Here is a 62,663-nt window from a genome sequence, read left to right on the forward strand (position 1 = left end):
TAAGTCCATCTTGTTTAATGTATCATTTAAAGCTTGTGTTTCCTTATTTATTTTCATTTTGGATGATCTGTCCATGGGTGAAAGTGGGGTGTTAAAGTCCCCTACTATGAATGTGTTACTGTCAATTTCCCCTTTTATGGCTGTTAGTATTTGCCTTATGTATTGAGGCGCTCCTATGTTGGGTGCGTAAATATTTACAATTGTTATATCTTCTTCTTGGATCGATCCCTTGATCATTATGTAGTGTCCTTCTTTGTCTCTTTTAATAGTCTTTGTTTTAAAGTCTATTTTGTCTGATATGAGAATTGCTACTCCAGCTTTCTTTTGGTTTCCATTTGCATGGAATATCTTTTTCCATCCCCTTACTTTCAGTCTGTATGTCTCTCTATGTCTGAAGTGGGTCTCTTGTAGACAGCATATATAAGGGTCTTGTTTTTGTATCCATTCAGCCAATCTGTGTCTTTTGGTGGGAGCATTTAGTCCATTTACATTTAAGGTAATTATCGATATGTATGTTCCTATTCCCATTTTCTAAATTGTTTTGGGTTCGTTATTTTAGGTCTTTTCCTTCTCTTGTGTTTCTTGTCTAGAGAAGTTCCTTTAGCATTTGTTGTAAAGCTGGTTTGGTGGTGCTGAACTCTCTCAGCTTTTGCTTGTCTGTAAAGGTTTTAATTTCTCCATCAAATCTGAATGAGATCCTTGCTGGGTAGAGTAGTCTTGGTTGCAGGTTTTTCTCCTTCATCACTTTCAGTATGTCCTGCCCTCCCTTCTGGCTTGTAGGGTTTCTGCTGAGAGATCAGCTGTTAAGCTTATGGGGATTCCCTTGTGTGTTATTTGTTGTTTTTCCCTTGTTGCTTTTAATATGCTTTCTTTGTATTTAATTTTTGACAGTTTGATTAATATGTGTCTTGGCGTATTTCTCCTTGGATTTATCCTGTATGGGACTCTCTGTGTTACCTGGACTTGATTAACTATTTCTTTTCCCGTATAGGGAAGTTTTCAACTATAATCTCGTCAAATATTTTCTCAGTCCCTTTCTTTTTCTCTTCTTCTTCTGGAACCCCTATAATTCGAATGTTGGTGCGTTTAATGTTGTCCCAGAGGTCTCTGAGACTGTCCTCAGTTCTTTTCATTCTTTTTTCTTTATTCTGCTCTGCAGTAGTTATTTCCACTACTTTATCTTCCAGGTCACTTATCCGTTCTTCTGTCTCAGCTATTCTGCTACTGATCCCTTCTAGAGTATTTTTAATTTCATTTATTGCATTGTTCATCATTGCTTGTTTCATCTTTATTTCTTCTAGGTCTTTGTTAACTGTTTCTTGCATTTTGTCCATTCTATTTCCAATATTTCGGATCATCCTTACTATCATTATTCTGAATTCTTTTTCAGGTAGACTGCCTATTTACTCTTCATTTGTTAGGTCTGGTGCATTTTTATCTTGCTCCTTTATCTGCTGTGTGTTTTTCTGTCTTCTCATTTTGCTTATCTTACTGTGTTTGGGGTCTCCTTTTTGCAGGCTGCAGGTTTGTAGTTCCCGTTGTTTTTGATGTCTGTCTCCAGTGGCTAAGGTTGTTTCAATGGGTTGTGTAGGCTTCCTGGTGGAGGGGACTAGTGCCTGTGTTGTGGTGGATGAGGCTGGATCTTGTCTCTCTAGTGGGCAGGTTCACGTCTGGTGGTGTGTTTTGGGGTGTCTGTGGCCTTATTATGATTTTAGGCCACCTCTCTGCTAATGGGTGAGGTTGTGTTCCTGTTTTGCTAGTTGTTTGGCATAGGTTGTCCAGCACTGTGACTTGCTGGTCGTTGAGTGAAGCTGGGTGCTGGTGTTAAGATGGAGGTCTCTGGGAGATTTCCGCCATTTAATATTATGTGGAGCTGGGAGGTCTCTTGTTGACCAGTGACCTGAAGTTGGCTCTCCTACCTCAGAGGCAGAGCCCTGACTCCTGGCTGGAGCACCAAGAGCCTTTCATCCACACGGCTCAGAATAAAAGGGAGAAAAAGTAGAGAGAATTAGTAGAAGTATGAGGAAAGAAAGAAGGAAAGGAGGAAAGGAAGGAAGGAAGAAAGAAGCAAAGAAGGAAATAAAGGAGGGAGGGAGGGAGGAAGGAAGGAAGGAAGGAGGGAAAGAAGGAAAAAAGACAGAAAGAAGATACAGTAAAAATAAAATAAAGTATAATATAGTTATTGAATTAAAAAATATTTAGAAAAGAAAAAAAAAAAGGGACGGATAGAACCTTAGGACAAATGTTGGAAGCAAAGCTATACAGAGAAGTTCTTACACAGAAGGATACTCATACACCCTCACAAAAAGAGGTAAAGGGGGAAAAACCATAAATCTTGCTCTCAGAGACCACCTCCTCAATTTGGGGTGATTCGTTGTCTAAAGGAGGGAAGGAAGGAAGGAAAGAAAGAAAGAAAGAACGAAGGTAAAGTATAATAAAGTTATTGCAATTAAAATTAATTATTAAGAAAAAAGTTTATTAAAAAAACCATGGACGGATAGAGCCCTAGGACAAATGGTGGAAGCAAGACTATACAGACAAGATCTCACACAGAAGCATACACGTACACATTCACAAAAAGAGGAAAAGGGAAAAAAATCATAGATCTCACTCTTAAAGTCCACCTCTTCAATTTGGGATCATTCCTTGTCTATTCAGGTATTCCACAGATGCAGGGTATATCAAGTTGATTGTGGAGCTTTAATCTGCTGCTTCTGAGGATGCTGGGAGAGATTTCCCTTTCTCTTCTTTGTTCTCACAGCTCACAGGAGCTCAGCTTTGGATTTGGCCCTGCCTCTGCGTGTAGGTCGCTGGAGGGCGTCTGTTTTTTGCTCAGACAGGACGGGGTTAAAGGAGCCGCTGATTCAGGGGCTCCGGCTCACTCAGGCCGGGGGTGGGAGGGGGAGGGAGGGGCACTGCGTGCAGGGCGGGCCTGCGGCAGCAGAGGCCGGCGTGACATTGCTCCAGCATGAGGCCCGCTGTGCGTTCTCCAGGGGAAGTTGTCCCTGGATCCTGGGAACTTGGCAGTGGCGGGCTGCACAGGCTCCGCAGAAGACGGGTGTGGAGAGTGACCTGTGCTCGCACACAGGCCCCTTGGTGGCGGCAGCAGCAGCCTTAGCATCTCCCGCCCGTCTCTGGGGTCCACGCTTTTAGCCGCGGCTCGTGCCCGTCTCTGGGGTTCGCGCTTTTAACCATGGCTCACGCCCGTCTCTGGAGTTCCTTTAAGCAGCGCTCTTAAACCCCTCTCCTCGCGCACCAGGAAACAAAGAGGGAAGAAAAAGTCTCTTGCCTCTTCGGCAGGTGCAGACGTTTCCCCGGACTCCCTCCCAGCTAGCCGAGGTGTACTAATCCCTTCAGGCTATGTTCAAGCCACCAACCCCAGTCCTCTCCCTGCGCTCCGTCCGAAACCGAAACCCGAGCCTCAGCTCGCAGCCCCGCCCGCCCCGGCGGGTGAGCAGACAAGCCTCTCGGGCTGGTGAGTGCCGGTCGGCACCAATCCTCTGTGCGGGAATCTCCACGCTTTGCCCTCCGCACCCGTCACTGTGCACTCCTCCACGGTCCCAAAGCTCCCCCCTCCGCCTCCCACAGTCTCCGCCTGCAAAGGGGCTTCCTAGTGTGTGGAAACTTTTCCTCCTTCACAGCTCCCTCCCACTGGTGCAGGTGCCGTCCTTATTCTTTTGTCTCTGTTTTTTCTTTTTTTCTTTTGCCCTACCCAGGTACGTGGGGAGTTTCTTGCCTTTTGGGACGTCTGAGATCTTCTGCCAGCCTTCAGTTGGTGTTCTATAGGAGTTGTTCCACGTGTAGATGTATTTCTGGTGTATCTGTGGGGAGGAAGGCGATTTCCGCGTCTTACTCTTCCGCCATATTCAAGCCGTCCTCTAATGTAATTCTTTTATTTTACCTGTATATTGTGAAAATATTTAGTTCCACATAATATAAAAAATTACACTTTAATAGGAGATACTAATCCATTTACATTTATTATAGTACTGAAAATACTTAGGTTTAGAGTTACCATGTTATTGAGTGCTCTTTTTTATTTATTTTTTAAAAAGATTTAATTTGGGGGGGGCATAAATTATTTATTTATTTATATCATCTTATTGTACTATAAATGCTTTACAATGGTGTGTTAGTTTCTGCTTTATAACAAAGTGAACAAGCTGTATATATACATATATCCCTATATCTCTTGCGTCTCCTTCCCACCCTCCCTAACCCACCCCTCAAAGTGGTCACAAAGCACTGAGCTGATCTCCCTATGCTATGCAGCTGTTTCCTACTAGCTATCTATTTTACACTTGGTAGTATATATAAGTCCATGCCACTCCTTCACTTCGTCCCAGCTTACCCTTCCCCCTCCCCATGTCCTCAAGTCCATTCTCTATGTCTGCATCTTTATTCCTGTCCTGCACCTAGGTTCTTCCAAACAATTTTTTTCCTTTTTTTTAGATTCCATATGTATGTGTTAGCATACAGTATTTGTTTTTCTCTTTCGGACTTACTTCACTCTGTATGACAGACTCTGGGTCCATCCCCCTCACTACAGATAACTCAATTTCATTTCTTTTTATGGCTGAGTAATATTCCATTTTATATTGAAGATGTGCAACATCTTCTTTATCCATTCATCAGTTGTTGGACACGTAGATTGCTTCCATGTCCTGGCTATTGCAAATAGAACTGCAATGAACATTGTGAAATGTGACTCTTTTTGAATTATGGTTTTCTCCAGGTATATGCCCAGTAGTGGGATTGCTGTGTCATATGGTAGTTCTATTTTTAGCTTTTTAAGGAACCTCCATACTGTTCTCGATAGTGGCTGTATCAATTTACACTCCCACCAATGGTGCAAGAGGGTTTCCTTTCTGCACACCTCTGCAACATTTATTGCTTGTAGATTTTTTTGATGATGGCCATTCTTACCTGTGTGTGGTGATACCTCATTGTAATTTTGATTTGCATTTCTCTAATGATCAGTGACATTGAGCATTCTTTCATGTGTTTGTTGGCAATCTGTATATCTTCTTTGGAGAAATGTCTATTTAGGTTTTCTGCTCATTTATGGATTGGGTTGTTTGTTTTTTTGATATTGATCTGCATGGGCTGCTGGTAAAGTTTGGAGATTAATCTTTTGTCAGTTGCTTCATTGGCAAATATTTTCTCCCATTCTGAGGGTTGTCTTTTCATCTTGTTTACGTTTTCCTTTGCTGTGCAAAAGCTTTTAAGTCTTGTTAGGTCTCATTTGTTTATTTTTGTTTTTATTTCCATTTCTCTAGGAGGTGGGTCAAAAAAGATCTTGCTGTGATTGATGTCATAGAGTGTTCTGCCTATGTTTTCTTCTAAGAGTTTTATAGTGTCTGGCCTTATATTTAGGTCTTTAATCCATTTTGAGTTTATTTTTGTGTATGGTGTTAGGGAGTCTTCTAATTTCATTCTTTTACCTGTAGCTGTCCAGTTTTCCCAGCACCAGTTATTGAAGGGGCTGTGATTTCTCCATTGTATATTCTTGCCTCCTTTATCAAAAATAAGGTGACTATCTGTGTATGGGTGTATCTCTGGGCTTTCTCTCCTGTTCCATTGATCTATATTTCTTTTTTTGTGCCAGTACCATACTGTCTTGACTACTGTAGCTTTGTAGTATTGTCTGAAGTCAGGCAGCCTGATTCCGCCAGCTCTGTTTTTCTTCTCAAGATTGCTTTGGCTGTTTGGGGTCTTTTGTGTTTCCATACAAATTGTGAAATTTTTTGTTCCAGTTCTCTGAAAAATGCCAGTGGTAGTTTGATAGGGATTGCATTGAATCTGTAGATTGCTTTGGGTAGTATAGTCATTTTCACAATGTTGATTCTTCCAATCCAAGAACATGGTATCTCTCTCTATCTGTTTGTGTCATCTTTTATTTCTTTCATCAGTGTCTTATAGTTTGTTTCGTAAACGTCTTTTGTCTCTGTAGGTAGGTTTATTCCTAGGTATTTTATTCTTTTTGTTGCAGTGATAAATGGGAGTGTTTCCTTAATTTCTCTTTCAGATTTTTCATCTTTAGTGTATAGGAATGTAAGAGATATCTGTACATTAATTTTGTATCCTGCAACCTTACCAGATTCATTGATTAACTCTAGTAGTTTTCTGGTAGCATCTTTTGGATTCTCTATGTATAATATCATGTCATCTGCAAACAGTGAGAGCTTAACTTCTCTTTTCCTATTTGGACTCCTTTTATTTCTTTTTCTTCTCTGGTTGCTGTAGCTAAAAATTCCAAAAGTTTGTTGAATAATAGTGGTGAGAGTGGGTAACCTTGTCTTGTTCCTGACCTTGGTGGAAATGGTTTCACTTTTTCACCATTGAGAACAATATTGGCAGTGGGTTTGTCATAAATGGCCTTTATTATGTTGAGGAAAGTTCCCTCTATGCCTACTTTCTGGAGGGTTTTTTATCAGAAATGGGTGTTTAATACTGTCAAAAGCATTTTCTGCATCTATTGAGATGACCATATGGTTTTTATCCTTCAGTTTTTTAATATGGTGTATCACATTGATTTGCATGTATTGAAGAATCCTTGCATCCCTGGGATAAACCCCTCTTGATCTTGGTGTATGCTCCTTTTAATGCACTGTTGGATTCTGTTTTCTAGTATTTTGATGTGGATTTTTGCATCTATGTTCATCAGTGATATTGGCCTGTAGTTTTCTTTCCTTGTGACATCTTTGTCTGGCTTTGGTATCAGGGAAATACCTGATAGATATTCTTAGTCTCATAGAATAAGTTTGGGAGAGTTCCTCCCTCTGCTATATTTTGGAAGAGTTTGAGAAGGATAGGTGTTAAGTCTTCTCTAAATGTTTGATAGAATTTGCCTGTGAAGCCATCTGGTCCTGGGCTTTTGTTTGTTGGAAGATTTTTAATCACATTCTCAATTTCAGTGCTTGGGATTGGTTTGTTTATAGTTTCTATTTCTTCTGATTCACTCTTGGAAGGTTGTGCTTTTCTAAGAATTTGTCCATTTTTTCCAGATTGTCCATTTTATTGGCATAGAGTTGCTTGCAGTAATCTCTCATGATCCTTTGTATTTCTGCAGTGTCAGTTGTTACTTCTCCTTTTTCATTTGTAATTCTATTGATTTGAGTCTTGTCCCTTTTTTTCTTGATGAGTCTGGCTAATGGTTTATCAATCTTGTTTATCTTCTCAGAGAACCAGCTTTTAGTTTTTTTGATCTTTGCTGTTGTTTCCTTCATTTGTTTTTCATTTATTTCTGATCTGATATTTATGATTTCTTTCCTCTGCTGACCTTGGGTTTTCTTTTCTTTCTTTCTCTAATTGCTTTAGGTGTAAGGTTAGCTTGTTTATTTGAGGTGTTTCTTGTTTCTTAGGTAGGATTGTATTGCTATAAACTTCCCTCTTAGAACTGCTTTTGCTGCATCCCATGGGTTTTTGATCTTCATGTTTTCATTGTCATTTGTTTCTAGGTATTTTTTTATTTCCTCTGATTTCTTCAGTGATGTCTTGGTTATTAAGTAGCGTATTGTTTAGCATCCATGTGTTTGTATTTATTTTTTACAGATTTTTTCCTTTAATTGATATTTAGTCTGATAGCATTGTGGTTGGAAAAGGTACTTGATACAATTTCAATTTTCTTAAATTTACCAAGGCTTGGTTTGTGATCCAAGATATGACCTATCCTGGAGAATGTTCCACGAGCACTTGAGAAAAAGTGTATTCTGTTGTTTTGGGATGGAATGTCCTATAAACATCAATTAAGTCCATCTTGTTTAATGTATCATTTAAAGCTTGTGTTTCCTTATTTATTTTCATTTTGTATGATCTGTTCATTGGTGAAACAGGTGTGCTAGAGTCCCCTATTATGATTGTGTTACTGTCGATTTCCCCATTTATGGCTGTTAGCACTTGCCTTATGTATTGAGGTGTTCCTATATTGGGTGCATAAATATGTACAATTGTTATATATTCTTCTTGGATTGATCCCTTGATCATTATGTAGTGTCCTTCTTTGTCTCCTGTAATAGTCTTTATTTTAAAGTCTTTTTTGTCTGATATGAGAATTGCTACTCTAGCTTTCTATTGATTTCCATTTGCATGGAATATCGTATTCTATCCCCTAACTTTCAGTCTGTATGTGTCCCTAGGTCTGAAGTGGATCTCTTGTAGACCACATATTTATTGGTCATGTTATCGGATCCATTCAGCCAGTCTATGTCTTTTGGTTGGAGCATTTAATCCATTTACATTTAAGGTAATTATCAATATGTATGTTCTTATTACCATTTTCTTAATTGTTTTGGGTTCGTTATTGTAGGTCTTTTCCTTCTCTTGTGTTTCCTGCCTAGAGAAGTTCCTTTAGCATTTGTTGTAAACCTGGTTTTGTGGTGCTGAATTCTCTTAGCTTTTGCTTGTCTGTAAATGTTTTAATTTCTCTGTCAAATCTGAATGAGATCCTTGCTGGGTCAAGTAATCTTGGTTGTAGCTTTTCCCCTTTCATCACTTTAAATATGTCCTGCCAGTCCCTTCTGGCTTGCAGAGTTTCTGCTGAAAGATCAGCTGTTAACCTTATGGGGATTCCCTTGTATGTTATTTGTTGTTTTTTCCCTTGCTGCTTTTAATATTTTTTCTTTGTATTTAATTTTTGATAGTTTGATTAATATATGTTTTGGCATGTTTCTTCTTGGATTTATCTTGTATGGGACTTTCCGCACTTCCTGGACTTGATTAATGATTTCCTTTCCCATATTAGGGAAGTTTTCAACTATAATCTCTTCAAATATTTTCTCAGTCTCTTTCTTTTTCTCTTCTACTTCTGGGACCCCCTATATTCGAATGTTGGTGTGTTTAATGTTGTCCCAGACGTGTGTCAGATTGTCCTCAATTCTGTTCATTATTTTTTCTTTATTCTGCTCCTCAGTTGTTATTTCCACTATTTTATATTCCAGGTCATTTATCCATTCTTTTCCTCAGTTATTCTGCTATTGTTTCCTTCTAGAGAATTTTTAATTCCATTTATTGTGTTGTTCATCATTGTTTGTTTTCTCATTAGTTCTTCTAGGTCTTTGTTCAACGTTTCTTGTATATTCTCCTTTCCAGTTCCAAGATTTGGGATCATCTTTACTATCATTACTCTGAATTCTTTTTCAGGTAGACTGCCTATTTCCTCTACATTTGTTTGGTCTGGTGGGATTTTATCTTGCTTCTTCATCTGCTGTGTTTCTCTGTCTTGTCATTTGGCTTTGGAGACTGTGTTTGGGGTATCCTTTTCTCAGGCTGCAGATTCGTAGTTCCCATTGTTTTTGGTGTCTGCCCCCCAGTGGCTAAGGTTGGTTCAGTGGGTTGTGTAGGCTTTCTGGTGGAGGGGACTGGTGCCTGTGTTCTGGTGGGTGTGTCTGGATCTTGTCTTTCTGGTGGACAGGTCCACATCCGGTGGTGTGTTTTGGGGTGTCTGTGGCATTATTATGATTTTAGGCAGCCTTTCTGTGAATGGGTGTGCCTGCATTCCTTTCTTGCTAGCTGTTTTGCATGGGATGTCCAGCAGTGGATCTTGCTGGTCTCTGAGTGGAGCTGAGTCTTAGCGTTGAGACGGATATCTCTGGAAGAGCTTTCATCGTTTGATATTAGAAGGTGCCGGAGGTCTCTGGTAGACCAATGTCCTGAACTTGGCTCTCCCACCTCAGAGGCACAGGCCTAACATCCAGCCGGAGCACCAAGACCCTGTCAGACACATGGCTGGGGGTGAGAGCAAGAGGTAGTTTTGGTGCATCTCAAAGACCATCAGTGAGATTCACTGACCATTTTCTCTCCAGAAGTGAAGAAAACAAAATTCAGTCTTCGGCTAGTCAGCCACCTTGGTAGCCAGCCTCTAAGATGGCCCTAATTATCCCCTAATTATCTCCCAGTCTTCATGTACCTGTGTGGCTCCTCGCACTTGAAAAGGGCTGACAGTTTAACTAATAAGAAATTGCAGAAACGACAAAGTGCAGTTTCCAAAGTTACAAAAGACATTGCAGCTTCTGCTTTGGTTTCTGCTAGATCACTCATCCTGGGGTAAGCCAGCTGCCATGTCATGAGGACACTCAAGCAGCCCTAAGGAGAGATCCATGTGGCAAGGAACTGAGGCCTCTTACCTACAGCCATGTGAGTGAGTCATCTCAGAAGTCAAGAGATTTAATTTTATTATTTTTGGTTGCGTTGGGTCTTCGTTGCTGCACAGGGTTTCTCTAGTTGTGTCAAGCAGGGGTTACTCATCGTTGCGGTGCATGGGCTTCTCCTTGCGGTGGTTTCTCTTCTTGTGGAGTATGGGTTCTAGGTGCATGGGCTTCAGTAGTTGTGTCATGCAGGCTCAATAGTTGTTGCTTGCAGGCTCTAGAGCACAGGGTCAGTAGTTGTGGCACATGGGCTTAGTTGCTCTGCGGCATGTGGGATCTTCCCAGACCAGGGATTGAACACCTGTTCCCTGAATTGGCAGGCAAATTCTTACCCACTGTGCCACCAAGGAAGTTCAGTGTGCTCCTTTTTAAACCTAGTCTGTTTTCTTTATTTTCTATCTTAACTGTTCTGTATTAAATTAAAAAAATAATACTCCTTTCTACCCCTCCTCTTTGAGTATTATATATGAAGAAGTATGTCTTATTTATTAATCTCAAATTTTCACCTTACTTTTAAGAAGTAATCACAATGTCAAGTATTTAATACCCTTCACTTCCACCTTGAAAAGCATGGATATTAAAGTGCTAATATAATTACCTTCCCTAGCCTATCATTTTTACTTTTTGTTATGTATAAAAAAACAACTAAAAACATGCATGGTTTGTAAGGAAATGACAAATTTCAGAAAATTCAGAATCTGAATACACTGTATACATAGCTTCTAGATAAAGACACAGAAAATTGCCAGATACTCAGAGGGCCCCTGGTCCCATTCTAGTGATTCCCCTTAAGGTTTAATATTGTTCTTGTATGTAACAAAAGTATCATATTACCTGTATTTTATATAAATGTTATGGCACAGTAAAATCACTTTTGGATTGGGCCTTTTTATTTTATGTTGTTTGTGACTATGCCTATATGGTTGCCTGTTGTTGTGATCATGCATTGCCACTGTTGCATAGGATTCCATAGTGTAAATATTTAACTATTAATTAATTTATTCCAATGGGTATTACAATATGAGTGATTTTCAGTTTGTGTCTATTGAGAATAGCACTGGTATATAAATTCTAGAACTTGAGCTTTGGTGGTGTGTGTATAAATTATTGTTCAGTATACATGTAGTAGTAAAATTTTCAAGTCATCGCTTTCATGTGTTTATCTTTTTAGATATTTCTAAATATTTTCAGAACAGTTGTATGATTTTTCATCCTCAGCAACAGTGAATGAGATTCAAGGATTATACACATTCTTGTCAAACTTGATAATACCTGTCATTTTCATTTGAACTTTCTGGTTGGTGAGTGATAATTCCAGGTTTCACTTTTTTGCATTTAATTGACTACTAAGAAGCCAAGCATCTTTTGATATGTTTACTTAACATTCTGTACTCTCTTTTTTGAAATATCTTTTGGTATATTTTCCCCACTTTTGCTATTACGTTATCTTCTTATTGAAGACTTCTTTTTTTTTAACATCTGAAGACTTCTTATTTAGGAGTTTTTAACATATGCTTGCTATGAGTTCTTCTCTTTCTGCCTCTCCTCTTTCTTTAGATGAGGGTAAGTTTTTAATGTTAATAACATCTAATTTGTTATTTTCCTCTTTATTTATTTATTTAGTCTTATTTCTATTTATTTATGTGGCCTTCTTATCTGTAGCAGAACATATTATTTATTCTAAACCACAAGTATGTGTTTGTTTCTTCAATAAATCTAATTATTAAGCTTTAAATTTAAGTTAACTTTCTAAACTAGATATGTTGTATCATAGTGAGTATTAATTTTTCTATGACAGCTGAAAAATTACATTTATTAAGAAAATGTTGTATTCAGCTTTCTTTTCATTTGCTCCTACTTATCATTGATTCACAGAGGTAAACATCACTTCATCCATGGATCTGACTTTTCTCTGATTTCTCATGGTCATTCTCACTAATTCATCTTGCTTCCTGAAATCTTTAGCAATGCCATTATTCCACAGAAGCAAAAACCTTCCTTGGGCCTTTTTCCTCAGAATATTGATTATTCCCACATTTTAAATGGGACATTCCAATAAGTTTGGAGAAAATGCCACAGGTGTCTCTCTTTTTTTTTTTTCACATCTTGTATCAGCCTCTGCTTGCACTCTGTGTTCAAAGATTTTTGTATGACACATTGATGGAAGATGCCAGTTGTTTCTTTCCTTGGGGCAAAAGACAGATTAATTACCTGACAAACAAAATAAAGACTGTCTTTCTCTGTTCAAATGTTGGACAGGATTGCTTGCATCCTAATTTAAAAGTTTCAGGTGACTGAAGCTTAAGATTCCTAAGCTTTAATCCATACTTGCACCATGCACAGCACCCAACAGGACTGCTTTACATAACCTCATGAGACTTTTGTGTGCAAGTGGGACAGATAAAAATATAAAACTATTCCTGTCGTTTTGTTTCATAAAAATGATTTTTTGTCTCATTTAAAACATTTTTTTGTAAAATCCAAAAAACGTGTCAGGCTAAAATATTGGAATTACAATACGGTAAAATCTAAGACCCTTCAAATTTCTTTCCAGTTTTGTTGATGATGGGATGCCATCAGAGATATGACTTCATTAAACACAATAGGTAAGATTCCTTAATAAGCCTGATTGGGGAATATGAAAATAATCCCCGGAAATTTTTGCACATTTTCTAGTTCTCAAGTATTGGTTAAGATGGTAGAAAGTGCCCTTCATTGTCCTATATGTGAATGCATATCAATTGTGAGAGGTGGGGATAAAACAAGCAGCCTAAATATCCTTTATGTTTGTTGTACTACTAGTAGAAAGAGGAAGGGTCAACATGTCACCATGGTTGATATAGGAAATAAGCTGCTTGAAACTACACAGAAATGTACCTGCTTGTATTTTCTGTGAAGCTACCCTCTCTTTTGGTGTGCCCTGATACCTCCCTCAACTTATGTACCAACTCCAGCAGCATTAAGCAGAAATACAAAAAAATCTATTCTTTGGAATTATGAGGAAGGGAAGAGTCGAAAATTTTATAGCATGCTCTGTACAAGCCTACACGTCACCATCCTTATCTATGTCATGCCATGCATGGGTTCAGGGGATTCTAGAAGCACGAAGGTCTGTGGGGTTAATCACAGCTGCATTCATGGGCAGTAAAAGAGAAGGGCCTTATCTTGGTCACTCTCTCAATGCTAGTAGCTACAAAAAGAAGAGGGCAGCAGACATCTTAGGGAGAAGAGTCAACATTAAATGAAATGTCCTAATTACTCTAGGCAACCTCTCATGATAGCCTCCCATAGCTCCTCAAATCCCTACATACTTGTACAAGGGATAGTGTAATATTACTGGAGCGTGTGACTGCAGATTAACATTATTTTTGTTGAAAAAAATAAAAATAGGTTCAAGTGATAGGGTTTGAAAGGGGTTCGCAGTGCGAGGGAAACTATTGTAACAATGTGGACAGAACCCTTTGGGTGGATTCATCATGTTTTTGTTTTTTGCTGCTTCAGAATATGTAGTAGAGATTGGTGTGTTCCATGATGCATTCCCGCTTCTTATAAGTTTTAGATGGAATACCCCTTAAGGAAGAAGTGCACGTAAGGAAGATTAGTGAGTCAAACTCCTCTGCCCTCTGTCAGCAGTGGGTGCAAAGGAATTTAGACCAAGTACTTTCATCCTTTGATGTGCAAAGTTTTCACTATATGAATGATGTTTTGTTTGTTTGCAGGTCAGGAGCCTTGGTCTCAATATCCCTGTTTAAAAGGTGTTATCACATGTCTGCCAGAAAGAATTGCTGATGATACTGGAAAAAATTGAGAGTTATCCTTAACAATTAAGGGTTTGGTAGCAACATGGATGGCTCTAGAGATTGTTATACTGAATGAAGCAAATCAGACACAGAAAGACATATCATATGACATTGCTTATATAAGGAATCTAAAAAAGAAAACAAAGGTAAAAATGAACTTATTTACACAACAGAAATAGAGTCATGGATATAGAAAACAAACTTATGGTTACCAGGGGATAAGTGAGGAAGGGATAAATTGGGAGATTGGGACTGACATATACACACTACTATATATAAAATAGATAAGTATTGATAAGGACCTGCTTCATAGCACGGGGAACTCTGCTCAATGGTCTGTACTGGCATATAGGGGAAAAGAATCTTTAAAAAAAAGGGGGTTTTGGGATTATATAATGTGCAAAATATAAATGTGCAAACCTTTAACATGAAAGGAAAAATCAGTTAACTTTGTGGTCCCTGTTATGGTGTAAACATTTTGTACCTCTAATTTTAAAATTTTGAAACCCAGCTCCCATGTTGATGGTATTAGGAGGTGGAGCTTTAGGGAGGTGATGAGGTCATGAGGCCAGAGACCTCAAACATGGGATTAGTGACCTAATAAATGTAGCACACAGAAGATCTTATGCCCATTACATGATTTCATTGCCGAGCGAGAAGACCCACATTATGAACCAGAAATTGGTCCCTCACCAGACACTACGTCAGCTGGCAACTTGTTCTTTTTTATTTAATTAATTAATTAATTTTTTGGCTGTGTTGGGTCTTTGTTGCGGTGCGTGGGCTTCTCATTGGGTGGCTTCTCTTGTTGTGGAACATAGGCTCTAGGTGTGTGGGTTTCAGTAGTTGTGGCACACGGGCTCAGTAGTTGTGGCCTGTGGGCTCTAGAGCACAGGCTCAGTATTTCTGGTACACAGGCTTAGTTGTGGGATCTTCCCAGACCATGGCTCGAACCCGTGTCCCCTTTATTGGTAGGCAGATTCTTAACCACTGCAACCCCAGGGAAGCCTCTGGTAACTTGTTCTTGAACTTTCAGCTTCAGCAATTATGAGAAAACAAAAATATTCTGTTTTTTATAAAATACCAAGTTTCTCGTATTTTGTTTTAGCAGTCAAAGAGCTGGCTGAGGAGAAATATCTGTGAGCTTGAAGGCATATCAAGAGAAACTTTTAAATGTCAAAAGAAAAGAGAAAATGGGCAGGAAAGAAATCAACAGAACAGAGTAATCAATAATTGTGGAACAATGAAAATGCTGTGACCTACACATAATGGGCATAGCAGGAGGAGACTAAAGATAAAAAAGAACAGAAAATATTTTTTAAAAATGACAGGATCTCCCCAAATGAATGTCTGACACTAAATCCACAATATCCAAACTTAGAGGAACATATGAATAGTAAAGAAAACTGACCAATATCTCTCAGGAACATCAATGTGAAAATCCTCAACAAAATATTAACAAATCTAATCCAACAATATTTTGAAAGAATTTTATATCATGAATGAGAGGGAATAATCCCAGGTATGCAAGGCTGGTTCAACATTCTAAAATCAAATAATTATATCCATCATATCAACACCCTAAAGACAATCATTAGCATATCAATAGATTCAGAAGACCTTGGAAAAAATCTAACACCCATTCTTCATAAAAACTCTCAGTTAAAAAAATAGACTGGAGCTTTCTCAAGTTGATAACAAAGATCTACAGGAACCTTTTATCTTACATCATGATTAATGGTCAAAAACATGAAGCTTTTCAACTATGTTCAGGTAAAAGCAAGGATGTCCCCCTTTCATGACTCCTTTTCCATATTTTACTCCAAGTCCTTGCTAATGCAATAAGGCATGAAAATAAATGAAACAAATACAGATTGGGTAGAAAAAAATGAAATCAGCCTAAATAAAATGTGGACCAATATACTTTATAGATATCTCACCAAAGAAAATAGACACTATGCATATAAGTATACAGAAGAATAATCCAGATTACATGCTGCCATGAAAAAGCAAATTAAAAATACAATTACATACCACTATGTAACACTCAGAATGGCTAAAATGTGAACAATGACAAGAACAAATTCTGTAGGGGATGTGGAACAATAGGAAATGTCATTTGTTATTGGTGGAAATGAAAAATAATACAGCTACTTTGGTAGTCTGATTGACACTTGCTGTAATACTGAACATTCCCTTACTGTACAATCCAGCAAGTGTTCTCATGGATATTTACTGAAAGTAGTTTAAAACATACTTCCAGACGAAAACCTGCATATGGATATTTATAGCACCTAATTCAATATTGCCAAAATGTGAATGAAACTAAGGTGTCCTCCAATAGGTGAATGAAATGATATAGTATTAATATATTCTGGGAATGGGACAATATTGAGCACTAAAAAAGTAAGCTATCAAGCCATAAAAATATATGGGAATTCTTCTTTTCTTTTGAAATATAGGTGATTTTCTTTATTTTGTAATTTAAATTTTATTGGAGTATAGTTGATTTACAATGTTGTGTTCATTTCAGCTGCACAGCAAGTGATTCAGTTACACGTATATATATATATTCATTCTTTTTCAGATTCTTTTCTGATAAAGGTATTCCCAGAATACTGAGTAGAGTTCCTTGTGCTATACAGTAGGTCCTTGTTGCTTATCTATGTTATATATAGTAGTATTCGTATGTTTACCCCAAGTTCCTGATTTATCCCTACCCCCCACCTTTCCCATTTGGTAACCATAAGTTTGTTTTCCAAGTCTCTGAGTCTGCCTCTGTTTTGTAAGTTAGTTCATTTGTATCAATTTTTAGGTTCCACCTAGAAGTGATATACAATATTTGTCTTACTGTGTCTGACTTACTTCACTTAGTACAATCATCTCTAGGTCCATCCATGTTACTGCAATTGCATTATTTTCTTCTATTTTATGACTGAGTCATATTCCATTATATATATGTATCACATATTCTTTACCTATATTCATGTGTTGATGGACATTTTGGTTGCTTCCATGTCTTCGCTATTGTAAAGAGTGTTGCAGTGAACATTGGGGAAGATGTGTCTTTTCTATTTATGCTTTCCTCCAGATATGCACACAGGAGTGAACTTCCTGGATCATCTGGTAGCTCTATTTTATTTAATCTCATTTCAATTTCAATTTTTTTGGAGTATAGTTGATTTACAATGTTGTGTTACTTTCTGCCGCACAGCAGAGTGAAGCAGTTGTACATATATCCAATCCTTTTAGGATTCCTTTCCCATACAGGTCATTACAGAGTATTGAGTAGAGTTCCCTGTGCTATACAGTAGGCCCTTATTTGTTGTCTCTTTTATATATAGTGGTGTGTATATGTCAATCCCAATTTCCAATTTATCCCTCCTGTCTCCCCTTACTCTGGTAACCTCCATTCTGTGCTCCATAGTGGCTGTTACCAATTGGCATTGCCATCAGTAGCGTAGTATTGGTGGGGCAGTGGTTAAGAATCCTCCTGCCAGTGCAGGGGACACAGGTTCGTGCCCTGGCCAAGGAAGATCCCACACGCTACAGAGCAGCTAAGCCTGTGCACCACAGCTACTGATTCTGCACTCCAGAGCCCACAAGCCACAACTACTGAGCTCACGTGCCACAACTACTGAAGCCTGTGCTCCACAACAAGAGAAGCCACCGCAAAGAGAAGGCTGTGTACCACAGCAATGAGTAGCCCCCACTTGCTGCAACTATAGAAAAACTGCATGCAGCAACGAAGACCCAATGCAGATTAAAAAAATAATAAGTAGTAGGTTTCTTTTTTTTCCACACCCTCTGAAGCATTTCTTGTTTCTAGACATTGTGAGGATGGCTATTCTGAGTGGTTCCAGGTGATACTTCTTTGTACATCTGATTTGCATTTGTCTAACATAAAGTAATGGTGTGCATCTTCATATGTGCTTTTTTTTTTTGAACAGTGTGAGTAAAATTTACCCCTTGAAAAAGTAAGCTTGTTGCCTTGTTTTGAAGTCTATTTTGATTACCTACAGCAAGACATTTTTTGAGGGCTGTTATCATTTACAGCTCTCCAGGCATTGTGAATATGAAGTGCCTATAAGGTTCAGTTTTAGAATTGTTGTTATGGGAAACAGAAGGCGGCAGGATCTCTACTGTCCCCCTCTGGTTACTGACACAACCTTAGATATAGGGAAAGTCCTGTTCTTGGGTTTTAAATTAGAGTGGAATGTGCCTGACCAAACATATAAGGGCTTCTGTCCCATTCCTTCTTCCCCCTTACCCTTCATCCCCCGAACAAGTATAAACCCCTGCAAAATCACCTGTTGAAGTTGCTATCTTGTAGCGTGGGATGGCCCTGACGAAGGGGTCGGGAGGTCGGAACCCGAACACCAGGATATATTGAGACCAGGTGATTTTCCAAATGTCATCCAGCCCAGAGAGTCCACCATCCTTTGGGTGTCAGAGGGTTGGTTTCGTAGTATGAGGGCACACTTAGATCTGGAGATTGTGATCCCATGCAGAGGCTACCAGGTACTACATGTTCAAGGGGGGCGAATTAGCTGGCATATCCTCCCGAGGTCCTCAGGCCCACAGCAGTCCAGCCTTGGGACAAAATTGGGTCTGTGTCCAGGGATGTGACACTAGCACATTCACTGTGACTAAACGAATTTAGTGATCATTTTCCTTTTCTGTAATTTAATTTTTAATTTATAATGGAGTATAGTTGATTTACCATGTTGTGTTCGTTTTTGATATACACCAACATGATTCATTTATAAAGAGATAACTATATATTCTTTATAGAATTATTTTCCCATTGAGGTTACTAAAGGGGTATTGAGAAGAGTTCCAAGTGCTCTACAGCAGGTCAATGTTGATTACAAGTTTTCTCTCTGTAAATATGTATATACTAACTCCAACCTCATGATTTATGCCTCCAACACACCTTTCCAGTTTTGTAACCATAAGTTTGTGTTCTAAGTCTGGGACTCTTTCTGTGTTGTAAGATATACCTTTGTATCAATTTTTAGATTCCACCGATAAGTAATATCATATATTTATCATTGTGTGATTTATGGCACTTAGTATGAATGTATCTAGGTCCTTCTGAGTGACTGCAAATGGCCTTATTCATTTCATGGCTAAGTAATATTCCATTGTACATATCTACCATAAATTCTTTATCCAGTCTTCCTTCCAAGGACGTTTATGTAGCTTCCAGGTAGAGGCACTTGTAAACAGCGCTGCATAAATTTTGGAGTGCCTGGGTCCTGTCAATTTACGTTTTTTCCAAGATACAGACCCAGGAGTGGAAACACCATGTGCTCTGAAGCTCTGTTTTTTAGATTTTTAAGGAATCACCACCCATTTCTCCAGAGTGGCTGTTAGCAATTTACATTCCCACCATCAGCTTGTCAGGGTTCCCTTTTCTCCACGCCCTGTCCTGTATTTCAGGTTTTACACTTTGTGAGTTGGCCATTCTGATTGGTGCGAAGTGATACCTCTTTGTAGTATTAATTTACATTGCCCACCTGTTTTGTTGGCCAAAAATGGAGTAAGGGTTTTTCCTGAATATATTAAGGAATAACGCATACCACCTTTTTGGCAAACTGCATCATTGGCGATGTTCAGCAGCTTTGCATGTGCTATAATGGCGAGTGCAAACTACCTCTTAAAATCCCTTTCCTGCAATTCTGCCTTGCTTACAAGGCCTTTACAAATACTTGGCTCAAGAAATGACTCCATTAGAGGTGTCAATTACAACCCTGAATGTTTGTGAATTGCAGTGCCTCTGAGCACCAGTTTTCAACTTATTGTTTAGGGAAGCAGCCACAAAGGGGCAGGATTTCTAAAGACCCATTACTGGGGCACCTGAAGAACAGGGAAACTCTTCCAGATTAGGAAACTAGAGTGGCATATGCCTGTCCAAACATCTAGGGCTTGTGTCTCATTCCATCCCCCCATTCCCCTTCTTCACAAGGAAAATTTCAAGCTGTGCAAAACCGGCCGTTGAGTGTGCTGCCTTCTGAAAGTGGGGAGACTCTAAGGAAAGGAGCTGGGGAACCCAAATGCCAGGAGAAGTGGAGACGAGGTGACTTTTCCAAACTCTTCCCGAACAGACTGTGTACCATCCTCTGCCTGTCCCACTCATATTTTAGCTGTAGAAAGGGTTCCCTGCACCTGGAGATATGGGACCCATGGAATGGGGGCCAGGTAGTATTACTCTAAAAGTGCTGCATTTGCTGTCCCATCCTCACCAAGCCTCTCAGCCCCACGAGTGTAGTGCCTTAGGTCCCATCCATCTGTGTGTCTAGATGTGTTCAGTCCAGGTTGCATCACAGCCCTTGAACAAATTTTGTAAGAACTTCTCTCTCAAATTCTCGGGGGAAGATGCCGGAAGAGTAAGATGCGGAGATCTCTTTTCTCCCCACAGATACAACAGAAATACATCTACACGTGGAACAACTCCTACAGAACACCTACTGAATGCTGGCAGAAGACCTAAAACTTCCCAAAGGCAAGAAACTCCCCATGTACATTGGTAGGGCAAAAGAAAAAACAGAGACAAAAGAATAGGGACGGCCCCTGCACCAGTGGGAGGGAGCTGTGAAGGAGGAAAGGTTTCCACACACTAGGAAGCCCCTTTGCAGGCAGAGACTGCGGGTGGTGGAGTGGGGAAGCTTCGGAGCCACAGAGGAGAGTGCAGCCACGGGGGTGCGGAGGGCAAAGCGGAGATATTCCCGCACAGAGGATCGGTGCCGACTGGCACTCACCAGCCAGAGAGGCTTGTCTGCTCACCCGCCAGGGCGGGCGGGGCTGCGAGCTGAGGCTCGGGCTTTGGTCGGAGCGCAGGGAGAGGACTGTGGTTGGCAGCATGAACACAACCTGAAGGGGTTAGTGCACCACGGCTAGCCGGGAGGGAGTCTGGGAAAAGGTCTGGAGCTGCTGAAGAGGCAAGAGACTTTTTCTTCCCTCTTTGTTTCCTGGTGTGCGAGGAGAGGAGATTAAGAGCGCTGCTTAAAGGAGCTCCAGAGACGGGCGCAAGCCGTGGCTAAAAGCGCGGACCCCAGAGACTGACAGGAGACGATAAAGCTGCTGCTGCAGCCACCAAGAAGCCTGCAAACCTGTGTGAGCACAGGTCACTATCCACACCTACCTTCCGGGTAGCCTGTGCAGCCTGCCACTGCCAGGGTGCCGGGATCCAGGGACAACTTCCCCAGGAGAATGCACAGTGAGCTTCAGGCTGGTGCAATGTCACGCTGGCCTCTGCCACTGCAGGCTCGCCCCGCACTCTGTGCCCCACCCTCCCCCTGGCCTGAGTGAGCCAGAGTCCCTGAATCAGGGGCTCCTTTAACCCCGTCCTGTCTGAGCGGAAAAACAGATGCCCTCCAGTGACCTACACACAGAAGTGGGGCCAAATCCAAAGCTGAGCCCCTGGGAGCTCTGAGAACAAACAAGAGAAAGGGAAATCTCTCCCAGCAGCCTCAGAAGCAGTGGATTAAAGCTCCACAATCAACTTGATGTACCCTGCATCTGTGGAATACATGAATAGACAACAAATCATCCCAAACTGAGGAGGTGGACTTTGAGAGCAAGATTTACGATTTTTTCCCCTTTTCCTCTTTTTGTGAGTGTGTATATGTATGCTTCTGTGTGAGATTTTGCCTATATAGCTTTGCTTCCACCATTTGTCCTAAGGTTCTATCTGTCTTTTTAAAATTTTTTTATTAATAATTATTTTTTAATTTAATGACTTTATTATATTTTACTTTATCTTCTTTCTTTCTCTTTTCCTTCCTTCCCTCCTTTGTTCCTTCCTTCCTTCCTCCCACCATCCCTCCCTCTCTCCCTCCCTCCCTCCTTTCTTTCTTTCGTTCCTTCTTCCTTCTTTCCTTCATTCCTTCCTTCCTTCCTTTCTTTCTTTCTTCCTACTTCTACTAATGATTTCTCTCTACTTTTTCTCCCTTTCATTCTGAGCTGTGTGGATGAAATGCTCCTGGTGCTGCAGCCAGGAGTCAGTGCTGTGCCTCTGAGGTGGGGGAGCCAACTTCAGGACACTGGTCAACTAGAGACCTGCCAGCTCCACATAATATCAAATGGCGAAAATCTCACAGAAATCTCCATCTCACGCCAGCACCCAGCTTCATTCAATGACCATCAAGCTACAGTGCTGGACATCCTATGCCAAACAACTAGCAAAAGAGGAACACAACCCCACCCATTAGCAGAGAGGCTGCCTAAAATCATAATAAGTCCAAAGGCACCCCAAAACACACCATCAGATGTGGACCTGCCCACAAGAGAGACAAGATCCAGCCTCATCCACCAGAACACAGGCACTAGTCCCCTCCACCAGGAAGCCTACGCAACCCACTGAACCAACCTTAGTCACTGGACACAGACACCAAAAACAACGGGAACTACGAACCTGGAGCGTGTGAAAAGGAGACCCAAACACAGTAAGATAAGCAAAATGAGAAGACAGAAAAACACACTGCAGGTGAAGGAGCAAGATAAAAACCCACCAGACCTAACAACTGAAGAGGAAATAGGCTATCTACCTGAAAAAGAATTCAAAATAATGATAGTAAAGATGACCCAAAATCTTGGAAATAGAATAGACCAAATGCAAGAAACATTTAACAAGGACCTAGAGGAACTAAACATGAAACAAACAACGATGAACAACACAATAAGTGAAATGAAAAATACTCTAGAAGGGATCAATAGCAGAATAACTGAAGCAGAAGAACGGATAAGTGACCTAGAAGATAAAATAGTGGAAATAACTACTGCAGAGCAGAATAAAGAAAAAAGAATGAAAAGAACTGAGGACAGTCTCAGAGACCTCTGGGACAACATTAAAAGCACCAACATTCGAATTATAGGGGTTCCAGAAGAAGAAGAGAAAAAGAACGGGACTGAGAAAATATTTGAAGAGATTATAGTTGAACACTTCCCTAATATGGGAAAAAGAAATAGTTAATCAAGTCCAGGAAGCACAGAGAGTCCCGTACAGGATAAATCCAAGGAGAAATACACCTAGACACATATTAATCAAACTGTCAAAAATTAAAATACTTAGAAAGCATATTAAAAGCAGCAAGGGAAAAACAACAAATAACACACAAGGGAATCCCCATAAGGTTAAGAGCTGATCTTTCAGCAGAAACTCTGCAAGCCAGAAGGGAGTGGCAGGACATATTTAAAGTGATGAAGGAGAAAAACCTGCAACCAAGATTACTCTACCCAGCAAGGATCTCATTCAGATTTGATGGAGAAATTAAAACCTTTACAGACAAGCAAAAGCTGAGAGAGTTGAGCATCAGCTTTACAACAAATGCTAAATGCTAAAGGAACTTCTCTGGGCAAGAAACACAAGAGAAGAAAAAGACCTACAATAACGAACCCAAAACAATTAAGAAAATGGGAATAGGAACATACATGTTGATAATTACTTAAATGTAAATGGACTAAATGCTCCCACCAAAAGACACAGATTGGCTGAATGGATACAAAAACAAGACCCATACATATGCTGTCTACAAGATACCCACTTCAGACTTAGAGACACATACAGACTGAAAGCAAGGGGATGGAAAAAGATATTCCATGCAAATGGAAACCAAAAGAAAGCTGCAGTAGCAATTCTCATATCGGATAAAATAGACTTTAAAATAAAGACTATTAGAAGAGACAATGAAGGACACTACATAATGATCAAGGGATTGATCCAAGAAGAAGATATAACAATTGTAAATATTTATGCACCCAACATAGGACCTCAAAACATAAGGCAAATACTACCATCCATAAAAGGAGAAACACATTCATAGTAGAGGACTTTAACACCCCACTTTCACCCATGGACAGATCATCCAAAATGAAAATAAATAAGGAAACACAAGCTTTAAATGATACATTAAACAAGATGGACTTAATTGATATTTATAGGACACTCCATCCAAAAACAACAGAATACACATTTTTCTCAAGTGCTCATGGAACGTTCTCCAGGACAGATCATAACTTGTGTCACAAATCAAGCTTTGGTAAATTTAAGAAAATTGAAATTATATCAAGTATCTTTTGTGACAACAACGCTATGAGACTAGATATCAAATACAGGAAAAGACCTGTAAAAAATACAAACACATGGAGGCTAAACAATACACTACTTAATAATGAAGTGATCACTGAAGAAAACAAAGAGGAAATAAAGAAATACCTAGAAACAAATGACAATGGAGACACGACAACCCAAAACCTATGGGATGCAGCAAAAGCAGTTCTAAGAGGGAAGTTTATAGCAATACAAGCTCACTTTAAGAAAAAGGAAACATCTCAAACAACGTAACCTTGCACCTAAAGCAATTAGAGAAAGAAGAACAAAGCCCCCAAAGTAGGCAGAAGGAAAGAAATCATAAAAATCAGATCAGAAATAAATGAAAAAGAAATGAAGGAAATGATAGCAAAGATCAATAAATCTAAAAGTTGATTCTTTGAGAAGATAAACAAAATTGATAAACCATTAGCCAGACTCATCAAGAAAAAAAGGGAGAAGACTCAAATCAATAGAATTAGAAATGAAAAAGGAGAAGTAATAACTGACACTGCAGAAATACAAAAGATCATAAGAGATTACTACAAGCAACTCTATGCCAATAAAATGGACAACCTAGAAGAAATGGGCAAATTCTTAGAAATGCACAACCTGCCAAGACTGAATCAGGAAGAAGTAGAAAATATGAACAGACCAATCACAAGCACTGAAATTGAAACTGTGATTAAAAATCTTCCAACAAACAAAAGCCCAGGACCAGATGTCTTCACAGGCGAATTCAATCAAACATTTAGAGAAAAGCTAACACCTATCTTTCTCAAACTCTTCCAAAATATAGCAGAGGGAGGAACACTCCCAAACTCATTCTATGAGGCCACCATCACCTTGATACCAAAACCAGACAAGGATGTCACAAAGAAAGAAAACTACAGGCCAATATCACTGATGAACATAGATGCAAAAATCCTCAACAAAATACTAGCAAACAGAATCCAACAGTACATTAAAAGGATCATACACCATGATCAAGTGGGGTTTATTCCAGGAATGCAAGGATTCTTCAATATATGCAAATGAATCCCTGTGATAAACCATATTAACAAATTGAAGGAGAAAAACCATACGATCATCTCAATAGATGCAGAGAAAGCTTTCGAAAAAATTCAACACCCATTTATGATAAAAACCCTGCAGAAAGTAGGCATAGAGGGAACTTTCCTCAACATAATAAAGGCCATATATGACAAACCCACAGCCAACATTGTCCTCAATGGTGAAAAACTGAAACCATTTCCACTAAGATCAGGAACAAGACAAGGTTGCCCACTCTCACCACTCTTATTCAACATAGTTTTGAAAGTTTTAGCCACAGCAATCAGAGAAGAAAATGAAATAAAAGGAATCCAAATCGGAAAAGAAGAAGTAAAGCTGTCACTGTTTGCAGATGACATGATACTATACATAGAGAATCCTAAAGATGCTACCAGAAAACTACTAGAGCTAATCAATGAATTTGGTAAAGTAGCAGGATACAAAATTAATGCACAGAAATCTCTGGCATTCCTATACACTAATGATGAAAAATCTGAAAGTGAAATCAAGAAAACACTCCCATTTACCATTGCAACAAAAAGAATAAAATATCTAGGAATAAACCTACCTAAGGAGACAAAAGACCTGTATGCAGAAAATTATAAGACACTGATGAAAGAAATTAAAGATGATACAAATAGATGGAGAGATATACCATGTTCTTGGATTGGAAGAATCAACATTGTGAAAATGACTCTACTACCCAAAGCAATGTACAGATTCAATGCAATCCTTATCAAACTACCACTGGCATTTTTCACAGAACTAGAACAAAAAATTCCAAAATTTGTATGGAAACACAAACGACCCCGTATAGCCAAAGAAATCTTAAGAACAAAAAACGGAGCTGGAGGAATCAGGCTTCCTGACCTCAAACTATACAACAAAGCTACAGTAATCAAGACAGTATGGTACTGGCACAAAAACAGAAATATAGATCAATGGAACAGGTTAGAAAGCCCAGAGATAAACCCACACACATATGGTCACCTTATCTTTGATAAAGGAGGCAGGAATGTACAGTGGAGAAAGGACAGCCTCTTTAATAAGTGGTGCTGGGAAAACTGGACAGGTACATGTAAAAGTTTGAGATTAGATCACTCCCTAACACCATACATAAAAATAACCTCAAAATGGATTAAAGACCTAAATGAAAGGCCAGAAACTATCAAACTCCTAGAGGAAAATATAGGCAGAACACTCTATGACATAAATCACAGCAACCCACCTCCTAGAGAAATGGAAATTTAAACAAAAATAAAGAAATGGTACCTAATGAAACTTCAAAGCTTTTGCACAGCAAAGGAAACCATAAACAAGACCAAAAGACAACCCTCAGAATGGGAGGACATATTTGCAAATGAAGCAGCTGACAAAGGATTAATCTCCAAAATTTACGAGCAGCTCATGCAGCTCAATAACAAAAAAACAAACAACCCAAGCCAAAAATGGGCAGAAGACCTAAATAGACATTTCTCTAAAGAAGATATACAGACTGCCAACAAACACATGAAAGAATGCTCAACATCATTAATCATTAGAGAAATGCAAATCAAAACTACAATGAGATATCATCTCACACCAGTCAGAATGGCTATCATCAAAAAATCTAGAAACAATAAATGCTGGAGAGGGTGTGGAATAAGGGGAACACTCTTGCACTGCAGGTGGGAATGTGAATTGGTACAGCCACTATGGAGAACAGTATGGAGGTTCCTTAAAAAACTACAAATAGAACTACCATATGACCCAGCAATCCCACTAGAGAAAACCATAATTCAAAAAGAGTCATGTACCAAAATGTTCATTGCAGCTCTATTTACAATAGCCCGGAGATGGAAACAACCTAAGTGCCCATCATTGGATGAATGGATAAAGAAGATGTGGCACATGTATACAATGAAATATTACTCAGCCATAAAAAGAAACGAAATTGAGCTATTTGTAATGAGGTGGATAGACCTAGAGTCTGTCATACAGAGTGAAGTAAGTCAGAAAAAGAAAGACAAATACCATATGCTAACACATATATATGGAATTTAAGAAAAAAAATGTCATGAAGAACCTAGGGGTAAGACAGGAATAAAGACACAGACCTACTAGATAATGGACTTGAGGATATGGGGAGGGGGAAGGGTAAGCTGTGACAAAGCGAGAGCGAGGCATGGACATATATACACTACCAAACGTAAGGTAGAAAGCTAGTGGGAAGCAGCCGCATAGCACAGGGAGATCAGCTCAGTGCTTTGTGACCGCCTGGAGGGTTAGGATAGGGAGGGTGGGAGGGAGGGAGACGCAAGAGGGAAGTGATAGGGAACATATGTGTATGTATGAGTCACTTTGTTATGAAGCAGAAACTAACACACCATTTTAAAGCAATTATACCCCAATAAAGATGTTAAATATATATATATAATAAAATTTAATAAAAAGAATTTCTCTCTTTTTTTGTTGTTCTTGTTATTTAATTTTATAATGAGGTATAGCTGATTTTGAATACTCTGTTTCTTCCTGCGTTACATCTATCCACTTGATTCACTTAAAGGGAGACATCAATAAATTCTTTTACAGATACTTACCAGTCCTATATATCCTTTTCCGGTGACAACAGTGTGCTGAGTCTAGCTCTATGAACTATACAGTAGGTCCAGTCAATTACCTATTTTGTTTATGGAAGCATATCTATGCTAATTACAACCTCCTGGTTTATGCATCACCCCACCCCAACTTTCTCCTTTAGCAGCCATGAATGTGTTTTCTAAATGTGTGACTCTGTTTCTGTTTTGTAATTGAGTTCATGCGTAGCCATTTTTAGATACCATCTATAAGTGACACCTTATAAGAAGTCTCTTTTTATGTCTGACTTATGTCACTTAGAATGATCATACCTCAGTCTCCACGAGTTGCTGCAACGGGCCTTATTTCATTGATTTAATTGCTTAGGAATATTCCATTGTACATAAGTACCACATCTTCTTTATCCATTTTTTCCTTCCAAGGACATGTAAGTTGTACCCAAGCTGAGGCATTTCTAAACAGAGCAGCATGAAACGTAGGGGTGCCTGTGTCCTGTCGATTTTTGGTTTTCCCAAGATATACGCCCAAGAGTGGAAGTGCCCTGTGCTCTGTAGCTCTGTTTTTTAGATGTTGCAGGAAACACCATACACTTCTCCAGAGTGGCTGTTGTCTATTTACACCCCCCCCCATCAGCGTAAAAAGGCTCCCTTTTCTCCATGGACTGTGCTGCATTTCTGGTTTTACATTTTTCCAGGATGGCCCTTCTGACGAATGCAAAGTGAGAATTCTTTGTAGTGCTGATTTGCATTTCCCTCTTGTTTGGATGGCCAAAAAGGGCGTATGCGTTATTCCTGAATATATTTATTTATATAATGGCGTTTAGCTGATTTCCACTGCTGTGTTTTTGCCACTTTACACCCACTTGATTCACTTACAGAGAGATATCAATAAATACTTTTAAAATTCTTACTAGTCAGGTATATTCTTCTGCGGTGAAGAGGGGGGGTTGAGTCCAGTTCATTGAGCAAGGAGTAGGTCTTATCTATTACATATTTGGTTTATGGAACGGTATCCGTGCTAATTGCACACTCTGGTTTTATGCGTCACCCCACCTCACCTTTCCACATAAGCAGGCATAAGTGTGTTTTCTAAATGTGTGACTGTGTTCTGTTTTGTAATTCAGTTAATGTGTAGCCATGTTTACATTCCCTCTATAAGTGATATGTTTCTTTTTCTGTGTGACTTATTTCACTTAGAATCAGCGTACCTAAATCCACTCATTATGCTGCTACTAGCCTTATGACATTGAATTCATGGCCGAGTGATATTCCATTGTACATAAGTACCAGGACCTCTTTATCCATTTTTCTCTATCCTGGGATATTTAAGGTGTACCAAAGTCGAGGTTCTCATAAACAGAGCAGCCCTAAAATTTGGGGTGGCTGTGTCTCGTTGATTTTTAGTTTTCCCAGGATATACGCCCATGAGTGGAAGTGCCGTATGCTCTGTAGCTCTGTTTTCTAGATGTTTTAGGAAACACCAGACACTTCTCCAGAGTGGCTGTTGACAATTTACATCCCGCCCATCAGCATAACAAGGCTCCCTGTTCTCCATGGCCTGTCCTACCTTTCTGGTGTTTACACATTTTTCGGTTGGCCCTTTTGACCGGTGGGAAGTGAGACTTCTTTGTAGTGTGGATTTGCATTTCCCACTTGCTTGGTTGGCCAAAAAGGGCTTATGCGGTTTTTTTCCCTGAATATATTCGGGAAAAAAATGCATATGCCCTTTTCAGCCAACTGCATTATTGTCAAAGTTCTGCCGCTTTTCATGTGCTTTAAAGGCGACTCCAATCTACCTCTTGAAATCTGTTTCCTGCAATTCTGCCTTGCTTTCAAATCCTCTCCGTTGCCTTACCTTAATATAGTTTTGGACGATGGTTGTCCTTTATAACTCTGCAGGTTTGTGAATTGCAGTGTCCCTGAGCTCCATTTTTCAACTCGCTTTTTTGTGAGCTGGCCGCAAAACCGCAGGATTGCTTCAGGCCCTATTCTAGTTCCGGGGCGGCAGGCTGAGCCTTTGGTTAATTCTTCTTCCTGGTGGGAAATTAGAGTGACATGTGCCTGTCCAAACACCTACAGATAGTCTCTCATTGGTACCCCCTCTTGCCGTTCATCCTCCGGACAAACTGCAAATTGTGCAAAACAGGAGGTTAAAGGCGCTGTCTCTCCAAGTGGGGAGATTGTTAGTAAAGCGGCTGGAGTGGCGATCCCGAGCACCAGGAGATGAAAAATGAGGTGCGTTTTAGAAACCTTTCCCGATCACACGGGGTCCCATTGTCTGGGTTTCCCATGCATGTTTTAGCTGTAGGAAGATTCCCTTAAACCTGGAGAGTTGGGACCCATGGAATGGGTAGCACGCAGTATTGCTTTAAAGGGTCTGCATTTGCTCACCCAACCTCACCAATCCTCTCAGCCCCAAGTGTCCAGCCTTATGTCTCATCCAGCTGTGGGTGTAGATGTGGTCAATCCAGGGTGCATCACAGCCCCTGAACGAATTTTGTAAGAATTTCTCTCTCTTTTGCTGTCTTTGTGTTTTTTTCTGAAATTTATTTTTATAATGGGGTTTAGCTCATTTTCACTGCTGTGTTTATTCCACTCTACACACATTTGATTCATTTACAGAGATAGCAATACATACGTTTTAAGATTCTTACTAGTCAGATATATTCTTCGGCAGTGAAGAGGGGGTGTTGAGTCCAGTTCATTGAGCAAGAAGTAGGTCTTGTCTATTACATATTTGGTTTATGGAATGGTATCTGTGCTAATTTCAAACTCTGGTTTTATGAATCACCCCACCTCACCTTTCCCCTTAAGCAGGCATAAGTGTGTTTTCTAAATGTGTGACTTTGTTCTGCTTTGTAATTCAGTTCATGTGTAGCCATGTTTACATTCCCTCTATAAGTGATATGATAAGTTTCTTTTTCTGTGTGACTTATTTCAATTAGAATCAGCGTACCTAAATCCATTCATTACGCTGCTAATAGCCTTATGACGTTGATTTCATGGCTGAGGGATATTCCATTGTACATAAGTACCACAACCTCTTTATCCATTTTTCTCTTTCCTGAGACATTTAAGGTGTACCGAAGTCGAGGTTCTTGTAAAAAGAGCAGCCCTAAAATTTGGGGTGGCTGTGTCTTGTTGATTTTTAGATATCCCAGGATATACGCCCATGAGTGGAAGTGCCCTATACTCTGTAGCTCTGTTTTTCAGATGTTTTAGGAAACACCAGACACTTCTCCAGAGTGGCCATTGGCAATTTTCATCCCGCCCATCAGCGTAACAACAGGTCTATGTGCCTGTGCAGTTCTCTGGTATGTAGCACCGTGCTTATTTCACAATGAAAAACTAAGGCTTGAGATGTAAGCCCAAGTTGCACAGCAGGCAAACAGAAAAAGGACTAGAATCAACTCTCAGATTTTTCCAACTATGCCAGAGTATTTTGTGGTCCAGCACTTAAAATAATTATATGAGAAAGTAAATTAAAAACAATAACATGTAGCTGATCTTTGCAAAAGGTATGTCTCTGACTAGGCGGTGTCTGGCATTTGTCATCTCCTGCCTGGATTACTACTACCCTACAATTCTAACGATCTCTTCTATTTCAACTGATCTGGGCTTCCTTCGTGGCGCAGTGGTTGGGAGTCTGCCTAACGATGCAGGGGACACAGGTTTGTGCCCCAGTCCGGGAGGATCCCACATGCCGTGGAGCGGCTGGGCCTGTGAGCCATGGCCACTGAGCCTGCGCGTCTGGAGCCTGTACTCCACAAGGGGAGAGGCTGCGGCAGTGAGAGGCCTGCGTACTGCAAAAAAAAAAAGAAAAGAAAAGAAAGTCTATTTCAACTGCTCCTCCACATGGAAGATGTTATCTTTCTAAAATATAAACTTCGCTGGATTGCTCTGTTGCTTAAACACCTTTACTTAGCACAGAATAAAGTTTAAGTTTTTAGCATAGCATTGAGAACTCTTTATAAACAAATATGTCTGTCTCTCCAACTGAATTATAAGTTCAAACTATGACTTACAACGACCGACCTCATCCACCTCCCTCCTTTCCCCGGCCAGCCTCCCTGATCCCATTCTCTACTGCCCTGCCTTCATTCACTTTCCCCCGTCCAGCCACACTGGCCTCCTTACTATTCCTCAAGCATGCCAAGCACAGTCATGCCTCTAGAACTTTTCTTACAAGCCGCATGGTGAGTTTGAGAAAAACTGAAAGAATTAGAGTATCAGGTTCCAGTAAATTGTTACATGTATCTTGCATACGTTTTTGTTCATTAATTTCTATCCAACTACATAAATCAAATTTGGAGGAAATAAATAAATAAATAAGATTGAGGTCTCCAAATATTTTCATAGGAAGATGTCCACCATACATTAAATTGTAAACCAGAATATCTAAATACTGTACCATTAAATCACATGTACAGTAAGTGCTGTATATCCAACTGTTCCATATCCTGCAGATATGGAAGGCCGACTATACTACACTATTTTACATACGGGACTTGAGCATCCGCGGATTTTGGTATCCATGGGGAGTCCTAAAACCAATCCCCTGCAGATACCAAGGGACCATTGTATATGCTTATATCTGCATTTTTATGTCTCAAAAAATATGTGCTAAATTATTACTGGTCATAACCTCTGAGTAGGGGGCAAAATTGCCTACCACTTCATACATTTCTCTGACTGCATTTATTGCATTCAGCTTACATTAGCTTACATTACTGTTGTAAACAGAATAATTTAAACATGGTCTGCCTCTTGGAGTTGGCAACTCACTTGCAGATGAGGTAGCCAGTACTGTTTAAACAATGGGTACAGTGGACACCAATAAGTCTGTCTATAAAACAGGGAATATGAAATTAAGTAAGTGAAGTAGATACACTAAAAACAAGTTATACAATTTTCTGAAGAGTAGAGTTTATTAGTTATCAAAACACGACCACTATCCTGAAAAGGAAAAACTCTGAAGAAAAGAGTGTTTTTGCAAGAACGTACTATCAAGAATTAACTACTATAAAGTCAAAATGCATTGTCTTCGGGAAATTTTGCATAGCCTCCAATCAGATGCAATAGCATGGACTGGAGGATGCCCATCAGGAAGTGATACGACTATAGAAAAAGGGAGTGGAAAAAAAAAAAACAGGTTACCAGAAGAATAGAATTTGGTTTTGAGTGAAACAAATGGAATGCCTTCACTTTGAATGCTCAATATTAAAAAGAACAAACGGTTTCTGAAGGGTTCTTGGGGTCCCAAAGAACTTCCATTCCTTCTCTCATTCACTGCTCCTAACATGCCACGGGTCTATCTGCTTGTGGAGTTACCGGGTTAACTAGTACCGTTTTTATTTCACAATGAAAAAGTAAGGATTGAGACGTAAGCCCAAGCTGCACAGCAGACAAACAGAAAAAAGACTACAATCTAGTCTCAGATTTTTCCAACTATGCCACAGTATTTCGTGGTCCAGCAATTTAAAAAAATCATAGGAGAAAGTAAATAAAAAACAACAACATGTAGCTGATCTCTGCAAAAGGTATGTCGAGACTAGGTGGCGTCTGGCATTGGATATCTCCTGCCTGGATTACTACCACCCTACAATTCTAACAATCTCTTCTATTTCAACTGATCCTCCACATGGAAGATGTTATCTTTCTAAAATATTTACTTGGCTGGATTGCTCTGTTGCTTAAACATTTTCACTTAGCACAGAATAAAGCCCAAGTTTTAGCATAGCATTGAGAACTCTTTATAAACAAATATCAGTCTGCCTCTCCAACTGAATTATAAGTTCAAACTACGACTTACAAGGACCTACATCATCCACCTCCCTCCTTTGCCCTGCCAGCCTCCCTGATCTCATTCTCTACTGCCTTGGACTCACTCACCTTCCACTGTCCAGCCACACTGGCCTCCTTACTATTCCTCAACCATGCCAAGCACAGTCGTGCCTCTGGGACTTTGCACCTACTATTCCTTCTGCTTCAGAACACACCCTCCCACCCCATCTCCACTCTCCCACAACACACCTTCCCACCCCATCTTCACTCTCCCAGATATCCAATGGCTTGTTTCTCACTTCAAGGCTCTGCTCAATCAACATCTTAATAGAGGGGACATCCCTGATCACTTACCACAATCCCTCACCTCTTCATCTTCTGTTATTCTCCAAAGCATTTACCACCACTTGACACTCCATATATTGACTTATTTATTCATCTCTCTCCCCCACGAGAATGTAAAGTACGTAAGGGCAACAACATTGTTCTCTTGTTATTTCCTAGAACAGTGCCTTCAACTTAGAAGGTGTTATACAAATATTTGCTGAAAATGAATGAATCCTTTGCACTTTCACACTACCCTCTAGTCACACCAGAGGCTTCCCCTCCAGAGCACAAGTTCAAGCCCCGTGCCTTTTGAATCTGTTCCCAATACCTGGGCTGTCCTTTCCTCATTCCAGCAAAGTCCTCTTCCCCCGAGTCCAGCTCAAACACTGTCTCCTCTGTCAGGCCTTCCACAATTTCTCCTCTATATTCCTACTGCACTTGATTCTTTTATCATAATTAACACACTTATAGTCACTACATGTTTATCTTCCTAGATAACTGTAAGTTGCTACTGAACAAACACTTCTACTCACCTCTGTATCCCCATGCCCTAACAACAAACCTATAAGCCTCTCGGTGTTTACTGAAACAATTTATTTTCTGAGTCTCTATCAATTCTAGGGAGTGGATAGTATAGTCTCCTCCTCATTATCAGTGAACCTGGAATCTGTGGGAGGGGCTTATAGCAGAGGAAGTCACCAATGGATCATAACTAAGGTCCCGAGACTGCAATGGCAGAGAGCATGGTGAAGTTAGCCCACTGCATGCAGAAGACCCACAGAGGAGTCAGCATAACAAATGGACTACACTCGGTATAACATGTGAACAATCAAGGTTTAAAAACTTGTTCTCATGTACTTGTAAGGATCTTCTAGCCCACGCAGAACAGACAGAACACACACAAAGGAGCCTGGAGGAAGTGAGTAGGCCGGCAGCTGCACCCTAACATCTTAAGAGGTAACATTTCTGTGACTACAGTTTACACAAATCAGATAATGTGCCTCCTTTCTAGACACCCTGGTTATCACAGGACAGGCCAAGCCTCTCAAGTTTTAAAGCTAAAGTACAGGGAAGATCTGTGAATAGGGCTTAAGATATTTAAAAGCTAGTACCAGCATCAAGCAACCAGGTTATAAAATGAAAAGTTACCTTGAAATTCCAGTCTCTCCCTCTCTCTCTCACCTCCTATCCCCTATCTTCCCAACTCCATCTCTATTCCTTCTCCCTTACTCCCTGCTTTATGTATATATGTATATCATTTTATATATACACGGAATATTTACTGTCTGTTAGATTTATTTAATAAAATGCACACTCCTCAGGCTACATATAGAAAGAGGACAAAATGAACACTTTCTCATGGGGGTCAGTGGCATTCCAAAGATAAAAGATTCCTCAGTCCTAAAACATGGCAAACACCATGTTTCTTCTGATAGTTAGATGCTAGAAAAAGGCAAGTGGATCCTTAAAATTCACACGCTATTAAGACCTACTATCAACAGAGTAGATCTTAAAGAGGAAACAAGAAAACACCAGCCTTTTAAGCTCTTCCTATCTGAAGATGAGAATAAGAGGTGGTAGTGTTCTTCCTCACTTGCACCCAAAGTGTAAAAGCAACAAAAATATCTTAAACACATATGATGAGGAAGCCACTATTCTGGTCCACTCTGTTTTGTTTTGCCTCTAGGGACCTGTCTCACTCCGAACCTTTGCTTTTTGTTTTCTCTTTTATATATGCTAAGAACCTGAGAGTCTTAACCTTTTCTTCCACCTCTCAACCAATAAATAGGACAAAAGAACATTTTTATGTTTTTATGTATTTTCCATTCAAATTTTTAAAAAAGAGATAAGTAAGCTAGTTCAGTTCATATTTCTCACAAAAATCACTTTGCAAACTGAACTAAATTGTTTGTGACCATAAACAGGAAAAACACCATACTCTATTAGCACCAGCTGACATTTCCACCTTAATGTTACCAAACACAACAGGCCTAATGTCAGAACTATAAAAAAATCACCAACCCCACTCAAAATGCATACCAAAGCTCAGGTAAAGGAAAACAAAAACAAAAACAACTCACCATTATCTTTATTTTCTTTCAGAAACCCATTAACAGCACATTGGAATTTAAAACTAGTGTCGTCATCTGGCACCTGATGCCCAATTGTACAAATTTTTAAATAAGGAATAGTTTCTGGTAAGTCCTATAAGGCAAAACCATGAAAATATGTATTATTTCCTTTGTAGGGAAAGAATAAAAAATTAATTAGAGAAGGCAGAGTATAACAGGAGAGTACATTAAACTTAGTATGTCAGTCATTCTGATGAGTCATTTTTTCCAAAGCTGCTTTAACCACTAATTATCACTTGATTTTCATTAAAACTGCAGAATGGACAGTTACTAGGCATGCAAAAGGAAAAGCAAATCTATGTGAATGAATGCACAAAATGATATAAACATTCCACCTACATTTATGTTCTATCTTACATTTCAAGGGCCATAAAGCGGCTGTGATTAAACTAGAATAGTAGAATAGAGTCAGAAGAACTTGGATTCGAATCAGGAAATAGAGCCAATTTCAGGCATTGTTGAGAACTGGTATTCTTGGGGTGGGAGAAAGTAGACTATCAACAGAAGACAGAAAAGGATAAGTGAAAATTCTCTAGTTCTGAATTTAAATGGAAAGTAGCATATGAAACTATGACATATTTTAAAAATATTATAAACAAACATACATATTTCCTAGCTCTGACCACTGAAAAAGTCTAGAAACAACTGATGTCATGTAAAAAGGACTCATGAGTCACTGAGAAGCTCCAACTGGCCAAAGATAGGGCCTCAGTTAGAATAATAACTGTAACGGACTCCACGGTGATAAGAATAAATAAATTTTACAAAACTGGTCACCACCGGAAGATATTTGTGAATCAACTCATTATTTTGAAAACTGTTAAATAAAAGAAGAGAATCATGCCTCTACAACTGGGCAACCAAAGAGTTGATGAGGGGAGTCTTCTCCTGATACAAATATACCCAGCAAATAAGTGAAAAAAAGAACAACAGAATTCACCATTTTTTGAAGCCTCAACTGGATAAATGGATGTAGGTATGAATCATCAGTGACTGCTAATATCACAGAAAGAGACAATTATATATCTCCATGGAAGAACACATCATCACCTATGAAACTGTCTTGCCAAAACAAAACATGCAAGCTTCATTCTGATCAACTACCAATTTAAAGGAAATAAAAGAAATAAAGAATATATTAACAACACATGGAATGTAAACATCAAAATCTAGATGGGACAAATTACCTGGTTTCTTTAAAAGTAAAATTTAAGGAGGAAGAAAAAAGTGAGAGAGACATTCAGGGAGAACCTATAGATTAAACAAGACTTCAGAAACCTAACAATCAACGGCAAAGTGTGGACCTTATTTGGATCTAATTCAAAATTCCTAAAAACAATTTTTTATGATATTTAGGAGACAACTGCAAATTTGAGCACCCACTGGGTGTTTACTATTAAAAAATGATACTAAGGAATAAAAGTCCTATATTTTAAATATACATACCAAATATTATACTGGGGCTTCCCTAGTGGCACAGTGGTTGAGCATCTGCCTGCCAATGCAGGGGACACAGGTTCAAGGCCTAGTCTGGGAAGATCCCACATGCCGTGGAGCAACTAAGCCCGTGAGCCACAACTACTGAGCCTGTGCATCTGGAGCCTGTGCTCCACAATGACAGGCCGCGATAGTGAGAGGCCCGTGCACCGTGATGAAGAGTGGCCCCTGCTTGCCATCACTAGAGAAAGCTCTTGCAGAGAAACGAAGACCCAACACAGCCCAAAAAATAATTAATTAATTAATTAATTATTTTAAATGTATAGGTGTAATTACACGTTGTCTCGGAGCTGCTTCAAGATAATATGGAATGGGGTGAAACAGGTGGAGGTATAGATAAAACATGACAGCGATCAGTTGGTAAATATTAAAGCTGGATGAGTTCATGGGTATACAAGGAACACTCACAGTATTTTGTATACTTTTGTATATGTTTAAACTTTGTGATAATTGTTTAAAAACAAGACGACACTGTAGAAAACAGTTTGGCAGTTTCTCAAAGGTTAAAAATAGAGCTACCATATGATCCAACAACTCTGCTACTACCTACACTGCACATGTAAAAGAATGGAAAGCAGGAATTTGAGCACATATTTGTACACCAATGATCATAGCAGCATGATTCACAATAGATACAAGGTGGAAACAACCCAAGTGTCAATCACCCGATGAATAACAAAATATGGTATATACACACAGTGGAATGTATTAAACCAAAAAAGGAATGGCATTTTGTTACATGCTATAACACGGATGAACCTTGAAAACACTAGGTTTAGTGAAATAAGCCAGACATAGAAGGATAAATATTGTAGATTCCACTTACACGAGGTACCTAGGATAGGCAAATTCATAGAGACAGAAAATAGAATAGAGGTTTCTAAGGGCCGCTGGGAGGGATAATGGGGTTGTCCCTGTTTGACGGTTACAGAGTTTTTGTTGAGGATGATGAAAAGGTTTTGGTCATAGACAGTGGTGATAGTCACACAACACTGTGACTGTAGTTAATGCCACTGAACTGCATATTTATAAATGGTTAAAATAAATATGATTTATGTATATTTTACCACAATGAAAAAAAGAGGAACAACTGAGTTGAAATTTCAATTCTTCCTTGTCCGAGAGTCAGTTTCATCGTCCGTAAAATTAGTAACTGTAGTTGTCTATCCTCTGAGCTTAGTGCAGAGGAAGCACTCAGTACGAGGTATCAGTACTACTTCCACTTCAACAGCAAAGGATTTGTTGTGAAGATTCACAAAGTCAATGGATATGAAAGAACTTTCTAAATGGCAAACTGCTATACAAATATTAACAAACGTTAGGTGTTACTTCTCCCAAGGCCATGGAACAGGTCAGAAGAAGGATAATTCTTTTGCACTGGTATGTCCTGCATGGGCCAAGAGAATATATGGGTTTCTGTACTATATCAGAAGGTATTAGGAAAAGAAAGCATAAAACTTAGAGAACAATTATCTTTTACCACGATGCTTGAACATGCTGTGGCAACTGCTTAAAATAAGTGCTAAAGACATAATGGACATACCTTTCCTTCCTTTTAGGGTACTACTATTCGTACTAAAAGTTTACTTCATTTTCAAAATGTAGAACGTGGAAGCTTACAGAACTTCTTAAGAATATCTAGAGCCTACTGCCAAATACTATAGTTCAATTCATATCTTTAATCTCATTTTGAAACAGCAATTACAAATGTGTATTTAAGGAAACCACTAGCTTCCCTTTTTGAACCCATGAAAGAAGGCCAGGATTCACCTTAGCATAAGATGATAAGTACTGAATTACTATGAATTATTACAGTATCAGAAAGAAGGTCATTTTCAATTATGGGTTCCATTTACCTCTGGCTTATAATAGCGGCGAGTATATGTTAAGTCAATAATCAGCCCAAGTTTTTCGTTGTGTTCTTGGAGTTTGTTAAAAAAGATCGAAGGGGGAAAAACATTCCTCTGGAGCAAGATTCTTTTCAAAACTCTGTCAGAAAGAATAAAATAAGAAAGAACATGCATTTAAAATCCTTTATTATATTATCCATTTATTCAAACCCTGTGATGCTAACATATGAGATTCAAAGTAAAGTTTCTTCCTCTGGAGTTTACAAGCGGTATTACGATCCTTTCTTCCAGAGAGATTAGATGGAAGAAAATAAGCTCACTTCCATATATTTATTTCTATGTTTATTTCACGTTGGTCTCCTAACCAGACTGTAAACTCCCAGAAGGCAGGGACTACATCAATTTTGCCTACTGCTGTACTGCCAACTCCAAGCAGAGTGCCTGTAAATAGACACATAAATAAATACTTCTTGAACATCTACCTATATGAAGGATGGCTTTCACTGCTAAATATTCTTTTATGTATTTGGCTTATTTATGTACTCCGATTGATCTCTTTAGTTATTCAAGTGCCAGCAACACACTCTTCTTTTGAAATTAGTAGACTAGTTTTAGAGCAGTTTGAGATTCACAGCAAAACTGAGAAAAATGTTCACAGTTCCCACTTATACCCTCTCTCCTTCATCCCACACAGCCTCCCCCATTATCAACATACCATAACAGTGTGCTTCCTTTGTGAGTATTCATGAACAAACACTGACACATCATTATCAAGCAAAGTCCATATTTTATTGCATTCATGGTACAAGGGACTATTTCTTTATTTCTAGTATAGTCATCCCCAAACATTTACATACAGAGATACATATTACTTTCTTATAAATTACTTTATTCTTTATTTAGAGTTAGGGCATTCTATTTGTTCTTTTTTTTTAAATTAAGTTCAAAAGTAGGTTGTATTTATCTATGAATTCCATTTCTAGATAGTAAAGGAGGTATTAAAAAGTATTTGCTATAAAAAGGGAAAATGGAGTACGACGGGGTTGAGAGCCAGGGCTCTATATGGTGAATTCAGATTTCTGGAAGAATATGGTATTAAATTTTGCTCACCGTTTTTAAAGGAACTTTGACAGCAATGAAACGAGTCCCAGGCATCCGCTGTCCAACTGGGAGATAGTCTTTCCATCTATTAATATATTTTTTGTTAGGCAAATTTTATGTTAGGCTGTCTCCCTGCATAGGATGAATGGGCCTTGAAAAGGGAAATCATATCACTCTATGGTAGGTCCCTCTTCTTTCTGCTTTGCATTTTGCTGCTCCACTTATTCAACCCCACCTTGTAATACGCTATACTTCCATTGTTCCTGTTTTCCCATCTTGAAAACAGATAAAAGGCAACAAAACAATGCAACGGTCTCAACAAATCAGGGATATCTAAAACCAGAGATGGCCAGAACGTCTGTATCCCTGATAAAACCTAGCCCGGTGTTGACTACTAAGGCATCATTAATACATGCATGTTGACTGAAATAGTTTGAACTCAGTTCCTCCCCTTCACAGTTTAGTTTTAGTCCTCATACAAAACCTGATAATAAAATTCCTTAATGCTAGGAATCACAGTGAAACATAATATCTGAACTGACATCTGTAAGATGAGTTAGAACTAAGGTTAATTCAGTGTATCTGAAGCGTAGAAAGTGAGGGCAATAGTGGCACAAGATGGGGCTAGAGAAGCAGAGAGGATTCTAGACCACACAGAGTGTTAAAAGCCCACAGTTTCTTTTCTATTCTCAAAACAATGTTTTTGAGTGATGTCTATGTGCAATGTTCCAACTTGCTTTTAAGGTTTCTTGTGTGCAGAATGGATTGGAAGGAAACAAGAAATATGGACACCACTTAGGACCTAATTGCAACACACAGGCAAGTTCAGTATTAGGATGTTGAGGAAGAGGTGATAGATTCAAAAGAAATTCAGGAGATAAACTGAAGCGGGCTTAATGGGGTATGAGATGGAGGAAATGAAGGTCTTAGGGAATTAAAGGGTTTATTGCACACATGAGCAAAGTCTCAAAATTAATCATTTGAACGTACAGAGGTAGATCTCTCAAATGACACCGGTTAGGAAGCAACAGTACGCCCTTTATAATTCCTAGAGACAACACAAATCAACTGTTTCGATGGAAAATTCGGCAGTACCCGTGCGTTTCTTCACTCAAACTTAGTTCCAGGTCATCTTACTCACATTTTCTGTGCCAAAACGACACAGCTTGTGGAATTGAAGGGGATTCCATTTTGGTAATTAAGAAGAGTCCCCAACACTGACAGTCCCATCTTAAAAAGCAGTCCCTCTGCATTTTGCCCGAGGAGCAATGGCCAGAGCCTCCCTTTTAAAACGATGGGGGGAAATCAGAACATCACACACTGTCCCTTTCAGCTACTGTGAAATGAGCCGCGAGACGACCAATACCCCCTAGCACAGCGCAGACGGGGCAGCCCGCGGGGGCAACAGTCACAGGAGACAGCACAGGAGACGAAGCCCAGGCCCAGGGGCTCTGGGCTCCACCGGCAACGCCCAGCGGCCAAGGAGTATTACCTTTCCGGGATGTGCTTTCCGCCCTTCCTCCTGGCCGACGAACGTCCGGAAAAGCCGCGACGCTGACCCCAACGCCGACGGGCATGATGCCACTGGCTCATGTGACCCTCCCCCCAAGATGACGCCCACCCAACCCCAAGAGTGCCAGAGTCGCCAGCCCGGCGCCCCCGGTGCCAGCACAAGGCCCCGAAACATAAGCGCCTAAGCACAAGCCCACACGGCTCGCGCACCTCCTTCTACTGCGCATGCGCCACCGCCCGCCCAGATGACGTCCGCACGCAAAGACGCTTCATTAGTAAAGAGGAGTATGACGCCTGCAATTCCCTCCTTAGCCGGAAGATGGTAGCAGAGGTCCATTAGTTCGTGGTGTGTGCACCCTTCAGAACTTCCAATCACATGGGACATGGAAAGCTGTCCCACTCTCCCAGTTCTCTTGTGTGGTTCTTTCAGATATTTCCCAAGTGCTTTACATTCACACTTGTTGTATCCTGTATGTAAGTATTTCTACGTAATGGAGATCCTGTATTTTATACAAGAGCTGCATACTAGACATAGTCTACAATCTGTCTTGGATCGTGAGCTTCCCAGTCAATTTTTGCGTACATCCATCCCATTCTCTTTAAGAGCTGCGTCACATTACGTAATTTACACGGCCAGTCCAATATTGATGGACTTTTAGTTGTTTTCAGTTTGGGGGTATTTTGTTTGTTTGTTTGTTTGTTTTTGTCCTCTGTTATAGATAGGCTGCAATGTGAACCTCTTTATACATGTGTATAGCTATATATAAATTTCTAGACATAGAATTTCTGGAATGAAAGAGATGCAAACTTAAAATATTGAAAGGTTTTCAATCAATCTAATCTGCCTAATCAACCTTCAAAAATACTCTATCAACTTATACTCCACTCACAGTGAAACATTTATTGGGTTTCTATTATGTGCCTGGTATCATGCTGGAGGTTGACAGTATGGATTTACATTTTAGATAATAGCAAAATATGCTTGAGAGAGATAAGAGTGGAGCTCAGGTATAACATTTCCTCACAGTATCAGGCATAGGGATCGGTACCTGTTAGAAAAACTATGAATCCTGCCACAAGTGGAACAGCAAAGAACAGCATGTCCTACAGTAGGTCTGAAGGTATAATAGCATACTCAATTCCATTGTTATTTATAATAACAAATGTTTTTTGTTAGTTTTACTTTTCAGTTTCTAGTTTCTGAAAGTATCTTACATACACTGTTAGTAATCTTCACAACCATCTGAGCTGGGTAAACTGAGTCAGGAAGGTCAGAATTATTGAATGAATGAATGAATGAGTAAAAAGATCACTAGCTTTAACGTGTCTGGGACAGTCAATAGTCTAACTAAGTTTCAATCCACAAGCATTTATTTACAATTCTGAAAACTTCCACATAATTACAAATGGGACAATAGTAGTCAATTACTACTTGGATAAAGAAAAGATACAAGTTAGCACAACCTAGTTTACAAACTTACAATTAGGCACATTCAATTTGGTAAGTCATAAAATATTCTTTTGCAATTTATGAAAAATATCCAATAGGCATGTAATGGCCAAAAAGTACAAATGATACAAATATCTATAGACATGACAATGTACGAATTGTGACATAAATCTATCAGAAACTAGAAAATCTATGTTGGTCTTATAGTTCCAGCTTGCTAAAAGATACAGGCTTTGGGTGGGAACACAAAAAAATCCACACCTGGCCATAATGGGGTTTCCAGAAAGTATGGGAACTAGCAAAGAGTAGGCCTCTGGATGGGAGTGGGTCCAACATGAGATGAAACAATGCCTTAATGGGTATGTAGTATGCTGGGATGGAAAATCTAGGAGCAAGGGATATTTGGAGAATCGGACAGCTAAGTATTTGACACTAACAAAATCTACCAGTATCCCATAGGGCCTCAGGTACCATGCAAGGGTTTGAGGGATTCCAGTATTTAATTAAATCACAATGTGACAATGGGAGGAATTAAGGACAGCCTCAGGGGTAGACGAACTGGGGATGTTACACCAAGACATGTCTCAGTTAACCTGATGGGTTCAAAATGCTGGGACAAGACAATACCCTAACTGTAAGAATAAAGGTTTCAGTCAGGGTAGGGCCTCATGTTCCTAAGTGCTGAAATAGAGCTCTTTAGTTTCTTCCTCCTACATGGAAGATTCTTTTAGAGGTTAAGATGATGCTGAGCCTGCAAGCTAAAGTTAAATGGCTGGAACTAGGGAGAGAACATAAGTTACACAGGCTCGGAACCAGGAAAAGCCTAACTAAGGGTTTGCCTAACTAAACAGAATTGAATGTTGGAACTGCATAGTTTAATAGGTAAACATTTTACTGATACCAAAACGTGTCTTACCACACTCCCCCCAATCTCACACCGCCCACCCTAACCTGCAGTGGCTATGGGTCCCTTGATTTCCATGGAAATATAGAGAAAAGAGACACTGATCTGGCTTGCAGGTATCTAGTAAGTTGTTAGCCTCACATCACATACTAGTATCACGTAAGTAGGCCATCTGAAGTAGGAAGCTTAGGGGAAAAACACTTAAAAGCTTAAGCCACATCTCTATACTAACAACACCTTTCACCATTTCTTCTCAGATAAGCATCATCCCCATCAGTGAAAAAACTCGTATCTCATAATAGGGAAAACAGGCCTAAAAATTAAATGTGTGTCTTTGGAGGTCCCATCTATGGGACATCTTCCTGGTACTAGAGAAGTCCCCAGAAAGATCAATCTTTGCACCCCTCCCTGAAAGCTTACCACCAAGGAAAATGACTAGATCCATAGATTTCCTCCCTCAAACCAGCTTACCTCACGTAGAAATCATTAGCAACTCGGCCCTTACTCACATTATCACAGTCACAAGAGTGGTTAGGGAGCAAAGCACTAACCACGGGAACTAAAACAGAGGCAACCCAGGCCAAGCTGGGCTGATGGCAGATATCTGCTCCTTACGCTTGGGTGCATAACGCGACTCACCGCAATGCCTTTTTCACAGACCCTCTTTAAAGTTTCTCCACAAAATCCAACAGGTCAAGTTCGTTCATGATGCTTCAAGATAAACAATCGTCAAGAGAAAACCATGCAGTATGTCTTACAATGTTGGAGTCCTTAAAAATATGACAAGGAAATAACCATGTAGACAAAACCAGAGCATTTCAAAAAATCTGTATTCTACAAACATACCAGTGAATGCTATTAATAAGGTAATATGGCATAAAACAAAATGAGAAATATATGTAAGACTGTTCCCTTTAGTGTACAGAATTCATGGCAGTTGCTGCACTATCGAGCTACTTATATCTATGACTGTCTCTTCTGGTAATACAAAATGAGGCCAAAGTGTGTCAACTTGTTTCCCACAGAAACCACAAAATCTACATGAATCTCTTTACTCCTGTGCCCTTTCACCTTATCTGCTCCCAGTTCTCCACGAAATGTCCTCTTCCTTCTCTAATTATTCTCCTCTTCATTTTGCTAGGCCTTGCACCCAAGCATGCAAGACAGAGAATCCTAGAGGTCCAAGATTCTAGAGTGGCTGTTTGCAAGGGGCAGGAGATTACAGTAACTGCCACACTGTATGTACTTCTGTGCAAAGAAAAAGGGACAGTATTCAGAATGTCTCTCACATATAAAAGAGCTGGATGGCCGGATACCTGTGTGGCCCAAGGAACCAGAGGTAGCGAATTATGGGGAAAACATTTGCAACCAAAGGCTGGAAGAGGAAAGGTTTGCAACCAGCTCTGTCTCCTAGCTCTCTGGTATCTGCGTCCAACGGACAGAGTCTATTTTGTGAAGCATCAAGCACTGAAAAGAAGACTCCTGCTGCTGCAAGTTGACAGGAAGTAACATCCATGAGGGTAAGAATGGCAAGATCAAGGCTTGTCCTAGAAACAATGCCCATAATGGAAAAAAAAAAAAAAAAGAAAGCAGAAGAGAAATGTAAGTCGCAAGTCCAACCCCTGGCCCAGCCTGGCCCAGCCCAAGGAAGGCAGGAGTCAAGGAGACGAAACTAAAGGAGAAAAGCCTTGGACCACAACACTCTCCACAAGGTACACTCAACAAACTTCACCCTACGCTTTAACCAAGTTACAAAAAGAGCTTCTTAATCCCTCCTTTTGCTCCTTAAAAGCTGCTATAAGTTCACTAATTAGACAAGATATGATTTCAGAACAACCGTAATAGTTCAAACTAGATGGCTCTTGCCTTCCTAAGGATATTAATTACATAAGATATATATATAGCTCTAAGTATATGATACATAAAATATAATACTGTGTAGGATACAGGTAACTGTTAGTAAATTATATTAATGAACGTCTGTAAGAAATGTTGCAATGATTTCCCTAATGTAAGAGCCTGGGGGAGGTAAATGTGTCGTCTAGGATTTCCTCCCCAGAGCTCAGAAATTCAGGTGTTGTTTTAGCTCTCCTACACTCTCTCCACCCAGCCCCGCCTTCCTGTTGGGGATCGGACCTCCCTATTGCCTGTCTCATACCTTGAAACTGCCTGCTTTGTGACATCATTCTCCTATATCATATAAGTGACCAGTGAGCAGTAACCAGTGACCTTTGTACTGGACACATGCGCCGTTCAGCTGCAGCCACTCAGACATCCTCTGCTGTTGCCTCCTCATCCCTTGTATCTGCAGTTGATGTCTTCTTCTCTTCTTCTCTGACCATGTCAGGTAAGAAAAGAAAGTTTTTCGTTAGATTTGTTTTGCCCCTAAATTTACTAGTAGATTCAAAATAGCATGGAATAATGAGGGAACGTATTGAACTAGAAGTCTGGAGACCTAATTTCAGTTTTGGCTTTGGCATTTACTATCTGTGTGACTTTGGACAAATCATTGACTGTCTCACAAAGCCTGATTTTTTCCTTATCTTTTACGTTAGGATACTACATTGGTGATCACTCTGATCCCTGTCTTTTCTAATATTGAGCCTTAAAGTGTACCCATGTAGAAAATGAAATCAGAGACTTCTCAAGAGTGTTTCAACAGAAACACAGAAAAGCCAGGTGACATAGAAAACTAGCAATATATAGCAAGATGTTTCATCTCTAATGGTCTCCCTCCACTAATATTTCGACTAGTTGAAAAGAGAAAATAGGGAGAGAGGATGGAGAGTACTGGGCTATATAGGGAGGCACAGAGTCAAACGTAAGGAGGTTTAGGATTGTTTTCATCAGCACAGGCCAACAGGAACCAAGACATAGGAAAAAATATAAGAACGAAGAGGGGAAGCACAGAGGAGCTCTCAAGAAAAACGCAGTTTGCAATGGAATGTTGATGGGAACCAAAGATTTTAAATTAAAGCACAAACAACATAGAGTGAATTCTGCTCAGAGCAGGGCAAAACAAAGTTCATTGTAGCAAATCCTTATATGTGAACTCTAGTAAGGGAGAATTCCTTGTGCCTGACTGCCTTTGAACTGGGACATCAGCTTTTTCCGCATTTAGACTCAAACTGAAACAATGGCTTTTCCTGGGTCTTGAGCCTGCCAGCCCTCGGAATGGAACTATACCACTGGCCCACTTGCCCTGAAGACTTGACAGCCACTGTAATCAAGTGAGCCAATTCCTTAAAATAAATCTCTCTCTTTATATACATATATCTATAGCAATATCAATATCTATCATATATCTAATATATATATATGTATATATAAAATGGAATTTTGGGGTCTGTTTTCTGGAGAACTCTGAGGAATACAAATACCTGGATATCTTCCCCACCAACTTCCCTCTCATTGCCAGGCCAGCAGAGAGCGGACACGAGGAGCGAAGAGTGGGATATTATTGTACCTCTCTTTGGTCTCCTGTTGTTTCTCCCTACTTTGTGGCTCTTTGATGTTAACATGAGGTAGAGGCTGGTGTGAGGTGGAGATATATGTTGGCCAAAAGGTATTGGATGGAGAAATTTAGCAGGGGGAGATGTCTCAATTTTATCGGTGCCTGTATAGAAAGTTGATTATCAGATTATCTTTGTGTTTCATTTGTTAATTTCTCAGGTAAAAAGTTTAACTTGTAGGCTTTGTATAGTTGCTATAAGATTGTTTCATTATTACTTACCATACTTTTTTTATACCAAAATTTAGATGATAGATAAAAATAAAGCCAACATTGTCTTCTGTCTGCCTTTAGGACTTATTTCTTATTAACAGTTATTACCCCCCCCTTTTTTTTGCGGTACGCGGGCCTCTCACTGTTGTGGCCTCTGCCGTTGTGGAGCATAGGCTCCAGATGCGCAGTCTCAGTGGCCATGGCTCATGGGCCCAGCTGCTCCGCTAGTGTGAGGAACCTGTGGCCTGGTGATTTATTATAAAATTTAAAAAAATTTTTTTTGTAATAGTAACAGATTTTTAATACTGTAAAGTTGAAAAAAATTCACAGTGTAAGGAAGAAAATGAAAGCCATGTAAATTAAAGTTCCACCACCCTGAGATAACTACCATTATTTTATGCCTACACAACACAGAGCTTAAATTTTTCCTTAAATGATATATGAAACATGCTGTTTTTGAATATGACATCTTAAATCTTTTGTTTTTTATGTTCTCCCTCCACCTTGTCATTTTTAACTGCCAAGTGTGCATCTCCCCATACCTTTCCCAGGACATATAATCATATATAGACACACATTATAGGGAAGTTTTTAAGTCATTGTTTTACAAAAGTAGAATTCATTATGTATACATCTCTCCCTATTGCTTTTGTAAGTCAACAATAAGTTGTAGAATTTCCTTTAGGTTCATTGGTATGGATCGAAATCATTCTCTAAAAAAGCTTCATACTCTTTCATGTCATAGATAAACCACAATATATTTATTCATTCTCCCACTGATGAATATTCCTTTTGTTTACAGGTTTTGCCCCTATGAAAAAGGTTGCAATCCATTTTTCTTGTTCATATATCTTTACATTTGGTGCTTTTCTGTCCAGGGAAAGATTCCCAGAGGTGAGACTGGCTGTGCCACTAAGAATTTGGATGGAGAGGTAACTCAGCAAAATAGAATTTGCTTTCTGGAAGAGGGGTACGACTGATAAAACTAGAGACAAAAAAGGTCAAGCAAATATTAGATGGTCGCTGTCATGCTCTGAACATCAGATGTGCTCTAAAAATGCATGTTGATTAAAGGAATGAATGAGTGAAGGAATAACTGCAGAATTCCTTCTGTCCCCTTATTGTTGTAAATCCTTAGTGAAATGATAAAAACAGATTGCTCTTGTTCTTCTGTTGTATAAACCCCATTCCATTTGCCTCTGGAATTTAGTGATCTGGGGAAGACCAGCCCGTTAATTCATGGCTATTTCTTGTTACACTTTATGTACCTAAGGTTTATTCATGTTGTGATAACCTACCTGAATTCCTCAGGAGGCCAAGATGTCCAAGTCCCCCCAGACACTGCATCCTCAAGGCATTAGCATTCTGTCAGTCACTTCTACTCAGGACACCTATCATACTGTGTTAGTACTGTTTAGTGATACATTTTCCCAAAGGTTCTTTTCCTTTTACTTCTCTCATGTTCTAGTCCAGTTTTGATTGTAAATTTTCCGGACAGCTATCAGATGTCAGCATGTTGAAGGCTTTAGTTATCTGATGGCCACTTTCCACATTTTCACTTCAACTATTTGCATTTTTATATCAATACATAAATCTCTCCCTGGGTATTTATATACCAAATCCAGATTTGGATTAATTAATTTGGATGTATTACTCATAAAATGAAAGGACTTTCTAGTTCTAGAATGAAACACATTTAGATTATTACAGCTGAGAAAGTCAAGGCTCATTATTTCACTCGCTAATTTCTAATGGCCCCTTGGTGTGCAAACTAGAAAACTTGAACAACTTAATCACGCATGAATTAGTTGACACAAAAAGCAGCAGAATTTCATTTCAAAAATACATCAATATTAGGATAAATTGTCCATAATATTTTTAAATATTCATGAATGACATTTTTTAACTGTGACCAAATTTTGTAAATTTGTCTATGTGTTCCGTGAGTGTATGAATAACAGTGTACCAAGATTACAGTGAAAACATTTTTAAGTTTTTCCTGAGGTGTTTTTTAGGGTTTTTTGGGTGGGGGGCTTCAGGAAATGACGAGACCACTACCTCTGCATAACCCAAGAGGAGGCCCTTCTTTTGCTCTCTCTTCAGTTAACCCTCAAGCACCCCTCAGAGTCTGTAAGTCACGGATCTCCTGTCTAAAGCTGGAACTGAGAGCCCTTAGGGACATGAAGGAAATAAGGTTTAAACGGCAAAACAGGGGAGGCTTCCTTTTAAATGCTAGAGAGTGCAAAGGAGAAGATGAAAAAGAAAACAGGAGAACAACTACAATAATAAGAACCACTAATATCTATTGAGTGCTTACTAATTGGTAGCAATTTACATGCCTATTGCATGTATCTGTATAGGAAGTTTGCAAAATTGGTTTGCAAGTATTACCATTTCCAGGAGGAAACGGAGACTCTGACACATAAATTTCCCAGGTTACTCATTTGGTGAATTAAAGCCGTGGACTGGAACCCGGGTGTGTCTGCCCCAAAAGTCCTTTATACAGTCAGACCTCCACTTGCCGCGGTTCCGCCCCGTCTCGGTTCCGCCTCCCAGGTAGGAGGGCCGACTGTGTTACTCCATTTTATACAACAGACTCGAGAGGGCGCCTGCTCTGGTGTGGACCGGGATCTTGGAACCAGTCCTCAATGGATACTGTATCACCATTTCCCTCTGTGGAAGTACTCCTCAGGGCCTGTGACCTTTGGGAAACTTGAGTGCTGCAGCAGGTAGAAGCCCTCTGTTTCTGTGGCCCATCATCTGCCCTTACCTCTTGCCCGCCCCCCCTCATTTCTAGTATCCAGATACCTAGCAGGGCTGCCTGCTGGAACGGCCTCGGTTGGCTCTGGCCAATTCTTATGCTGTTTTTACCCTTGTCATGCCCTGCCTGGCCTCACTTTGCTCCAGTCCTCCCCACACCCTGCCCAGGAGTCATGCCCCTCACCATATCTTCATCTCAAAGACTCATTTGATGGCGGGGTTCCTTAAAGCTTGTTGGCCAGCTTGTGGGATGGAGGAAGTCACAGGGGAGGTGTCAATCAGTGCAGGAGACCCAACCCCTGCAACACTTGGCCCACCGGTCCAGGTACCTCGGCGGCCTTGCTTCATGCACACCGGGAAGCACTTAACCTGCGGGTATAAGTCAGGACCACAGGCTGGCCTCCCAGCTCCAGAACTGAATATTTATCTTCCTAATCTAATTTAAATATGAGACATAAATACAAGGTTTGATGATTCCTGACTCCTGTGTTGTCTACTGCTTATTTGGAAGTATTGAGGACAAATATCACAGCCTGCCTACTGTTTCAATAAACAAAGGATACTGCCACTGTAAAGCCATCAGCCACTGCAGGCACCGCTGATGGTGCACCTTGAGGGGATTCAGGATGGAGAAAAACTGGATACTGGCCCTAGATAGTTAAGATGTATATGCAAGGAATGATTCAGTAAGCCCAGGCTCTTGCATCTTCCCATGCAGAGAAAAGCACTAAAATAGTTAACTTGAAGAGAAACTAAAGATCATAGATAAGTTGTTCCAAGTTTTCAGACTAATGACAAAGGCAAAGCAAAAGAGGGAGACATTCACTGAGAGCAAGGATATCTACAGCGTACAATGCTGAGCTGAAACTGTGCGCAAGGAACAGCGATTGAGGAGCATACCCACGTGTCTGGTCGTATTATACAGACCAGGAGGGTGACTGGCAGCATGTGCACAGACAGGAATGAACAGTGAGCTGCTCTAACATTTAGCTTAAGCCATAGAGGAGTTCTTTCTTTTTATCATTTTTAGTAAATTTCTCTGTGAAAAAAATATCAATACACGGTAGGCAATAGGGTTCTGATTTGCTCAAAGGTGTATCAAACACCAAAGTCAATTAAAATTTCAGAACTCTATGATTAACCAGAGTAGAAAAAAATGTGCTTCAGTAATTGATATATTTTGCCGAGCCAGGTGTACCCCTCTTTATGTTATTTCAGGAGTAACATGAGTGTTTACCTCAATAAACTCATTCAGTGTAAATTTAAGGAACTCTTTCATAGTAAGAGTAAATACTCATTCATAGTAAATTTAAGGAACATTTTATAATTGTAAAAAATTTTCTCTGAGTTCAATTTCACGTTATACCAATATGTAGCATTACTATATATATTCAATAGAAATGTTTCTACCAAAATCCAAAATTTATTAGACTTTCATTAACTTCAAAGCCACTCATGGTATACCCTCCTTCCTGGAAGCTTTGGGTGTTAGAGGATCACTGTGCATTATTTGCTGTAAGAGGGACACTGAAATGCCTTCTGTACTGGTTCTGTACCAGCTCACAAATACAGTCTGGTTAAAAATTCTGTAATTACTAACTCTATGTGTCAACAAGTATGCCAAAAGCATTAGAATGAATCCTCTTTAAGGACCACTTTCTATGCTTATTAAACTTGGCAAAGTGCTGAGCAAACAAAAAAATACAGACACATTTGAAAAAATAATTCAGTGAATAAACGAATGACGAGTATGCATTCAAAAAATACTTATGGGTTGCCTGATTGGTATACTCTAACTGTACCTTAGAAGTTGGGATTATGTTTGTAAACATAATATATGTAAAACTTGTGACAAATCTCTTCTAACACAAGGACTGAGGCCACTGTTTGAGTGTTTCAACTCAATCAACAAACCACTATAGGAAGCCTAATGTTCTTCAGTTAAATGCACCCTCAAGATACTGGTACAGGCTGAGGCGAACTCAATATGAAAAACTGCACATATTTAATCTGAAGATTATATAACAAAGCTATAAATTCCGAAAAGTCCCAGTTATCATTTAAAGTACTAGCCCTCATTTATTCACGCATGGCCAATGTAGCACAGGTGGACAAGGGCAGCTTATCCTCCTCTCCCGGAGGCATGATTGCACCCTCTGTAGAGGCTATCTGCTCACCAGGAGTGACTTCATCTTTTACCCTGAAAGAAACAGGGCTCCCAGAAGTACCCCTGTGTCTTGACTTCATAACCACTATCACTGCCTTTTTCATGCTATGACCATCCTGTCGCTTCTCTCCCCAGCTCCCCTCCAGGCAGCCAGTGTGCTTACAATCAAGCCTTGAGGACCAAAACTGACCAGTACTACTTCCATGATTCCCCAATGATCCTTCCCTCCATATCCAGATTTGCAGGTTTTGTGCCACATCTAGACAAAAAAAAGAAGGGATTGCAATAGTTATAAAGAGGGTCTTTTTAAAAAATTAAAGGGAAACAAAATGTGACATAGATTCTGGTTGGCTCATTAACAGCAACTTGGAAGTGACCCTATCCACAAGCAGAGCTGTGATGGCCTCTCTTTCAGACCTGAGATGTTAGGTCTACAAGCCCTTTATTTTATAGTTTTTATCACACTTTTAGCCCTTTAGCTTATCTTCAGCTTTATGTTCTATATTGAATATTTTTTACCTAGAAAACTTTAATTTGTCATATAATACCCAAGTCAAACATCATTTATTCTTAAGTAAAGTTAGTTGATCCATCCCCAGTGCTTCCGCAGCTCTTAATATGTACTTCCATAACATGTGTTATCATGTGCCTCCATGACATGTGTTAGCATGTACTTCCATAACATGTATTAATAAGCTCACGCACATGTGTTAACATGCACCTCCATGCTGTGTGTCAGCATGTGCCTCCATAACATATGCTAAGATGTACTTCCATAACTGTGTTAGCCTCTACCCCATAATGCACTTTAATGTGTGCCTCTGTAACATGTGTTAACATGTACCTCCATAACACATGCTACCACGTACCTCTATAGTGTGTTAACACATACTTCCATAATGTGCTAACATGTACCTCCATAATATGCTAATGTGTACTCCTATGATGTGTTAGCATGAACCTCCATAACATGTATTAATAAGTACCTTTGTAATGTGTGTTAAAATATATACTTATATGTCTTAGCCCTTTTGGGCTGCTATAACAAAAATCCCATAGACTGGGCAATTTATAAACACCAGAAACTTATTTCTCACAGTCTGGTTGCTGGGAAGTCCAAGATCAAGGTGCCAGATTTGGTGTCTGGCAAGGGCTCACTTCCTGGGTTATAAGTGTCCGTCTTTTTGGCTGTATCCTCACGTGCTGGAAAGGATGAGGAAGCTCTTTGGGGTTTCTTTCATAAGGGCGCTCATCCCATTAATGAGGGTTCCACCATCATGACCCAAGTGCCTCCCAAAGGGTTGGGTTTCAACATATGAATTGGGAGGGGGACCCATACATTCAGGCTATAGTTCTGCATGACATGTGTTAGCATGTACCACTAGCAAGTGTTAATATACATCTCAATAATATGTATCAATATGTATTCTTGCTTCTAGGTAGGTGTACAGGATTTAGTTCTTATAGACTGGCTGGTGGTTTCACTCTAACTGTACTTTAATCACTAAGAGAAAAGTTCCTATTTACCTTAAGCCATCAAGTCATACTGCCTTAACTAATGCATGTCTCTTCCATGCTTTAGTTGAGTAGCTAATATGCTTACAAACAAGACATGTAAGCCTTCATAAAGTTTACATTGTGGAGGATAGAAGTGTAATATATAAGTAGACAAACAAATAAACTAGTGGTGATAAGTCCTACAAAGGAAGCATACAAACTATGACAGCAATTACTGCGGAACCTAACTTAGATGGGGCAGTCAGGGGAAGCTTGAGGAGGAACATCTGGGCAGAGATCTGAAGGTCCAGAACGGGCTAGTTATTTCCTTCCTTTGTTTAAACTGCCCTGTATCAGCCACCACTGGCACAGTGTCTGGAACATAGTGGGTGTTCATAGATAAATCAAAGAAAACTTAGAACATTGACCTCATGTAAAAAATATCTTTGTGTAGTAAATGAACGAGTGCATAAATGATTTGTAAAATCTGTATTTGGTGAAAGCTCCCTTCAACTTAAAGTAATTACATGTAAATTGATCTAAATTAAACTTAGGTTGACATGCTATACTTTATTTTAGTCAAATTTGCATTTAATTAGGTAATTAACATGTTCTGATCATTTCACAACACTTTTATAGAATGCTGATTACAGTTCATAAATGAGCATTGTACTACGAATATTTAACATTTTGCTCATTACAAAGGGAATTCCACATTTTCTAAAATAATTTACAGTTACACGTTTCTTTCAATCATTTTTCTCTCATGGATTACTGCTATGTTTGGATACTATATCTTTACAATCTTTTCTTTAACATTCACGTCACTTAAAATCTCTCACACATAAAACACTAGTCATTTCTCAATTTTAAGCCACTTATTCCTGAAGGGACGCCCCTGCAACTGGTAAATTCCATTTCCTTTTGGATCTCAAAAGATAAGTAAGAATAGCAACACCTATGTTCTTCTGACAAGTCAAATGACCTGAAAATTGAATTCCTAATTAATATGTTCTGTTTAGACAATTACCATTATGTAAATGATCATTAGCATTATACCTGTGTTCAGAATTCATGATAAAAAATATCAAATTTTGGTCTTGTCTTGAAAAGTTTATCTAGCAAGAAGAAGCAGAGGACACAAATAAATATAGAAAACAAACATACTTCTTACTCAAGCTTGAAATGAAGAATAATATCCTCTCCTTGTATTGATCCTTTTTATCATTATGTAGTGTCCTTCTTTATCTTTCTTTATAGTCTTTGTTTTAAAGTCTATTTCATCTGATATGAGTATTGCGACTCCCACTTGTCATGAAATGAAGAATAAAATGAGCTGCTTGTTTCTCCAACTCTTTGAAGGGTTAGCCTTCCCACAAGAATTTAATTATTTTCAATATGGACCACACAGATTAATCCTGGTCAAAAAAATTAACCAGCAATAGTAAGTTTCTTAGTGATAGCACTGGTCTTCTGCAGAAGCCACAGAGTGGCTGCTAGGAGCAGAGAGGAGTCAACATTACAACTTGATCTTAAATATTTCTAACACTGTCCACCCAAGTGGACAAAACATAGTGATCAAATGTGTAAAAGCCAAGAGACCTGGAAATAAAATGTTTTGGTTTTTGTATGGCCAAAGTAATAGACAAAGAAAAAAAATAGAAAGAGCAAAATCCAATTTAGTCAGTATACTATAAGGACTCACATATACTCTGACTTTCTTCTAATCACTTTTTTTACACATTTATGTTTGAGCATAGAATATGAGGATATTTGCTGGAGGAAGATTTATTGCTTTTTAGCCAAAAGGTCTGGAAACAGAAATGTGGAAGGAATTTGGAAGGAATTGGTAGGAATTTGGGAGTAAGTGAAAGCTAGAAGAAGTAGCCAAGGAAAATATCTGACAGAAGTTCTGTGTGTACCATTATTTTTTAAAAGCAATTTGCATAATTGAACCATAAATTCTGTTGAAAACAACTGCGTCAACAGTTATTAAAATCAATCTGGACCTTGAGGAAAAAGTACATTTTCTTGAAAACCAAAACCTCAATTTTCTTATTTGATTACTGTTTTTAATACTGTCAGTTATAGTGAGGTAAGAGAGCCCTTTATTCTGCATATCTTTTGTTTAATGAAGACATTTATCATCATATCAGGTTTTTCTTTTATTTCTTTGGATCTAGAGAAAGTTTTGGACATTCAAATAGTGGTGACTTTGAAAACTTTTTTCTTATAATAAGAATATTAAATCTTTGGGGCTTATTATGAAATTTTCTCCTACGAATGCAATATAGCATGTGTAGCAAACGCAATGTCACATTTGAGAAGGTTTTGAAATTTATTGCTGTCAGGGAGCTGGTTCAGAAGTTAGGTTTTGTAATAAAAATGATAAGACAAAGCTTAAAAAAGTCTAAACTGCCCATTAAATTTTCAATGAAATGCAAGTATAGTGTGCTCATTGTTTGTATAAAGATGATTCCTTTAGAGAATTGTGTATGCTTCATGAATATTTGGCTTTTCTCCATTATTCACCTTCCTACCTAACTGGAATCATGCTCACATAATAAATTTTTTGTTACTTGTCAAATATGTCTTCTTGGTAAATTCTTTTTGTTAAGAATCTCTGTTCTTAGAGAAACATGTAAGAGCATTGGTAAGATACAATATTTCACCTTTCATTTTAATTCAGCCAGCAGCTTGAAATTTCTCCCCAAACAATTGAAATGCAGTCTTCCCAGCCCTCCTCAGGTTAGAGATGCTCAGTGCCAGTGTTTCGATAGCTCTCAGTCAGGCCTGGCAAATAGCTTGACTGTCTTCCCTGATCTTCCTTACAGTTGGGTGGGCTGTGTGACTACACTGTAGCCCATGGAACAAGAACAGAAGTGATCTGTGCCTCTTTCACACCTGGCCTATGAAACCTCCCAAGTGTGATCCTCCACACTTTTTCCCCCCTGCAGAGACTTTGGACGCCAAATGAAGATCATGGAGCACAAAATGGAAGGAGACTGAATCGTAATGCCTACTTTGAACTTCACGTATGGAGAAATAATCTTGTAGTGGATTGATGGATAAGATTTGAGGGTTTGCCTGTTATTGCAGTTAGTAGTACCTTAACTAATACACACATGTTTATACAGAAATTTTACAAAGTTGTGACTTGAAAGGAGCAGGAGGCCATAGATAGAGATGGACAGAAGCTAAATCATAGAAAAAAGAAAAAACTGTGAATGCATAGATGAATAAATAAATGAATACTAGATACTATTATTATTAAAATACATATACTATTTACTTTCAGGTCTTCAAAGCCAACTTTTGATCCCTGGATTAAAGCATGAGGAGACACAAAACCGCTGGGTGTCTCACCTTCTGCCTTGGTGAGAGCTGTGGACAGGAGGGCTGCACCAGGGGAGGAGAGGAGGAAGCTCTCAAGACACACAAACTCCAAGACCTGGGGGAACTTGGCAGGAAAGAGACACTGGATTAGTAAGTGTTTAACACTGTTATTGGAGTTCTCCTCTCACCAACAGAGAGAATGTAACATTGAATATTTTGACCACATATCCAATAAAGTAGGGAAAAAACATTTTAATATCTGTAGTTCTTGATTACTACTTTAACAGAAGATGATTCCCCCACTTTACTATTCATATAAATGTTATGTGATAAAAAAAAATCAAGTGTTTTATGGTCAAATAGCTGTGGGAAAAGTTGACAATATTCAGTTTCCCAAATTTATCTGATCGTAGACCTCTTTGATTGTGAACCTCACAGTGTACAGGTAATAGGAGAAAAAAAAGCAGGCACGTGCCATCCTGGTCTTGCCAGCAAGTTGATACTTTTAATATTATTTCTACTATAGACTGTATGGAATTTCACCCAACTTTGTTTTTTATTCTGGTGTTCTCTGATTTTGTATTACAAGATAGCTAGTCATGCCAGTCAAAAGACTCTTCTTTTCATTGGGACCTTAGTTCCAAACCATGTTTCAATATTTCCAGGATGAGTTAGAGAAGAAACCACAATAACCAAAGTGCCTCATATAAATGTAATTGGTTAATTGAAGCAAGTATGTTGATCCATGTACAGTGTTCCATAGCTCTGCCCTCAGCATTTTGGGCCCTAGTACCCAAGATGACTTTTATAACTATAATAATCAGCTTTGTAGCTATTTCTTTGGCATCAGCTTCTTCTCTTCCATGTCTATCCTAATATATGTCACTGTATAAATTATTATTTGATTGACATTTGGGCTGCTTACAGAACAATCCAAATTGGATACCAACAGTCTGGGAAATAACCTTGGGCAACAGAGAAGAGCTAAAAAGCAATTTCCTTGGTCTCCTACTGCAGCAGTGGAAAATCTGTTGCTGCCTCATGCCAGAAAGAAATTTGAGAAATGAAGGGGCTGCGGAAGCGTAACCTATTAAGTTAATATCCTTGACTTTTCATACTCCCATCCCATGACTGGAGGGCTCTGCAGGCACAAAAGCAGCATCAACATTTCTACTTAAAATATAAGTGGGGTGGAGAAATCAACTGCAGAAAAAAAATACAACAAAGGCTCTTTGGTCGACAGGACACCACTCCATGATAATCATACCAGAATTCTTCAAAGAAGACAGCAGTATGTCCATTTTAATGTATACATAGTCCTTAAGTTGAAAAATAAAGTAAATCTCTTCTTTGGCTGACTTCCTTACCTTGTGAAAGAGAAAGTAAAATAATGTGCCTACAGAGTCTGCCTGAGGAAATATATTTATATTCTTTTGGTCTTATTTCTGAGTTTTTCAAGTAGAATTATTCTTTCCCCCATGTAGTATTTTTTTGAAGTGGCACTCTCCTGTTTAAAGAGTTGTTTTTCTTGGCCTCTGTGACCTGAAATTGTACTGTTTGGGTGTAGTTCACTTTAAAATGCTCTGTTGAGTAAGGAATAGAAAAGCACGAACACAGGGATATAACACAGCCATTATTTTGTAATAACTTTAAATAGAGTATAATCTACAAAAATATTGATTGAACCACAAAAGAGAGAAAAGAATGAAAAAACAAGGAGCATTATGCACAGATTTGTCTGCACTGTTTCATTTTGATAGATTCTGTCATCTTTATTTATATCCAATTTTTGAATGCTGCAGAACAAACGCACTTCACATATGAAAATTTTTCACAGTCAGAATCTCTTTTTAAAATGTTTTATTTTAAAATTTGTTTTTTTTTTAACTGAAGTGTAGTTGATTTACAATACTATATTAGTTTCAGGTGTACAACATAGTGATTCAATATTTTTATAGATTATAAATAACTTCCATTTGAAGTTATTACAAAATAATAGCTGTATTTCCCTGTGCTGTACAATAGATCCTTGTTGCTTATCTATTTTATACGTAGTAGTTTGTATTGGGTTGACCAAAAAGTTCATTCGGGGTTTTCCGTGAAATGTTAAAACCAATATCTCTTAATCCCATATCCCTGTCTTGCCCCTCCCCCTTCCTTCTCTCCACAGGTATCCACTAGTTTGTTGAGTCTATTTCTGTTTCATTTTATATATAGTCCTGTGTTTTATTTTTTAGATTCTCTTAATATTACTGTTTAAAATGGATCTTTTAATAAACATGGAACATTGGGTTTGATGTCCCCATTACCAGCAGAGAGAATGGGACCCCACTTCATATAGCATCAGAGATCCAGCCCTTCCAAGGAATTTTTCTTCAGGGACAGATTCATGGCTTTGGTTACCTTGGTTCATAATTACCAGACATAAAAAAAGTCACTAGATAAACTTTATTATTTACATTTTACAAATAAGAAAACACATTCAAAAAGTTGGGTTTTAAATTCAGATCTCTAGCTCCAAATCCATGTTCATTGCCATCAAAATACCTCATATAAATGAAACTGGTTAACTGACACAGCTAAATTCATCCATATGCAATCTACACAGCTCTGCCCTCAGCATTTTTGGCCCTATGTGCCCAAGATGACTTTTAGGATGAAGAGCAGAGTTGCTATCCTTGTACTGATTTTTACTCTCTCTTACTTTGATGATATCACTGTTCTGTTGAAACGATCCTGCTTGAATCGTCTGTTACCTCAAGTCACCTCTGCTTTGGTGATTTCTCAAGTATCTGCATGCTACTTTTGTGAAACTTGTAGATTCTAAAGACCTTCACTCCATCCTTTCCCCCTCTGTCACTCTTCATCTCGTCTTTCTTTCTTTCCTTCCTTTTCAGCAATCAGACTTTCTTGGAGAAAACAAAAATATTGGACTGAGCCTCCAGTTCCCTCAGAAGATAAAGATTTCCACTCTTTTTATAGTTCTTAAAAATATTCTCTCACCCTCATCTATCTTTCTTTGTTTTAGTCAGATTTTTTGACTTTCTGTAGTTGTGAACCTGTACTATTTTCTATTTGTTTCTGTGTCATCTCTTTTCTACATTTTAAATAAATACAAAAGAAAATCCTTTTTTCTTTCTGACCAGAGAGATTGCATGACACCCTCTGAAGTTAACCGAAGAACCAGAGATCTAGTGCACTGCTGAGTTAGAATTTCTGAACTTAGACCAGTTGCTCCTATAATTGATCTGTGCAGATTCACCTCCTTCCAGGGTTTTGCTCTGTCCTCAACAAACATGAGTACAACTACGATCATTGCTGCAGAGGGTGCCCTGTGACAAAAGCACATGGCCTGGGCCCTCCAAGAGGCTTACCATCTGAGAGACTTCATAATAAATTTCTGGTAATTTCCCTCAGTAGAAATAAGTAAAGAATCAATGTTTCCAAGCAGGAAACTCCTGAGAAAAATCCAAGTTATCTGTGATAGGACTGAGAATTAGTTCTTTTATGCCTTAAAGCTCAGCTCTTTCCTCAGCTTATTTTCCCAAACACTGGAGGAGATTAGGCTCTGCTTGCATCAGGTTCCCAGTCCTGATCAATCAGCTATGCCCATGAGCTGGAATCATATTTTACTATCAATCATAAAATTTCTAGACCAATCAGGTTGGACATTTTTCAAAAATATGTGCTGTCCCAGAATCCTAGAAATTTCTAGATGGTTCTCAGTCCACAGCGGAGAGAGGGAAAGATAATTGAGTGGGTTGTGTCAGTCTAATTTTCTTCAACCAGAGTAAATAACTTTCATGTGTTTGGGATATTGGTCTACTGCTGTTAAAACAGGGTTTGGAAAAACATGGTTCTGAAATCATCTGGGGAAACACACCAACCAAAGTATAATGCTCTTTAAAGACTAAGATTCTGAATGAGGTAGGCATTACCGAGGCCAATAAATTCAAACAGCTAATGGGATGTGTGCTACCTGAATAGAAAACTATCTAGTGACCATAATTTATTATTCATAGAGTGAAAATTTAGTACTAGGCACCATGGCAAGCTCCAGCTGAGAGCAGTAAATGTTTTCTAATCTCTCTGTGGTTGTACTTCTCAGACATTAGCAAACATCTCACGCAGGTGCTTAATACTTTATCTGAAAATTGGCATACAGATAGTGAGAATTAGTCAATTTATGAAAAACACTTAAAATATTACCAGGCACACATCGTGTGCTCAATATGTTATCGTCTGTTATTAGTAGTATTAATAGTGCTATTAATAATGAAACAATTAATCAAAAATAGTAACTTTAATATGTATTTGAAATTTGAATCCTGGCAACCTAAGATTTCTATTTCATTACTGGTGTCTAGAACAAAATTTTCTAGGAAACATCACAGTTACAATTGTGTGAAGACTTAAGAAATCAAGATTAAGAAAGAAAGGAAGCTCAGTGGTAAGCCCAGTATTCAGCTCCAAATTTCACCATGAGGTATTTGCCATTTCCAAAGCAGAAGCTAAATAGAAATTGGTAGAAGAGAAACTGAGCAGAAGCTGCAAAAATCTCACAGTGTCGGCTAATGGGAAATTGAAGAGCAGGTCCAACAAGGCTGCCAGATAAAATACAAGATGTCAGTTAGCTTTGAATTTCAGAAAAAAAAAAACAAAAAAATTTCAGCATAATATGCCTCACATAATATTAGTAATTCAAAGTTCAAAATTATTTGGGCATTCTCTGCTTCATTTTAGGGTTTTTTTGTTTTTTATTGTTTGTTTTTATATAAATTGGAAACCCCAGAAGGAAGGGCTATGCCAACCAACCAGGTTTCTGGCTGGAACTCCAGAAAATCTATACTCTAGAACTAGTAATGAAGAAGGTCAAGTCTCACAAAGTGCTTTAAATCAGTTCAATTGCTAGATGCCTTAATGTAACATATACTGGCCTTTTAGAAGGAGAATTA

General features: G+C 39.1%; 1 protein-coding gene across 4 annotated transcripts; it reads right to left on the reverse strand.

The window, feature by feature from the left end:
- Nucleotides 1–1,888: 1,888 nt before the first annotated feature.
- LOC111187645 (RNA/RNP complex-1-interacting phosphatase-like) lies at nt 1,889–42,096 on the reverse strand. Of its 4 annotated transcripts, none has more exons than XR_016393350.1 (5): nt 41,851–42,096; nt 39,264–39,396; nt 35,860–35,983; nt 29,523–29,701; nt 1,889–3,901 (listed from the first exon to the last, which is right to left on the reverse strand). XR_016393350.1 is itself a non-coding variant. In XM_089912201.1 (4 exons), the coding sequence occupies exons 1-4, from the start codon at nt 41,949–41,951 to the stop codon at nt 3,879–3,881; spliced, it is 381 nt and encodes a 126-aa protein (XP_089768327.1). In that variant the 5' UTR covers nt 41,952–42,095; the 3' UTR covers nt 1,890–3,878. The 4 variants fall into 4 exon arrangements, 2 of the variants coding, with proteins under 2 accessions (XP_089768327.1, XP_089768326.1); XR_016393351.1 differs by lacking the exons at nt 1,889–3,901; nt 29,523–29,701 and adding exons at nt 29,709–31,470; nt 40,368–40,443 and having other exon boundaries at nt 41,851–42,091; XM_089912201.1 differs by lacking the exon at nt 29,523–29,701 and having other exon boundaries at nt 1,890–3,901; nt 41,851–42,095.
- Nucleotides 42,097–62,663: the final 20,567 nt, after the last annotated feature.

The sequence above is a fragment of the Delphinapterus leucas genome, chromosome 5 (assembly GCF_059928025.1).
Source record: "Delphinapterus leucas isolate spDelLeu-1000000601 "Yukka" chromosome 5, BTC_Dleu_Yukka2, whole genome shotgun sequence".
NCBI classification, from domain to species: domain Eukaryota; kingdom Metazoa; phylum Chordata; class Mammalia; order Artiodactyla; family Monodontidae; genus Delphinapterus; species Delphinapterus leucas.

What these genes read in the sequence shown, in the direction of transcription:
- LOC111187645 (XM_089912200.1), bottom strand. Translation starts at nt 41,951, where the DNA reads ATGAGCCAGTGGCATCATGCCCGTCGGCGTTGGGGTCAGCGTCGCGGC. An exon ending in GCCGCTATTATAAGCCAGAG is followed by an intron (nt 35,984 to 39,263) that starts GTAAATGGAACC and finishes TTTGCCTTATAG; the next exon opens with GACTTACCAGAAACTATTCC. An exon ending in GAAAGAAAATAAAGATAATG is followed by an intron (nt 29,702 to 35,859) that starts GTGAGTTGTTTT and finishes ATTTCCCACCAG; the next exon opens with GAAGAAGAATTAACCAAAGG.